Here is a 72,089-nt window from a genome sequence, read left to right on the forward strand (position 1 = left end):
ACAGATGAGTGATACTGACTGATATCTAATTTACAATGTACCGATACCAAGTGCTAATCTATTTAATCCGGCACAGTGACGGAAAAGATATATTGTAATCCACTGAACATCACACCCATTCCACACATCACACCCATTCCACACATCACACCCATTCCACACATCACACCCATTCCACACATCACACCCATTCCACACATCACACCCATTCCACACATCACACCCATTCCTCACATCACACCCATTCCTCACATCACACCCATTCCACACAACACACATTCCACACATCACACCCATTCCACACATCACACCCATTCCTCACATCACACCCATTCCACACATCACACCCATTCCACACATCACACCCATTTCACACATCACACCCATTCCACACATCACACCCATTCCTCACATCACACCCATTCCACACATCACACCCATTCCACACATCACACCCATTCCACACATCACACCCATTCCACACATCACACCCATTCCACACATCACACCCATTCCACACATCACACCCATTCCTCACATCACACCCATTCCTCACATCACACCCATTCCACACATCACACCCATTCCACACATCACACCCATTCCACACATCACACCCATTCCACACATCACACCCATTCCACACATCACACCCATTCCACACATCACACCCATTCCACACATCACACCCATTCCACACATCACACCCATTCCTCACATCACACCCATTCCTCACATCACACCCATTCCACACATCACACCCATTTCACACATCACACCCATTCCACGCATCACACCCATTCCTCGCATCACACCCATTCCACACACCACACCCATTTCACACATCACACCCATTCCACGCATCACACCCATTCCACGCACCACACCCATTCCACGCACCACACCCATTCCACGCATCACACCCATTCCACGCATCACACCCATTCCACACATCACACCCATTCCACACATCACACCCATTCCACACATCACACCCATTCCACACATCACACCCATTCCACACATCACACCCATTCCACACATCACACCCATTCCACACATCACACCCATTCCTCACATCACACCCATTCCACACATCACACCCATTCCACACATCACACCCATTCCACACATCACACCCATTCCTCACATCACACCCATTCCACACATCACACCCATTTCACACATCACACCCATTCCACGCATCACACCCATTCCACGCATCACACCCATTCCACACATCACACCCATTCCACGCATCACACCCATTCCACGCATCACACCCATTCCACGCATCACACCCATTCCACACATCACACCCATTCCACACATCACACCCATTCCACACATCACACCCATTCCACACATCACACCCATTCAGTCCTGCGTTATAACGATGTTAACAATAGTATTGTTCATTATCAGCCACATAACAATATATTAACAGTAACAGTATCGTGCTGGACATTATCTGTAACATCAGGGGCCTATCTTACACAGTGGTTAATATTGCGATCATTATTCCTTCGAGGTTTACTAAATTCATATCTTCATCAAGTTCATATAATGCCGATTACATTTTTTTTAGAAATATGTAGAATGTAAATACAACATGTTGATTGGAGAAGGCTTCATAAGTTGAAATAACTTGTGCCTAATCCCTTTGTACTTATTAAGACAATAAAATATGTTTAAAGTCAAGTCAAGTTGATTTGTTATAGTTAAATCTTGCCCCCCCCAAACCCGGAAACAGCACTAAAATGAAAGCGAGCACTTACTTTATATTCCGGATTGAATGACAGATTGTTTAGTTGTAATTTAAAGAATTATGTTAAACAGGTTACTAGCGACGAAAATAACAATTTATAAAGCTTTCTGAACAGAAAGTGAATGGAGTAAAATCAATATCTTTAAGCCTTGTTATTCATGTAAAATCAAATCATTCCATTATCCGATATCTATGGCAAGCCAGCATGACATTTATTCAAAGAGCAATGTCGATCCTTAATTTTAATGCATATATACATGTACATATATATAAAATATCTCGATTGCGATATAAGATATCTCATATAGTATATGAGATATCTCATATAATATTTAAGATATGAGATATCTTATATACTATATAAGATATCTTATATAATATATGAGATATCTTATATTTATCTAAATTTATTCTTTAAAAGATATCTTATATAAGATATCTCATTTAAAGTTGTATTTCTTGTAGGTTTCACCATCACAAACTTTCATAAAACATACAATGTGTGAATATGGATGCTTATATATGATGGTTCAGATCCATGAAAGCACCAAAATGCTATTGATATAGCGGTAAATGTCGCATGAAATATCACATGTTTTGAAAGAAACGACAGTTTCAAACTTTCGGTTAATATCGGAAAACCGAGTTGCATCAAGTGACCGACATCGGCGATACCCGTATTGATCGGAACCTCCCGAGCCATATCACGTGGTCAATATCGGCAATACCCGTATAGATCTGAATAGATCGGAACAGTTCGGATATTACCGAGCTATTTTAAACGTGTGCACGTTAAAATTCAATATTTCAATCTAATTGTGTAACAACTTTGCGAATGCGAAAGTTTAAAACTTAGAGAGGCGGAGAAAAATATGTAGAACACTCAAAATACTTTTTCTATGACAAAATTCAACAAGTCACAGACCATACATCTTTATGTTATCTATATAAGATATCTTATACAATATATAAGAAATCCTATAAGGGCGCAGCCTTTCGTGCCCCGAAGGGCACGATGTCTTGTCTGGCTTTGGCACCAGAACACATGGAGAGTGCGAAGCACTTTTTTAAGGTAGCACTGGTGTATCCGGAAACAAATGTTTATACTCAAGTATCAAATCTTTAAGTTCATTGCGTTCTTTTTCCGATAGATGACATAGTTTCTTGTCCAAGTTCGCGAGCACATCTGAGTTCCGTAACTTAAGACCACAGTCTAAACCTACATCTTGTACACCACCATCTAAGTCTAATTTACAAAATATCAGCTGTACTTTCACTTTGTGATGGTACAGAGGCCAAAGTAGCAATAGGTTGAGAGGTCTTGCTCTCTTCTCCATCTACATATTTCTTAAGCATATTAACATGACATAATTGAGTTTTCTTGCGCCTCCCTGGAGTTTGTACAACGTAGTTAACATCATCGACCTTTTTCTCAACAATATAAGGTCCAAAATATCTAGCTTGCAAAGGCTGACCCGGTATTGGTAATAGAGCCAAAATTTTGTCACCTGGATCAAAACTTCTTGCACGGGCATCTTTATCATACCATGTTTTCATTTTGGTTTGAGTAACGGCCAAATTTTCTTTTGCCAGTTCACATGCCCTTGTCAACCTTTGCTTAAAGTTAGACACATACTCTAAGAGATTCACTTTAGAATCTTCGTCCAAAATTTTGTCTTTCAAAATTTTCAAAGGACCACGTACAGTATGTCCAAACACAAGTTCAAAGGGACTGAAGCCAAGAGATTCTTGTACAGATTCTCTAACGCCAAACAAACAACATGTGTATACCTTCGTCCCAATCTCTTTTGTTTTCAAAACAATAAGATCTCATCATATTCTTCAATGTCTGATGAAAACGTTCTAAAGCACCCTGAGACTCTGGATGATAAGCACTAGACTTATACTGCTTGATCTGGAGCTGGTACATGACTTGTTGAAAAATACCAGACATGAAATTCGAACCTTGGTCCGATTGGACAGCTTTTGGAAGACCAACCAATGTAAAGAATTTAACCAAAGCCTTGACTATGTTAGGGGCTATAATATTCCTGAGTGGAATGGCTTCAGGAAAGCGTGTGGAAGCACACATAATAGTTAAAAGATACTCATTCCCAGACTTAGTTTTGGGTAGAGGACCTACACAGTCTATAATGACTCTACTAAATGGTTCCTCAAACGCTGGAATGGGGTGCAAAGGTGCAACAGGGATTTTCTGATTAGGTTTCCCTACCACCTGACAAGTATGACAAGACCTACAAAAATCAGCCACATCCCGTTTCAACTTGGGCCAAAAGAAGTGATCTAAGATCCTGTTATAAGTCTTGGTCACACCTAAATGCCCTGCCATAGGTACATCATGAGACAAACTTAGAATATCTTGCCTATACCTCGGTGGGACAACTATTTGATTGACAACCTTCCAGTCTTCCTCGGGAGACACATCAGGGGGGCGCCACTTGCGCATCAACACACCTGACTGACGGAAGTAACAAACCGGGACTTTCTCAGCCTCTTCCTCACTCAAAGCCCGATTACACAATAAGGAGATTTCAGGATCTTTCTCCTGTTCTACTATAAGCTCCTCTCTAGACAAAGATGATTTACTCATCATGTCAGACAAAGAAGTACCCTTGTTAGGAACAACTCTATCACTATCAAAGTCTACAGGATTGCTCAAAAGATCACACTTGCTCCCGACATCCTCTATATCATGAGCCAAGAAAGTGTCACCTAACCCTGGACTATAATGATCCTCAACTACTGCAACATCAGAAACCTTCTTACTCATTGAACGAGTTACAGCACAAGAAGGGAAAATACCAGGAAATTCCTGTTGAATAGTCTCAGCATCATCTGTTTTATCTGGAATACTGGACACTAAGGGATCTACCCTAACTTTCTCTCCAGCCAAGTCATTGCCTAAAATGAGCGACACGCCCTCTATGGGAAGTTCCGGTCTAACACCAATGGTGACAGGCCCGGTAACCAAATCTGACTTTAAATAAACACAATGGAGAGGCACATTAACAAAACCTAACTCTACACCTTGAAGCAAAACACTACTACCAGATGAGGTCTCCTCAGACAAAGGCACTACGCCATCTAATATCAAAGAATGAGAAGCCCCAGTATCTCGCAAAATCTTCACAGGTTTCAAGTTGGTAAATATCACTAGTAAGTGAAACAAAACCTTCAGAAATGAAGGGAGAGTACTTCTCCAAGACACTATCAGACTCTGAGCTCTTAATCTCAACAGACACTTTAGAATCTTCCACAATATCACTAAGTTTCTTGACTAGGCTTTGACATAGCTAACACAGAAGGAACTGACTGTTTACGCCTTTGCTCCTTACGCTGGAGAGAATAACATTCAGACATGATATGTCCTACTTTCTTGCAGTAATTACAAACAGGACCAGAAGGAGACCCCCACACCTGCCCTATGATCTGTTTTAGAATCAGACTTAGTCTTATCACCTAATTTAGGTTTGTCGTTAGAAGGGCCCACTAAAGGTTGGGTTCCTAGGCTGACCAAATTTACTAGTAACCTGTGGTACTGTTTTTGTCTTGAGAACTGTTTTTTAACAATGAGCCTTTGTGGGTGAGAGCGTAATCATCAGCCATTGTAGCTGCTTCACTAAGTGTTTTCAACTTTTCTCTCATCTAAATGAGTTTTTATGTTTATATGGACACAACGTTTAAACTCCTCTATCAACAATAATTGCCTCAATTTACCGAAATCCTCATCAATTTCTTTTAGAATCACACCACCTATTAAATAATTGTTCTTTTTTCTCTGGCAAATTCTACATGAGTTTATTTTGTTCATCTCTCTTTCTCGAGTTTCGAAATTTCTGGCGGTAAGCCTCAGGAACTAACTCATAAGCTTTCAAATAGCTTTCTTGTACTACTTGGTAATTTGAAATATCATCTAGAGATAAAGAAGAATAAATGTCTCTAGCTTTACCTATCAAGACACTTTGAAGAAGCATTGTAAGCTTATCTTCAGGCCATTTCATACTATCAGCTATTTTTCTCAAAATGCAGAAAATACTTGTCAACTTCTTTCTCTGAAAAGAAGGAACTAACCTAATGTTTCTACTGACATCAAAACCTCTGTTTCCTTGTAAACCCCTAAAAGTTAGATTACTTGAACTGTCTTGAGAAGCTAGCTCTAATTCTTTCATTCTAAGTTCTGTTTCAGCTTGAATTTTCTGCTTCTCTAGCTCTAACATCTGATCTCTCTCAATCTCTTTTTCTCTTAACTCTCTTTCTTTGTCTATTTCTTTTTCTCTTAACTCTCTTTCTTTGTCTATTTCTTTTTCTCTTAACTCCTTTTCTATTTCTCTTTCTCTCATTTCTTTCTCTATTTGTTTCATTTTCATTTCATGTTCAAGTTCCATTTGTCTAATTTGGATTTCTGAAGTGACTGTTTCCTCTATACTATCTAATGCACTAGAGTCAAATTTGCCATTGTCAACAAAATATCTTATAATTACATTCCTAATTTCAGCTTTCCTCAAATTAGTTTTGATAGTAAGGCCTAAATGTTTACCCAATAACAGTAAATCCTTCTTACTAACTTGCAAAAGAACTTCCAGGGATGGCGCTTTAACAAACTGTTCTACCTGCATAGTAGTCATATTTATCTAGCTGTTGGTTTCAAATGTAAACTCAAAGGTTGTACACAAATTTTGAAAATTTCTTAATTAAATTTTTCAAAGTTAGATTCCACAAATAAAATGTCGATCTCGGACACGAGCCCCCAATTCTGTTACATTAACGAATGACAGAAAGGAGAAACCAGCAGCTAAATTCAAAACACAATTTAATTATATATACAATATTATACAGAGATGGTTTACAATATCTAAAGTAATTGGGTGGTGGTACAAGAGTAATACGATGATTTTAAAGTGTAACTTATCTGTATGCGAATGTCCTGGTATAATCCTTGATCCTTCCAGGTTTCAAATTCACAATAATCACAAATCCACAAGGAAATTGAATGTCCACCGATGATTTGTAAAGTTCCAGGCAATGTGAATAAATCCACACAAAGTGCTGTAATAATCCACAGATAAAGTCACAATAGCTCTCCCAATAGAATCTTATATGGCGCTGTACAATTCTTGATATGTCTTATTACAGGTCTCATTACAGTTCTGATTAGCCTTGGACAGCTGGAGTATATATAGCTAAACCCTAATTCAAGAATATTGGAGAACCTTCTACTTCTAGAAATATCTAACTAAAAAGCAGTAAATAAGTAAACACACATAACTTTCTGGAAATAGATCATTCTAGATCTCTACTTAAAATCAACATGTTTACAAACATATTTGTTTATACATGATTATATTCTAGAAAGTTCTATAACCTAAATCAATGATATGAACCTTTATAGGATGTATTGATAAAAAAAACTATAGGAGTTATCTCCCTTATCTCATAACTACATGTATTTAGTGTCATACATAACAACACCCATTCCTTACATCACACCCATTCCTCACATATACCCATTCCTCACATCACACCCATTCCTCACATCACACCCATTCCTCACATCACACCCATTTCACACATCACACCCATTTCACACATCACACCCATTCCACACATACACCCATCCTCACATCACACCCATTCCTCACATCACACCCATTCCACACATCACACCCATTCCTCACATCACACCAATTCCTCACATACACCCATTCCTCACATCACACCCATTCCTCACATCACACCCATTTCACACATTACACCCATTCCACACATCACACCCATTCCTCACATCACACCCATTCCTCACATCACACCCATTTCACACATTACACACCCATTCCACACATCACACCCATTCCTCACATCACACCCATTCCTCACATCACACCCATTCCACACATACCCCACATACACCCATTCCTCACATCACACCACCCATTCCACACATCACACCCATTCCTCACATCACACCCCACCCATTCCTCCACATCACACCCATTCCTCACACATCACACCCATTCCTCACATCACACCCATTCCTCACATCACACCCCCCCCACACATCACACCCATTTCCTCACACATCCCCACCCCCCATTCCACCCCCATTCCTCACATCACCCCACCCATTCCTCCCCCCCCCCCCCCCCCCCCCCACCCCATTCCCCCCCCCCCCCCCCCCCCCCCACATCCACCCATTCCACACATCACACCCCCCCCCCCCCCCCCCCCAACACACCCATTCCTCACATCACACCCATTCCTCACATCACATCACACCCATTCCTCACATCACACCCCCCTCACCCATTCCACACATCACACCCATTCCTCACATCACACACCCATTCCACACATCACACCCATTCCACACATCACACCCATTCCTCACATCACACCCATTCCACCATCACACCCATTCCACACATCACACCCATTCCTCACATCACACCCATTCCTCACATCACACCCATTTCCCACCCACATCACACCCATTCCACACATCACACCCATTCCACACATCACATTCCCCATTCCACACATCACACCCATTCCTCACATCACACCCATTCCACACATCACACCCATTCTTCACATCACACACCCATTCCACACATCACACCCATTCCACACATCACACCCATTCCTCACATCACACCCATTCCTCACACATCACACCCATTCCACACATCACACCATTCCCACATCACACCATTCCACACATCACACATCACACCCATTCCACACATCACACCCATTCCACACATCACACCCATTCAGTCCTGCGTTATAACGATGTTAACAATAGTATTGTTCATTATCAGCCACATAACACATATATTAACAGTAACAGTATCGTGCTGGACATTATCTGTAACATCAGGGGCCTATCTTACACAGATATTGCGATCATTACACCGATCTCGGCCATTTTTTGTCTGTCGTCTCCGATTTGATACAAGCTCTCTGATTGACTACTAGGAGCGAGTGGACCAATCAGATAGCTTATAACAAATCGGAGACGACAGACACAAAATGGCCGAGATCGGTGATCATCTGTTCTGCATGACAATAAATGGAGCGTGGGGATCGCTAAGGGATACTTATGTGCAATTTTTATAAGTAAGTTAGTTTATATTGAGGATCTGCACTTCAGGGATGCATTCGTTGAATAGATGGCGATATAGTCGATCTGTGCTCATTAGGGAATCGTGACCTGGGGGTGTAGCGTGTACTTTTCCGACTAACGATTTTTACACGAATCCTCGTAATTCAACTTTCGATATGAAATAAAATTCGCCCATAATCCCATCATATCATATACCATAGTGACCAGTAAGGAATTGTCTTCAATGTAAGCTAAAAAATATTCAGATCGGCTGATTTTTGTGGTGTTCAGAGCATTTTAAAATTAATTACCCCATTTTCTGGAAATGGGATACAGGGCTAAGTAAACAACCTTTCAGTATTTTTAGTATTTTTTTTTTGCGCGCGTCGTAAACCTGTGGCTGAACGAGAAGTAGTATACTGTACAGCTCTCTATGACTTCCGAGTAGGGAGATTTCATTTCTGGGCCTTTGTTGAAACCTCGTTCCTATATAAGATATCTTATATAGCAACGAGATTTTAATTATAATATGGCTGAAGGCAAGGCCTTAAAGGGCCCAGCCAGATGTTTTTATATGAATCATGCACGGCATAGGAAGAGCGAAGCTCTTCTTGTTTATTTTCTATTTCATGTAGAAGACTTAATTTAGAAATAAAAGGACACACTTTAAACCATAGAAGTATATTATGTAATAATTTTCCAGTATTCAGATCGGCTGATTTTTGTGGTGTTCAGAGCATTTTAAAATTAATTACCCCATTTTCTGGAAATGGGATACAGGGCTAAGTAAACAACCTTTCAGTATTTTTAGTATTTTTTTACGCGTCGTAAACCTGTGGTTCAGCCAGACTCTTGCTGGCTTCGCATGCTACGCCAGTATCAAGCGTTTGGTTGAACGAGACAAAAGTATGCATGTATAGATAGGTCACCATTTTAGCCAATATATTTATTGTCGCCATGTCCAAACTGACAACTAGAGTAAAGCGAATTAATTGCTTCTGCATTTTTTATACATCGTTGAATGGAGCCAAACTGCGCTTGGTTTCCCGTTCAGTGCCATTTCTGTCATTGCAAACGATTCTAAGATGTGCTCCGAAGTGCTCCGAATAATGTTCGAGGGAGAAATTAGTTTCTGGTTTTAAATGCTACGAAATCTCATTCTATATAAGATATCTTATATAGCAACGTAATTTCAATTATATAATATATATTATATATTTAATTAAGATTTCTTATATAATTATATGATATATCTGATATAATTATAAAAGTTATCTGATAGACCTTACTCCTTCAATAAATGTTAAAAATGGCTTGCCATAGATATCAGCCATATCAAAATCCGTAATTGTATGACATTGTGTGTATCTTTTATCAGTTACATAAAACTTGTTCCTATACAGTACAATATAGATATCTATCATCAGTAATACCGTATCATTTCCAATGACGTCTGCCTATATCTATGTCACATATCTGTTAATCACACAGACTATTACGTTATTGACTGGCTGGTCCACTCTCTGTCGTGATGATAGTAAGTGTCGGCTAGCGAGCCTTTCAATCAAAGCCCCCGGCCTTCGGTAATCCATGTTCAATATGAAAATAGTGAAAGGCCGTCTCCTTATTTTATAAGGTTAATTTGTGTTTCTCATAAGCGTACGTGTGACCTATCAGTTGCACGCTTACATTAATTCCATGTTATCACAACCAATCGAGTCCTGGTATCGGGTTGTCTGGGATGACTTCACATACATTGATCTTAGAATTTATAAAATATGTTTTCTTGTTTTGCAGACATTAGCGTGTACCCTGACAAAATCAAATGATGACTACTTTGACATATCCAGGATGTGACTTTAGTACACGATGTACTTATTTTCCATTTTTCTTCTGGATGCTAAACTTTGATTCGTTATCGTGGTTCCATATACCGAAGAATAAAGTCAGACTTAGTAACAGGTTTCTATCGATTTAAAAAATGGACACCAGCGACTTGTTTTATCATTGTTACACGTTTTCCTTTTAATAGAATACATCTTTACAGGCTAGAGTTAGAAGTGACTATGGTTTACTTGATGCTGCTGTCACGGGATGGCTTTTATTTTGTTTTCTGTATCAGTCATATCGGCGTTAGTACGTGTGTTTCCATTGTCTTTCCTAGTGTGAGATAGTCGGTTATTTGGTTTAATTTTTATTTTCGTAGAGACACAGAGCGCGAGTGGAATTAGTGATTTTAATCTAATTTATAAGGGCGCAGCCCTTCGTGTCCGAAGGGCACGAAGTGCGAAGCACACCTAAGGTAACACATACATGAAAATATAAGACAACTTCAGTTTGCGGACGCCATTTTCCCCACTGTTAAAAATCCCATCAGCGTGAATACGGTGCTTTGAAGTCAATTCATTATATAATCAAGCAGTTCAAACGCTTTTATGATCCAACAAAAGTAATTTTCATCTGGCAGAAGCAATTGTTATTGTTCTTTATTTGCAAGCGTTCAAGTGATAGACCACCTTCCAATATAATCAGCTGGCCAAAAACGGAATATCTGTTACAGAAATATTTAAAGATTTCTTATTTTTCTTATATGGATTTCCTTCTCAAATAAGGGTTTGAGGTGTGAATATATGAATAAAAATTAAACAGAAAATTCGGCTCCGTTATTTCCATCAATTGAACGTATTAACATTGCATAATTGATGGTTACTGAAACATATGGCTGCGCCCTGTAAGGCCTTGCCTTCAGTCATATTATGGATAAAGTCCGAGTGATCCGAACAATCGTACATTAATGGACATTGTTCTACAGCTGCTATTTCACGAATTCATGACGTCATCTATTTGCGCTCTTCTCAGAAGAAAAGCCTTCCAGGTCCTGGTTTGAAGAGGCTTCCATCAGCAGAAGACAGAAGAGCTACAAATCGAGTGATCTGGGAGTCATGTATCGAGTTGATCATGGTCGGAATTGCGCTTGTAATTGATGAACGGCTAGACTATCAACAGGATTGGGTACGATCTGAAAGGAGCTCATACATAGTTTGTGGTCATGCATTAGATTTTTGTTTTTGTTACAGAGGTTGAAAAGCTAAAATAAATGAATACAAGATTTCAAAACTTGCGCATGTCACAGGGAAACTAGACATCAACTAACCAATCGTAGCACTTCGGAGAAATCCGGAAATATTAGGAAAATATCGACTTTTTGAGAATTATCTGGCATTTCTCCGAGATAAATTGCTATTGCATAAAGTTGTGTGGCTGGAGTTGAGTTCTCAGACTACCATCTCAAATACTTGTGTAAAATGAGAGACATCATGACGACAGGACAGAACAATAGGTTGGAAGGTGAAATCATATACTGCAATGTTAGGAGTTATGGAATATATACCATAAAATAGCTGATGTTACATTGAGAGAACTTGGTTAACATATAAAAAATAGATATAAGTACCAACACAGATTAGCTACCAAGCTTACATGAACAGTAACTAAGCTGGGCTGCACTTTTATCGCTAAAGAACGGCATTTAATTCCCCATGCCATGCACCAATGCCTCTTTGGAGTAACAAGAGCTCTGGCAGAAGATGTATTTAGTAGTGATAAGGATATGTGAAGCGTGTAAGGAACTAATATTACCTTGTAAATTATCTCATTCCCCACATCAATTATATTTGTTTCTATTTATAACCTGAACACTTGATACCAATAACACACATAAAACCAGTACAACAAAATTAGTCTGAACTATTTTCTAGGAAGAGGTTATCAAAGGAAATCTACAAGTCCTTATTTACATCCTCTATTAGACATCAGAACGAGGCTGGGTATATAGTCACCGATAGTGAGTATTGGGTGGTATATGTAAAGTATTGTTTTTTATCTACTATTCGCACTTATAAGCGACAGGGTTACAAATGGTGTGGTTTATCAATGGTAATTATACGATCCTGTCGTCCCTAACTACCGACTTACTCTTACATTAACGAGAAACAGACGTTTCCAGGAGAGTGGAATCGGTCGACAGTACTTCGCTATTGATCTGGGTTTATTTTGGTGCTTTTATGGTGCAATTTGAAGAAAGTTATCTAATATAAAGTTGAAATAAGGATACAAGAGTGCTACAGCGCCACCTGGTGTTTGTAAACGAAGGGTGAGCGGTACTGTTCCGTGTAGCTCCTTCTCCTATGTCTATCTAAGAAACACAAACAGCTACTACAATCATTTGTTTGTTTGATTACATTATCTCTTAGTTTACACGAAATGAACCAAGTAACTGGGATTGTTTTTAAATAGACTCTCTGATTTCTGGGATTCGTAGCACACCAGATAAGTTGATTTAATCTCTCTAAGTGCACTTTGCTGAGTTAACCTTTGACCCCGCACTTGACACCTGTTGTGCTTGCCCTTATCGTACTCTGACCGTGATCAGAATCCGCGTAATCATGTGGCGCATCAGTAAAATGGGGGTTGTGATTCCGACTTGATTGATGTAGAAATCAAATGTGTGGAGATGATCACTCCGAAATCATCGCTCAAATAGCCTACACACGTAATGGTTGTGGATGTACTCAAACGGGCATGAAAACGTCTCAATCCCTGGCGTTTAAACCCTAAAGTGCTGAATCTGACGCCTCCCAGGCCTTAAGTGGCACCAACTATTCCCCTGCCTTGTGGGTATATAGTCTGTGGCTCATCAGTCGGCACAACTGGTGACGGGAAATAAAGCGGCTTAGCCACTGAAAAGAAAGCAGTAAATTGGTCTGATCTGGTTAATGAAATAAAAAGAAAACAGTTCGGTAATTACGTTAAAGAGTGTGTGACATTGGTAGAGACGTGCACACAACCTGACTGTAAACTATGGGACTATGTGGAGTGGTCATTTACCTCTAGAACAGCCGGCCATCAGATGACGACCTACTATACATTAATGTGATCGACTCTTGGAACAAATATCACGATTTCATTGCATTCTCTACTGTCCGTATGTTTCGATATCTAACAGGGGAAATAACTCTTAAAAGATTTTCATTACATGTTAAATGTTGGATAAATGTTAAATTGTCGATGACACTTTTGAAGTAATAATAATCCGGTTGAAACGAGACGATGGCCCTCGTTTGATGGAAGGTTTGCTAAAATGAAATAATTCACGAAGGTGTCATTGCCTTTGAATAATATCGGCATAAACCCTAGAAAACAAATTCTGGGTTAATTGTGTTCATGTCCGAAGTTAAGAACACGAGTTGGACTCGAATAACATTTAATTAACAAGCAAAGACTATCACACATCGCGCCACCTCTCGGCGGAATGTAGTAACTAATCATCGTCGGCGCGTTTGATTCAATCGATTTCTCATTCTCAACTGTGAGTTCCTCAGATGGAAAAAAAAAACTTCCGTTAAAATTTACACAGGAAAGCGAACAGACAGGGGAGTTTAAAGGTGTTTAAAATTAATTTGGTGCTAGAATTCTATTTTGGTTCAAACATTTTTTTTACACAACCAATTTAAACGTTTGAAATAAAACACCATAAAAATCCTAGTGAAGATTGTCAGGTTCCAATGCCTGCCTACCAACGTTCAACAAGACCTACCCTTCTAGACTTGTAGCCACATTCCCTCGCATGTCGAGTCCTACGGCATGCTTTTAAATGCTTTCCGACAGATCAATGGGGTTTTAATAGACTTGGTCTCTGTTCTACTCTGTAGGCTTTGCCATCTTTTACACTTTACAATGCACACAAAATATTCTCTCCGGGCAAAATCGACCCTAAAATTATAGTTTTAAAACAAGCTTCTATTTTGGTTTCCAAATGATAAAAAATGGCCTGTTAGATTGTTTGGTCTTTCATATAAGATCAGAATAGACTGGCTCTGCTTTTAGAAGTGTATGCAATCAATATCTTTACAGGTTCTATCTCAAAGTGTTTGTTTGGCTTCTAATAATGCCCCGGAGTAGACTTCCCCAGACGGTTCCCTACAGTGGAATGACAGTGGTCACGTAAGCATTCAGTGCCTAGAGTATATGCAGTGGCCATTTTCCGGGGCAACGATAATACTAGAGTGATTTTAACATATCTTAGATGTTTTGTTAAAGGCCCACTACCTTTCCGAAACGGGTTTTAATTTTTGAAATGGTAATGTAAAACGAAATTGATAATTTTATAGAATCACAAAAGTTAATAACTTACCGTTAATACTATACTTACCATCACCTTCTCAACAATTTAATTCAAATAAATGCTAATTCTTATAACGCGGGTCGTTTTATATTTCCCGTCGTTGTCCTAATTACCGCGCGTCGGTTGATTTCCATGCGCCAGCGATGAAACAGCGATATTAACTGATTTACATACATATAGTTTACGCAGGGAATCCTGCATTTGGCTGGTGTTATAACATCCTCTTGGACCATTAATATACATTTTCGTATATTATCATTATCTTTGATTAACTTTTGACTTTTGTTTCGCAAAGGTAGTGAGTGGGCCTTTAAGGTGTCACAGGGTTTCCGTCGTGGAAACGAAGGGAAGTAAATCTGATTAATCAGAATGTTCTCATGGCGTATAATTACAATCATCGTACGCTCATGAACACACAGGCTCGTAGCTGTTCAAGGTTGTTGGATGTGTAAGCACTTTTTTGAGACGAGCTCTGCAGGCGCGAGAAGAAGGTTAGAAGTGGTCCAGGGAGTATCAATTTTATTTTCCGCCATTTTGAAATCAATTAGAAAGAAAAGGGACTACAAGTAAATCTTCCATACATGAAAATTGCTAGATATTTTCAGCTCAATTCCCGTTGTTTGTAACTCGAGCCTAGTTTCTGAAAAAAAAAATGTTAAAACTGTACCCCAAAAAAGTAATTTTGTTGACGCTGTGAGTGTATTGCCCTAGACAAGCCAGTATTACACGTGTAGGTATGAGAGAAAATTATATATAATCCACCACTTCCAAACCTGAAAGGGTTGTAATCAAATTAAAGTTACTCTAAGGTAATAAATCCCATTAACCTCCTAAAATTAACTGGGAATCTATTATGAGGGACCTAATCTCACTAAAGTAGCTTTTTACCTACACTATTTATTTGCTATTTATATGGAGGCGAGCTTGGCTAGTCGTGAATATTATCAGGAAAACAATATAAAGTTTTTATATATTAATTTCCAATACTTTTACAATGTATAGACTGTCACTCTCACACGTGGTATACTCATTCTAAAGCGAGTTTCACAAAAACATACACATAAAACTCCAAAATTACTAACCAGTACATTCCAAACGTCCCTCGAATATTAGAATTTCTCGTCTTTAATACAGATACTTAGGAAAATGATGTGCATGCACGCGCTTGTGTGCTTACATGGCAGCTACGCGCCTGACATATGACCAGTCAAAGTCAATTAAATGAGAAAAAAACAACAAATTTAATTTTATAGAGATTCCTCAAATTACTGCTCCACATAAGACACAAGCCATACAACATCAATAGCAACATCTCGGAGATTTCCGGCAATCATCGGAAATATAAGAAGAGATGTTGCGATTGGTAAAACATATGTTTATTTATAATCTTAAGAATGAATCAAGTGGTCACAGCGAACCATCAAACTATGTTAAAAGCATAATTCGTGTCATTTGAGACGGTAATTAGTTTTAAGTACTCCTTTTAACAATGGCAACATGCTCAGCCTCTGTAGGATTTAATAACCTGCGTTACAATGACAAATTGATTTAACTAAATCATACAGAAGTCGGGTTATAACGGGTGGTGAGCTTAGATTTCAATCTTTCCCAAGGTGCATTGCGGTCATAATATTAATATTGGTTAAGAGTAAAGTATTGACTAATTAGGATAATTAATAAACTAACGGAAGTTGGCGCTATGTTAACATAAAATACTAACGAAACCAACGAAAGCAAAGCAATGCTACTCAGGTGGATAATACAAACAAATAGTAGTATTGATACTGTTATATATATTTAACAGAAGCTGAGAGTGGATACAATAACAGTCAAGATTGACAGTAGTTACAATACCAGTCAAGATTGACAGTAGTTTCAATAACAGTCAAGATTGACAGTAGTTACAATACCAGTCAAGACTTGGAGTGGGAATATCAACAGTCAAGACTGAAAATGGGTACAACAATAGTCAAGATTGGGAGTGGATACAATAACAGTCAAGACTCGGAGTGGGTACAATAACAGCCAAGATTGGGAGTGGGTACAATAACAGTCAAGACTGGGAATGTGTACAATAACAGCCAAGACTGGGAATGTGTACAATATCAGTCAAGACTGGGAATGTGTACAATATCAGTCAAGACTGGGAGTGGGTACAATAACTGAGTGGGTACAATAACAGTCAAGACTGGGAGTGGATAGAATAACAGTCAAGATTGGGAGTGGGTACAATAACAGTCAAGATTGGGAGTGGGTACAATAAACAGTCAAGATTGGGAATGTGTACAATAACAGTCAAGACTGGGATTGTGTACAATAACAGTCAAGACTGGGAATGTGTACAATAACAGTCAAGATTGGGAATGTGTACAATAACAGTCAAGACTGGGAATGTGTACAATAACGGCCAAGATTTGGAGTGGGTACAATATCAGTCAAGACTGGGAGAGGGTACAATAACAGTCAAGATTGGGAGTGGGTACAATAACAGTCAAGATTGGGAGTGGATACAATAACAGTCAAGACTCGGAGTGGGTACAATAACAGCCAAGATTGGGAGTGGGTACAATAACAGTCAAGATTGGGAGTGGGTACAATAACAGTCAAGACTGGGAGTGGGTACAATAACAGTCAAGATTGGGAGTGGGTACAATAACAGTCAAGACTCGGAGTGGATACAATAACAGTCAAGACTCGGAGTGGGTACAATAACAGTCAAGATTGGGAGTGGGTACAATAACAGTCAAGACTGGGAGTGGGTACAATAACAGTCAAGACTGGGAGTGGGTACAATAACAGTCAAGATTGGGAGTGGGTACAATAACAGTCAAGACTGGGAGTGGGTACAATAACAGTCAAGATGGGAGTGGGTACAATAAACATGGGAGTGGGTACAATAACAGTCAAGATTGGGAGTGGGTACAATAACAGTCAAGACTGGGAGTGGGTACAATAACAGTCAAGACTGGGAGTGGGTACAATAACAGTCAAGATGGAGTGGGTACAATAACAGTCAAGACTGGGAGTGGGTACAATAACAGTCAAGACTGGAGTGTACAATAACAGTCAAGTACAATACATCAAGATGGGAGTGGGTACAATAACAGTCAAGACTGGGAGTGGGTACAATAACAGTCAAGACTGGGAGTGGGTACAATAACAGTCAAGATTGGGAGTGGGTACAATAACAGTCAAGACTGGGAGTGGGTACAATAACAGTCAAGACTGGGAGTGGGTACAATAACAGTCAAGATTGGGAGTGGGTACAATAACAGTCAAGACTGGGAGTGGGTACAATAACAGTCAAGACTGGGAGTGGGTACAATAACAGTCAAGATTGGGAGTGGGTACAATAACAGTCAAGACTGGGAGTGGGTACAATAACAGTCAAGATTGGGAGTGGGTACAATAACAGTCAAGACTGGGAGTGGGTACAATAACAGTCAAGATTGGGAGTGGGTACAATAACAGTCAAGACTGGGAGTGGGTACAATAACAGTCAAGACTGGGAGTGGGTACAATAACAGTCAAGACTGGGAGTGGGTACAATAACAGTCAAGACTGGGAGTGGGTACAATAACAGTCAAGACTGGGAGTGGGTACAATAACAGTCAAGATTGGGAGTGGGTACAATAACAGTCAAGACTGGGAGTGGGTACAATAACAGTCAAGACTGGGAGTGGGTACAATAACAGTCAAGACTGGGAGTGGGTACAATAACAGTCAAGACTTGGAGTGGGTACAATAACAGACAAGACTGGGAGTGGGTACAATAACAGTCAAGACTGGGAGTATGTACACTAACAGTCAAGACTTGGAGTGGGTACAATAACAGTCAAGATGGAGTGGTACAATAACAGTCAAGACTGGGAGTGGGTACAATAACAGTCAAGATGGAGTGGTACAATAACAGTCAAGACTGGGAGTGGGTACAATAACAGTCAAGACTGGGAGTGGGTACAATAACAGTCAAGACTTGGGAGTGGGTACAATAACAGTCAAGACTGGAGTGGTACAATAACAGTCAAGATGGTGGGTACAATAACAGTCAAGACTGGGAGTTGGTACAATAACAGTCAAGATTGGAGTGGTACAATAACAGTCAAGATTGGGAGTGGGTACAATAACAGTCAAGATTGGGAGTGGGTACAATAACAGTCAAGACTGGGAGTGGGTACAATAACAGTCAAGACGGAGTGGGCAAACTGGAGTGGGTACAATAACAGTCAAGACTGGGAGTGGGTACAATAACAGTCAAGACTGGGAGTGGGTACAATAACAGTCAAGACTGGATGGGTACAATAACAGTCAAGATTGGGAGTGGGTACAATAACAGTCAAGACTGGAGTGGGTACAATAACAGTCAAGACTGGGAGTGGGTACAATAACAGTCAAGACTGGGAGTGGGTACAATAACAGTCAAGATGGACTGGTACAATAACAGTCAAGACTGGAGTGGGTACAATAACAGTCAAGACTGGGAGTGGGTACAATAACAGTCAAGTGGGAGTGGGACAATAACAGTCAAGATTGGGAGTGGGTACAATAACAGTCAAGACTGGGAGTGGGTACAATAACAGTCAAGACTGGGAGTGGGTACAATAACAGTCAAGACTGGGAGTGGGTACAATAACAGTCAAGACTGGGAGTGGGTACAATAACAGTCAAGACTGGGAGTGGGTACAATAACAGTCAAGACTGGGAGTGGGTACAATAACAGTCAAGACTGGGAGTGGGTACAATAACAGTCAAGACTGGGAGTGGGTACAATAACAGTCAAGACTGGGAGTGGGTACAATAACAGTCAAGTGTACAATAACAGTCAAGATTGGGAGTGGGTACAATAACAGTCAAGATTGGGAGTGGGTACAATAACAGTCAAGACTGGGAGTGGGTACAATAACAGTCAAGACTGGGAGTGGGTACAATAACAGTCAAGATTGGGAAGTGGGTACAATAACAGTCAAGACTGGGAGTGGATACAATAACAGTCAAGACTGGGAATGGGTACAATACCTGTCAAGAGTGGGAATGGATACAATAACAGTCAAGACTGGGAATGGGTACAATACCTGTCAAGACTGGGAATGTGTACAATAACAGTCAAGACTGGGGGTGGGTACAATAACAGTCAATTGCTCGTCACTTCATACTTATTCTATATATCCTTATTAATTAGTAAATGTCTGTAGTTGGTTCTAGGACGTTCATCTTATCAACTATACATGACAAAAACATAGAGGACTAGGGCTTTCCACGTAGGTCTGAGATCAGAGATGAACCATGGCAGTAGTACATTGTTAACAAGAGAGAAGAACATCTAACGATCATACCGGGATTCGAATCTGGGACCTTTGATCACACGGCCAAGCTGTTACACTTGGTTGGTCAACAATAATGAGCCATGCTTATTCCAATGGATTCTTCCTTCCCCCATTTTCACGTCCATGTCTGTAAAAACTGTAGACATTTGGCCATACCCTGTAAGAGGTAAAAAGTACTGACCATACCCTTTCAGAGGTACGGAGTACTGACCACACCCTGTCAGAGGTACAGAGTACTGACCATATCTAGAAACACTTGTAGACATTTGACCACGTCCTGTCAGAGGTACGGAGTACTAACCATGTCTAGAAAGAGATGTAGACATTTGACCACGTCCTGTCAGAGGTACAGAGTACTGACCATGTCTAGATAGAGCTGTAGACGTTTGACCACGTCTTGTGAGAGGTACGAAGATGTACGGAGTACTCGTTTGACCACACCCTGTCAGAGATAGGGAGTACTGACCTTGTCTAGAAAGAGCTGTAGACATTTGACCACGTCCTGTCAGAGGTACAGAGTACTGACCATGTCTAGATAGAGCTGTAGACGTTTGACCACGTCCTCTGAGAGGTATGGAGTACTGATCACGTCCTGTGAGAGGTACGGAGTACTGACCATGTCTAGAAAGAGTTGTAGACATTTGACCACGTCCTGTCAGAGGTACGGAGTACTGACCTCGTCCTGTCAGAAGTATGGAGTACTGGCCATGTCTAGAAAGAGATGTAGAGATTTGACCACACCCTGTCAGAGATAAGGAGTACTGACCATGTCTAGAAAGACCTGTAGACATTTGAACATGTCCTGTCTTGGTACGAAGTACTGACCTTGTCTAGAAAGAGCTGTAGACATTTGACCACACCCTGTCAGATGTACGGAGTACTGACCATGTCTAGAAAGAGATATGGACGATTGACCACGTCCTGTCAGATGTACGGAGTACTCGTTTGACCACACCCTGTCTGAGATAGGGAGTACTGACCTTGTCTAGAAAGAGTTGTAGACATTTGATCACGTCCTGTCAGATGTACAGAGTACTGACCATGTCTAGATAGAGCTGTAGACGTTTGACCACGTCCTGTGAGAGGTATGGAGTACTGACCACGTCCTGTGAGAGGTACGGAGTACTGACCATGTCTAGAAAGAGTTGTAGACATTTGATCACGTCCTGTCAGATGTACGGAGTACTGACCACGTCCTGTCAGATGTACAGAGTACTGACCATGACCAGATAGAGCTGTAGACGTTTGACCACGTCCTGTGAGAGGTACGGAGTACTGATCATGTCTAGAAATAGCTGTAGACGTTTGACCACGTCCTGTGAGAGGTACGGAGTACTGACCATGTCTAGAAAGAGTTGTAGACGTTTGATCACTTCCTGTCAGATGTACAGAGTACTGACCAAGTCCTGTGAGAAATACGGAGTACTGACCATGTCTAGAAAGAGCTGTAAACGTTTAATCATGCCCTGTCAGATGTACGGAGTACTGACCACGTCCTGTGAGAAGTACGGAGTACTGACCATGTCTAGAAAGAGCTGTAGACGTTTGACCACGACCTGTGAGAGGTACGGAGTACTGACCATGACCAGATAGAGCTGTAGACGTTTGACCACGTCCTGTCAGAGGTACGGAGTACTGACCATGTCTAGAAAGAGTTGTAGACATTTGATCACGTCCTGTCAGAGGTGCAGAGTACTGACCATGTCTAGAAATAGCTGTAGACGTTTGATCACGTCCTGTCAGATGTACAGAGTACTGACCACGTCCTGTGAGAAGTACGGAGTACTGACCATGTCTAGAAAGAGCTGTAGACGTTTAATTACGCCCTGTCAGATGTACGGAGTACTGATCACGTCCTGTCAGAGGTACAGAGTACTGATCATGTCTAGAAATAGCTGTAGACGTTTGATCACGTCCTGTCAGATGTACAGAGTACTGACCACGTCCTGTGAGAAGTACGGAGTACTGACCATGTCTAGAAAGAGCTGTAGACGTTTAATCACGCCCTGTCAGATGTACGGAGTACTGACCACGTCCTGTTAGAAGTACGGAGTACTGACCATGTCTAGAAAGAGCTGTAGACGTTTGACCACGACCTGTGAGAGGTACGGAGTACTGACCATGACCAGATAGAGCTGTAGACGTTTGACCACGTCCTGTCAGAGGACGGAGTACTGACCATGTCTAGAAAGAGTTGTAGACATTTGATCACGTCCTGTCAGAGGTGCAGGTACTGACCATGTCTAGAAATAACTGTAGACGTTTGATCACGTCCTGTCAGATGTACAGAGTACTGACCACGTCCTGTGAGAGGTACGGAGTACTGACCATGTCTAGAAAGAGTTGTAGACATTTGATCATGTCCTGTCAGATATACAGAGTACTGACCACGCCCTGTGAGAAGTACGGAGTACTGACATTGTCTAGAAAGAGTTGTAGACATTTGATCACGTCCTGTCAGATGTACAGAGTACTGACCATGTCTAGAAAGAGCTGTAGACGTTTGACCACGTCCTGTGAGAGGTATGGAGTACTGACCACGTCCTGTGAGAGGTACGGAGTACTGACCATGTCTAGAAAGTGTTGTAGACATTTGATCACGTCCTGTCAGATGTACGGAGTACTTACCACGTCCTGTCAGATGTACAGAGTACTGACCATGACCAGATAGAGCTGTAGACGTTTGACCACGTCCTGTGAGAGGTACGGAGTACTGACCATGTCTAGAAAGAGATGTAGACGTTTGACCACACCATGTCAGAGGTATGGAGTACTGACTTTGTCTAGAAAGAGTTGCAGACATTTGATTACGTCCAGTCAGATGTACAGAGTACTGGCCATGTCTAGAAATAGCTGTAGACGTTTGATCATGTCCTGTCAGATGTACAGAGTACTGAACACGTCCTGTGAGAAGTACGGAGTCTCGACCATGTCTAGAAAGAGCTGTAGACGTTTATTCACGCCCTGTCAGATGTACGGAGTACTGACCACGTCCTGTGAGAGGTACAGAGTAATGACCATGTCTAGAAAGTGTTGTAGACATTTGACCACGTCCTGTCAGATGTATAGAGTACTGACCACGTCCTGTGAATGGTACGGAGTACTGACCATGTCCTGTGAGAGGTACAGAGTAATGACCATGTCTAGTAAGAGTTGTAGACATTTGATCATGTCCTGTCAGATATACAGAGTACTGACCACGCCCTGTGAGAAGTACGGAGTACTGACATTGTCTAGAAAGAGTTGTAGGCATTTGATCACGTCCTGTCAGATGTACAGAGTACTGCCCATGTCTAGATAGAGCTGTAGACGTTTGACCACGTCCTGTGAGAGGTATGGAGTACTGACCACGTCCTGTGAGAGGTACGGAGTACTGACCATGTCTAGAAAGTGTTGTAGACATTTGATCACGTCCTGTCAGATGTACGGAGTACTTACCACGTCCTGTCAGATGTACAGAGTACTGACCATGACCAGATAGAGCTGTAGACGTTTGACCACGTCCTGTGAGAGGTACGGAGTACTGACCATGTCTAGAAAGAGATGTAGACGTTTGACCACACCATGTCAGAGGTATGGAGTACTGACTTTGTCTAGAAAGAGTTGCAGACATTTGATTACGTCCAGTCAGATGTACAGAGTACTGGCCATGTCTAGAAATAGCTGTAGACGTTTGATCACGTCCTGTCAGATGTACAGAGTACTGAACACGTCCTGTGAGAAGTACGGAGTATCGACCATGTCTAGAAAGAGCTGTAGACGTTTAATCACGCCCTGTCAGATGTACGGAGTACTGACCACGTCCTGTGAGAGGTACAGAGTAATGACCATGTCTAGAAAGTGTTGTAGACATTTGATCACGTCCTGTCAGATGTACAGAGTACTGACCACGTCCTGTGAATGGTACGGAGTACTGACCATGTCCTGTGAGAGGTACAGATGTACTGACCATGTCTAGATAGAGCTGTAGACGTTTGACCACGTCCTGTGAGAGGTATGGAGTACTGACCACGTCCTGTGAGAGGTACGGAGTACTGACCATGTCTAGAAAGAGATGTAGACGTTTGACCACACCCTGTCAGACGTATGGAGTACTGACCTTGTCTAGAAAGAGTTGTAGACATTTGATCACGTCCTGTCAGATGTACAGAGTACTGACCACGTCCTGTCAGATGTACAGAGTACTGACCATGACCAGAAAGAGTTGTAGACATTTGATCACGTCCTGTCAGAGGTACGGAGTACTGACCACGTCCCGTCAGATGTACAGAGTACTGACCACGTCCTGTCAGATGTACAGAGTACTGAACGTGACCAGAATGAGTTGTAGACATTTGATCACGTCCTGTCAGAGGTATGGAGTACTGACCACGTCCTGTCAGATGTACAGAGTACTGACCACGTCCTGTCAGATGTACGGAGTACTGACCATGTCTAGAAAGAGATGTAGACGTTTGACCACACCCTCTCAGAGGTACGGAGTATTGACCATGTCCTGTCAGTGGTACGGAGTACTGACCACACCCTGTCAGATGTCGGAGTACCGACCACACCCTGTCAGAGGTACGGAGTACTGACCACACCCTGTCAGAGGTACGGAGTACTGACCATGTCTAGAAAGAGATGTAGACGTTTGACCACACCCTGTCAGAGGTACGGAGTACTGACCATGTCTAGAAAGAGATGTAGACGTTTGACCACACCCTGTAAGAGATAAGGAATACTGACCATGTCCTGTCAGTGGTACGGAGTACTGACCATGTCTAGAAAGAGATGTAGACGTTTGACCACACCCTCTCAGAGGTACGGAGTATTGACCATGTCCTGTCAGTGGTACGGAGTACTGACCACACCCTGTCAGATGTCGGAGTACCGACCACACCCTGTCAGAGGTACGGAGTACTGACCACACCCTGTCAGAGGTACGGAGTACTGACCATGTCTAGAAAGAGATGTAGATGTAGACCGACCACACCCTGTCAGAGGTACGGAGTACTGACCACACCCTGTCAGAGGTACGGAGTACTGACCATGTCTAGAAAGAGATGTAGACGTTTGACCACACCCTGTAAGAGATAAGGAATACTGACCATGTCTAGAAAGAGCTGTATACATTTGACCACACCCTGTCAGAGGCACGGAGTACTAGTGCTGATCTGACCATGTCTAGAAAGCAATGTTGACGCAAAAACTCTGACGCCACCTGGAGGATTCGATGAGACGCTACCTCGAATCAGATTTGAATCCTCTTGGGTAATAAACAATAATATAAAAGCATCAGTGGTAATTTGTTTTGAGAAACAGAAGCTGTGCCAGACGTGTATACAGTGACGCCAGACCAGACATCCTTTTAGATGGGTATACCGCCCGAGCGAGAACTCAGGCACTAGGGCTTGAAAACAATTGGCACTATCACCCATTCCTTAGTCAAACGGACAGACCAAGTTGTTCTTAGCCAATAGATATTATCAATAGACATCAGCGATATGTTTCCGAACGGACACGAGATTGTAGACGCTGATAATCACAATGAACACAATCAAATCACACTTATAAAGGCACGCAACTCGTGTTTATTTACTCACTGAAATTGATATATTCACATTAGAGACCGGAAGTATTAGCAAACCATTAAAATTTAACCGACTATGAAAGTGTGATTCGTTGATATGTCAGTCAGAAATCTGGTAAGGTACACAGCCACACGTAGCGGGATAGAGGGAGACAACCGCAAAAAAAAACCCCAGATTAATACAGGAAGTGACGTTTCAAACTGACAGGAAGTAAAGATATAGGTTTCGTATTGACATGAAGAATGTATATAGTATAGTTTTCCAAACTATCGTACAATGTAGATTGTATGGCAAAATTCTTTCTATATTTGGTTTTGTCGGTAGAAGCACATGGTTTTGTAATGTTTATGATATTTGTCATAGTGGCGGGATAGACTGTAAAATGGAGGCGTTAAATTGATGTAAAACTAAGTGGTGTCTATCCTTAGACAGAAAATGTATCCCGGGAAGGTCTCGTGTGTATCCCGAATGTTCATGACTTATATGTACGTGTATTGGTGTATTCCGTGATCCGCATCCGTGTTCTGTAATGAACACAAAGCGTTATGGCGGGATTTCGTGAGAACATTACGATGCTAATAGGTCTGAGCATTTCCTTTAAGTCAGCATTGATTAATCTCGCCAGTTTTTCTCTTTTGTGAACAAATTAGGCCATGCGATGTATTTCCTCGACAATTTGCCTTCTTGGTAACGTCTATAGATATTTGTACACGTAACGGCTACTGTAGTAGATGAGAGTATCACATTGTGTTTTATCTGATATTACTAGTTTGTGGTTTCTTACACGCTACTCTTGAGCCGATTTGTATTTTCTTTGCCGATAATATTGCATCAAAATTTGCGGTTTCTGTGACGATCACATTGGACCAATCTGTGCTTTATTTGACACCACTGATACACCGATTTGAGCTTTCTTTGACACTAATTGGAACAATTTTTTTTTTGACAAAAATATAGGACTGATTTGCGTTTTTCTCACCCCGTTGCTGACGATGACTAAAGTGGATGTAATCCTTGACCATGTTATTGAGGAGCTGTTATCAATAATGTATTGAACCCATACATACAGTAGCACTTTACAATACAGATATTATTTTTTTTTTTAAATATTCAGTAATACATGTAGTACAGGTAAAAAAATTACAGGTACATTGGTTGGACTAGGGATGTCCTAGGGCTCTCATTCAATTTCCATATTTGTTATCTTTTAGATCAAATTTACCTCACTTTTCTCTCTTACCTAATTACATATGTATTAAGAATTTGGGCTTGAATACATTTCAATTATTCGTCGCATCCACTCAAAAATTATATACAATGAAGTTAATTTGAATTAATTTCAACAACTGTTTATAAATATATCAAGGGAGACAACTCTTACATAAAATAGTCAGAAGGGAGACTTTCATTCCGTTTCATTCTAATATTCGCGGAAAAAAAGCCACATTTACGCATAAGGAACACCATATTCACCTAACTTGCACCACTCTCTGCCTCTTTTATGCAGATATATTCAACATTCACACATAATAAATACTTATTGTTACAGTAATACTGTATAGTAATTTGAATTGTTTGTGTAATTAACTTACATTATATATAATAATAATAATAAAAATACTGTAAGAGGTATCTTCATAATTCCAATTGTTCTGAAATCAGAACGATTTTTTAAGTGTTCCAGCAAAATTAATGTAGTGTAACTTACTTACTTTTGGAGAAAATCGTCTTTTTGTATCCCTATTTCCCTGATGTAAATTTTCACTTGGAAGGTCTTTATCACTACGGTATTTATTCACGTTGAAAACAAGCGTTCTGACGCCCTTCGCGGGTTAAGTTCATTTTACGAATTTAAAGTCAACAGAAGAAGCGGAATAATATCAAGAAACAATGCATTTTCAGCTCTAATATCGACATTAGTCGGGCACAAAACCCAATATCGGATAATAAGAATTTCCTGTAATAGTTGCAATAGGAAAATATTACGATGTCAGTAAATAAATGTTTAATTTCTTTCGTTTGATTCAATTTCTAAAATTGTTGACTTGATCCCGAACATTCCAGTGACGTCACTTTTAGTAGGAATGAATGAAACGGCAGTCAATCCCGCCAAACAGTGACGTCACAATCACCGGAATGAACATTCTGTGTAAATAACAGGCAATTTGTTTTCGTTTTGATTACCATCTTCTGTATGTATAATGAAAAAGTTGCAGGATAAACAGAATACCCGGTCACTATCTTACAATACAAGTTTTATTTTGGTGTCGACAGGGAAAACAGAGATAACTCTGCAAAACCTCCTCATCTCATCTCATCGCAAAAACGATAGCAGCATCGATATTAATTATAGCAAAATAAAAATGTCCAACGTTGGAAATATTGCAAGTACATTCATTATTTACATAAACCAGTAATTAGAATAATCATGTATTTCATCTAGACTAGATCATTTGCAAATCCCATACACCGCCTGCAAGGAGACGTCCTTGGCCTATCGCTACCCGAGATAGTTTAAACGTATTTTATTGCAAACAAATTTACAAAAGGATCGGACACAAGTTATTACAACTTATAAAAGCCCTTTCCCAACAACATTGACATATAAATAATTACAATTGCTTTAAATACATATAAAGTTAGATAATGAATAAATGTGACTTTGGATACTGTCTTGCGCGATGCTGGATCTTGTGTTGACTTCCTGTTTCCGGTTTGTGAGAAAGTTTCCCAACTCTTCATGGATGATTTACATAGAATAACGTTAGTGAGACACCTCTATAAGTTCGCTTCGCGAAATAAAGTTATAATGAATAATATGAATATATTTAGAGAGAGAGAAGAGGGAGGGAGAGAGAGGAGAGAGAGAGAGAGAGAGAGAGAGAGAGAGAGAGAGAGAGAGAGAGAAAGCATAACATTTTTATTATGGATGGGCAAAAAATAAATATATATATTGTGCAAAATAATACAAGCAACAATAGTATATATTCAATAAAGCATATACTGTGTAACGATATTGATTTCTCAAAACCTTTTGCTGCCCTTTATAAAATTTTGAACACATATGAATAGTTCCGAATTGGTATTTGAAGATAGTTCTTGACTACCAAATAGCAGTAAGTCAAGATCTAAGGGAATATTCAAATTTAAATTATTTAATTTCTGAACTAAAATGTTTCTTTCTATATCAAAAAGGACACACTCAAAGAAAAAATGATAAGCATTCTCACATAAATGTCCACACAAACAGCTCGGAGTTTCTGCAAGGTTCACTCGAAATAAATCATAATTTAAGGAACTACACTGGTGCCTGAGCTTAGTATGAATAATATTAATTTTGCGGTCGCCGATACCAAAGAAGGGAGGAGGAGAGATATGGTTAAGAGGTTTTAGATAATTTTTGAAAATGGTAATTGAAGCTGACGATCTGACAGAATTGTCTAGGGAGTTCCAACAACGAAGTGTTGACGGTAAAAATGAAGATGAAGTTGACGATAATCTATAATATGGGATTCTATAATTATTTACATTTCTCAATGGATATCTAACATTATCTTGAACAGTAGAAGGAAGTAGGGAAGAAAGATATTCTGGAGTTTGATTGTTATGCATCTTATACAAAAGTTGAAGTTTTCTTCTCTTTCTTCTATCCGATAAAGTTTCTAAACCAGTTTCAAATTGTAAGGCATGAACACTTGCATAAGATGGAAGACCCGTGACAATTCTTGCAGCTTCGCGTTGAGCTTTTAGTACAACCATCCCACAATTCACAAGCATACTCTAAGATTGGTAAAATAAACGTTAAGTAAATTCTCAAGAGAGCATCTCTTCTAAATATAAATTTCAATTTTCTCATAACATTTATTTTCTTCATAACTGAAGAGTATATAGCTACGACATGGTCCCCCCATTTTACACTAGAGTTCAAAGTTACACCCAAATGTTTATGACTATCCGTAAAGTCTAAAATATTTCCGTCAAACACAAGTTCTAACATTTCATCTATTTCATTTCTATTTGAGATAAAAAGTACGTCGGTTTTATCAGGGTTAAAAGTGACCAACCAGGTTTTGGCCCACGTATTCAGAGCTTCAAGATCTCTATTTAGGATAGTTTGAATTTCAAAACAGGAAGATGAGGAACATTGGAGAGAGGTATCATCAGCGAACAGACGAGATGCAGAATAAAAAATATCGGATATATCGTTTATGTATATCAAAAATAAAAGAGGTCCTAGGATAGAACCTTGCGGAACTCCGGCATCAATAGAGCTCAATTTGGAGACGGATTCATTTATACAAACCATTTGCTGCCTTTGATTTAAGTAGTCCTTTAACCAAACGATCACCTCACCACCAATTCCATATGACTTTAATTTTACAAATAGACCTTTATGCCATACACGGTCAAAGGCTTTAGAAATATCACAAAATACAATACAGGTATGTTTTTTTTCTTCAAGCGATAAACAAATATTATGATACATTTCTATTAATTGATAAACAGTGGAGTGACCTGGCAAAAAACCCGACTGGTATTTATAAAACAAGGAGTTGTCATGAAAATAGTTATAGATACCCGAGATTCTCTCGATCGTGGTCCTATATTATGTAACTTTTTATGGGATATTAAATCTAGATATATCTGTTTTCGACAGTTAAATTTCTATGAACATGTGTAAAACAAGCAGTCTCAACTGCTATTCCGAGACCATAAAATGAAAATTTGGTCACCTCGGCCAAAACACAGAGGCACGCATATTATGACAGAAACGTTTACTAGTGAATTGATACTATGTCATTTGCACGTGTATATCATGACGTTTCAAGTGGCTGCCCGTATTATTTTTTGTGAAAAATGAATTATATATATGTTATAAAATTCGGTTGGCTTTTTTATTGTCATTATTATATACACTGTACGTGATATTTAAACGAAAAACATATTTTACCTAAGAAGCCAATTATATATATAATGTAAGTATCGGTTAGCTTGTTAAATAATAATAATAATGATAATAGATATAGAAGGACACATAAAATCATTATTTGAAGGATATTTTATAATAATAATGATAATAGATATAGAAGGACACATAAAATCATTCTTTGAAGGACATTTTGGGAAATATATATTCCAAATGTGCAAGACATATAGAAAGGAAAACCTTTTATTATATATGTTTATGGATTTCAAGGAGGAATAGAAGGAGGAGAAGAAACAAGAGCGAGAGCAGTAGGCCGGTTGGGGTTAGGTATCTGCCAAAATCCGTTCAATATTAGAGACTTGTTTGATGTGCGAGTTCTATGAGAGAGAACTTTACCATATGGATGTACAATTGGATTTTAACTTCGCTGGTAACACATTAAAAAATAAATATTATTAGAAGCTGGAAACAATCATAAATAGCTTAATACCTGACGAATGTTTACGAAAAATAACACTGAGAACGCGGCGTAAAGATCACTTATACTGCCAATTTATTGCGAATCACAACACTCCTCAACTGTAAACAAGTGATGCATATGCATAATTAAATTTCTGGGGAATTGACTTGAGAATGGCCCTCACAGAAACCAGTGTTCTAGCTCGCGTGCTCACGCGTGCGTTAATCAATAATAAAAGACAGTCTCCAGATGTTATTGTTAACGATGAGTTTACTCCTAACAAGGGAGTCAGAGAGAGGAAAAGGGAGGTAATTCAGTTAGTGTCCACGCCAATCAACATCCCAGTGAGTTACAATTAGTTCTATATAAGATATGCTGGCGAATGAAGTTCCTATTTAGAACTACAAACTATGTGCAGCAATGTCATTTGTTTTTTGTGAACTACATTGTTAATCGTTCTGTGATTAATGGTGTTAGAGGCAGGGTTAATGTATAGTTTTATCGGGAGATGGGTGATAAGTGAAACTATAAAATCACTTCAACTAATGATTCCCTCGAGTCAACATTAACACCGAAACACAATACATATCCTATTTAAAGTGTTCCCCGGGAAATATCACTAAAAAGGTTACTAAAACTCCTGATGCTAACTCAAAGTATGGCTGTGTGCATGCACATAACAACATTCGGCAATTGAATATTTTATATCAATTAATTGGTCATAAAAGCGGGCCGTTACACAACTTAGATGGGATCGGTGATTTTGGAAGACTCTCGCTATTGATTTCCTGGTTAATAACAAGGAAATTGTACACGTTGTCTTGATAAGAGTTCAACATTTCCGGCGCCATCATTCTTTAGATATTCAACATGCAAAGTCAAACTTACGAATTGAAAAGTAATAAAATGTGTGTAAACACCTACACGAACGCACAACTTTGAAATCATTCCAGCACCCATGCAGTCAGAGCGAAACATCATCAAGGCTTCAAAGCCAATTACTGTTTTATCTGTGATATAGGAGGTGTATGTCTCTGTTTGATTCTATGTTCTCTATAGTGGTTCGCATCGCCGTTAAAACGTAACAAGCATGCAATGGTGTGCAGGTCCAGTAGTGGTAAAATACTAGATTACACACAATACAAGATAGCAGAAATTCTTCGATATAGAATTATAGCAGAACTTCCCTGGTAAATCAATAGATCAAATAGTATCCGGCGAAATCTACATAAGCGATCCCGCCATTCTGGATTTACCTATGTGTAACTGGTTGTATTTTTGCATTTAAATTGTGATGACAGACCGTGAATTGTCTATCCAACCCATTAAGTGGAAATAAATGTAGACAAATTTTAGCTGTCGGATTTGATTAGGAATATTACGAGTTTCTATTTCTCCCTCCATTACCGGAGAGTTCCAAATCTGACAGCTGACGAATCAAACCAGGTTGTATCATAGGGGCTTGTAACTTGACACATGTGGAGACAGGAGTGCAGCAAATACACGTACGTATATACAAGATTAGACAAAGGAACCAACGAAATGCCGAGAAAATTTGTATCTGTCTTGAAAAACGTCGCCCGTATTTCAACAAATACGACTTTACCACCAGCACAATATTTTTTTCTGTTTATTCACGAGGTCTTATAGTAGCTAATGGCGCCATGTTTTTCCAAAATATCGACGACAGATGTAAGCGATCATTTGATTGGTCCGACCGCGGTAAATGAAAGTTAACTCCATTATATGAAAAAGATGGTGAAACCATATTGGGATATTTCCCCCATCCACGGCATGCACCACTCATCTTTTGAAACGGGTCATTTTTATATTAACATCAATTTGTAAAGATATATACATGATAAGATAAATTGGTACACATTACAACAACGTGGGTTGAAATTGCAATACTTGCCATATTTGCGTTATACAATATGTATGTCAGGGTCAAAAAGGATTGTGTCTACTTCTGTAAGCTCCAACAAACGCGGTTACACTCCATTATAAAATACGGGTATTAATGTACACATACTAATTTATTTCGCAGTTACGCGATTTCGATATCAAAACATATTCCGAAGATAGCATTAGCGTATTTAAAATTGATTGGAATTGTCTATGGATCCAACTTCGCTAGCCAAGGGTATTCTGTACGATACTCTCTCTGATATCCATGGCGGATATCACGCCAAAAGGGAACTTCCTGCTGTCAAATTCTGATTTGATTCGGCTATGTTTCAGCCGACCAATGAAAACGCGTTTTTTTATATGTAAACAACACTGAACATAAGTAATGGCAGTGACTATTGAGGAATACCATTTCTGTCAACAACAGCTTCCAGCGAAGTCATATATATTATTTCGTCAATTATTAAATGTTTTAGATCAGCTAAATGAAGTAATTGGATAATTTCTCTCCAGATAGGAAAAGTTCATACGTGCGTGGTTTCTGTTTTACAAAGTTAAACAAATTATGCAAAGATAGACTTCGATCTCAAAAGATGGCCTCTGAAGCACAAAATAAAAAATTGATGTCCGAACAATAACTCACTGATATGCTATGGTATTTTGAACCAGTCGCATACAACATGTTTTTCAAAGGGCGCTGCTCTTTTCCTAATCCCTAGATCACTGATACGAACTTTTTCATTGTTTTGATTACTTACTACGTTAACGGAACAGGTGAAACTGCAGTAATCCAGCAGGTGGCGCAGTGCGGGAACTTCAATTTTGACGTGAGTTCTGCCATGGCTTTCAGGCAGAGTATCATACATTTGGCTAGCGAACTTGTTGTCTATCTAGCTGCAATATTTTGGCTTAAAAGACTTTTAGACAGAGAGTGGCGTTGCCGAAAGGTATAGTAGGCCGGGTACGTATATTCGTTCTAGTTGTTTATCGTGCACTATCTACTTTTTAGGAGATAACCTTTTGCGTATTGATTTTAATCACGAAATTCGTGAAAGTAAGTAGCACGCGAGAAAACTTTGGTTTTTATTGTGTGGATATTCGGTGACAAAAATGTGTCCCGAACCTTAAAGACTATGTTTTCAACTTTTCATGAAATGAACATATTTTCTAAGAAGTGATGCAAAATGCAAGGAAGCAAACTTTCTCTTGTTTAAACAGGGGATGCTAACTAAATAGATTTCAGACATTGTCTATGGTTGGTGTCATGATCTCAAGACATCTTTAAGTAACGAAGGTGCAGTTCATGGCCAAACGATACCGATGGGACCTTGGGGAAAAGAAAGGAAGATTGAAACGAAAGAGAAACTATCAGTTACCGCTCCGTATATAGGAGCTACTGCTACCTATTGGCAGTGCATGCATTGATATCGCTGACGTCAACAGTTTATGTGTATTTGTCGATCCTGGTTATTGAGCTAACTTGGCCGTGTACTGGTCGGGAGGTCATAGCTATGTCACCAGTGCTAAATCTATATCAATTTTGTACGAAACTCACGGAAGTCTTAAACGGCTTTATCGATAGTACTACTGTCAGGCCGGAAACACCTCTTCAGCGCCCGATCATGCGTACAGAACGAGCTACAGTTGTGCCACCACGTACCCTTGGAAGTAAACCGCTGTACCCAGCGACTGGCGGATATTAACGTTACAATTAACGGCTTATATTCATTCCTTACGACCTGGTTCATTGTCTATGGACAGGCAAATCCGCTATCAAGTCCTACAAAATCTGTATAAGTAGGGGACGATCAATTTTTCGATTATTAAAAGTGAGTATTATAGACTACGATGAAAGTCGTTAATTGACACTTTCCTTTGTGGAAGTGTCAGAGAAAAACGTGGAGGTGATAATGTATATATCAGGACAAAGAAGTGTTGTCAAATGCTCACGTATTCAGCTCGAACCGTAACGACTGTTTTATATACGTATACGGTGAGAGCCTGTACCAGATCAAGAAGTCGGCACCATTAGTAATCCCGACTTTACACATATCTATACACAGAAACAACTTAGTTCAAATACAGCCACAGATCTTTTATATTCAAATAAAGAATTGTGTAATAACACACCTCTCTCCAAGCGAACACATTTATTGCGGACTTTTATATCCCACGTAAACGGTTTCTTGGCAACGACCGTGTATTGCCATGTAAAAGTAATTCTCACAAAACGTTTCGCATGCCATTAATTATTTTGATTGATTCTTTTCCATCCCCGTAATTCGTTTTCCTGGTCACTTGGTATAAAATCGAATCCTAACTAGATTTGGACGTTCATGATCATTTACAATAAATAGCCATTCTGCTGGCGATCATGTGACGACCGGAAGTTCCATAAATACGTAACATGTAGACGTGTCACAACCGGAACTTCAATAAACATCAAACCACAGTATACGGAGAGTTCAATAAACACCTCAACAGATGATGGTTTTACTACAAATGTGATTGTAATCGATAAAAGTCATGACAAACAAAGTTCACGTGCACTTCAGTGTTGTGGAGATGATTGGCATGACCTATAATTGACAAGTGCCATGGTGTGTTAATATTTGTTTATTACCCAATCTCCATGATCATCCAAATTCTAGCGAATTTACCGAATTACGCTTAGTAATAGTGATACTGAATCTAGAAAGGAGACACGAGTAAGGTTTGCATGATGTTTTCGCTTTGGTGGGTCTTTGCTTTTTGTCTAATTGCTTTTGCGGCTCTATATTTTCTTGTTTCTTGCTTTGGGAATTATGCGCTTTTTCGTTATTTTGTTTTTCGCATGTGGTCTTCGGGAACACAACGAATCAAAAAGACAAATTGTCCGTTCGAGCAAAGTTAAAATCTCTGTGGACGACACCGCCACCGACATGGCCATGACTGACATGGTGATACGTGCAGTAGGCAACAACCTATATGAGACACACCTAGCCTCGCATTCATTTCACATGTTATGTTGTATTTTTCCACGATACATTGATATTCAGTGATGTGCCTGCAGAATCTTCATTTCCATATGGTAATTGTGTGGTGCTGCGGAGAGACAGACTCTCGGAAGGGGAACATTTGTTCCGGAGCTCCACTGAATGTTTTACTGTCGGAAATCTCCATCATTTGAAACCCCGGTAAAGGATGGACACTGAAGGCCATAATTCAGCGAATCTAAAATTCTGAACGACGTTATTGATCACGTCTGGTTGTCAGTCGATTCCATCATCATGGCGATTGGGGGAGATGAGAGACATATAGGTTGGGGATGGAAATATTTAAAGGTGAAGATTTAGGGCATGGTAATGGTCGAAAGAAACTTTGACGGTCTATTTTGGCGATATATCGGAAATGCTTCCCTAATGATCAAACTGTAAAATACTTGAAATGGTGTGTCTCAACCGTCTTTGTTTTCTCTCTAAGAAAACATGTTAATTCTCGCTATAGTGCTGGACTCAATATTCATAGTAACGTCAGGTATACCAATTAAACGCACCTTTGTGACATTATGACGTCATTACACAAGAAGCTCCTCCCCTTTCCATGTACATTTATTGTATTATCTAAACTCTACAGAATGTCCCGTTCATCTCGGCGATACAATAGTCCTTGTTTACCTCGGCGACTACCAATTTCACGGTATGAATTCTCTAGAGCCTGTTAATTATGAATGTATCATCAATTTTCTCGTCTCGCCCTGCTGGACCGAGACGTGCTATCAAAAATTCTCCCTTCAATTATTTATTCCTGATACAGTGCACGCACTACACTGTATATATTCTACTGTTTTTTTAACTAGTTTTCTTTGGGGCAAAGTTGTTTTCAAAAACAAATGTTTGGTTTCCGAGGAAACCAGCTGTCCATTGCCATGTTTGATCTAGAGATAGTTAGGAGTTTCCTTAACTACTAGCCACGATTTACTGCTGGAGCAGCTCCCTAAAATAGTCTGTTTCCAATGGCTACGATAGAAGTTTCATCTATAAGATTACCATAGATGATCACAAAGGGACGTTTTATAAATATGATGACCGAGCTAATATTTAAGCATGTATCCTAAACCCATATATGCAAAATGAAACCCATTCACTTTGCATCCATGGATATTGTTTGCATTGCTAAAATAGGAATCATGTATTACTATGGATACTTGTTCACTGTAATATACTAAGCACCCTCATCACGGTAGATACACGTACATATCACAGGGATCTATGTGTATTTGGACCGAATCTCTGCGTACATGGGCCATTTTAGACGTCTCAGGGTCTAGATCGGTTTAAACATACTCTTCATGTCCAGTATAAGGACAACGGTATAAAACTTTCTAGGAGGACAACGTCTAGCTTCTCTCGGTAAAAGTCCATTATTTTAGTTGAATTGATATCGTTCCTTTCAAAAACATCCTACGAAACCCTGCAATTTGCTGTCATTACGGTAATAGCGTACCCATATTTCAACAAAACTGACACAAAATCGCCCTTAATTGTGTTTTGGAAACTGAAATATTGTTTTTCAGGTGTGTCTCTGGCGTGTTGATTACGTCAAAGACAAACGATACGAGCGACACAACTTATTTTCGTTTAGCCAATAGGATTAGGTCATGTATATTTAATAAAGAAAATGTGTGTTATTGTCAGGTTCGGTTCGGACCGTTGGTAATGATATAAATCGCAGGACACAAAACGAAGAATTCAAGTGGAATTTGCCTTTCTCTTGTATTTCTTTCTCACATATCAACTATATGTGGCACATTGCATAGAAATAAAATGAAAGTTCACTCGTATTGGTAATCCAATATGTAGACACCGAATTAGTTGTCTGTAGATGGCGATCCACATTAACATACGGCAACTTCCGCACGTTTTGTCAAGAAGTAAAGATGACGTAAGAAAATGTTGAACTTTGGAATTTAATGATGATAATTTTGACTTGACGGATCGCTATTCTGGAGTGTCCAGAATGTAGCTGTTGTGTTCCGTACAAAGTCGGAGACCTAACTGATTTACAAATAAAATATTTCATGCTTAAATAATGTACATACAATAAAATTACAGAATTATGATTGACAGATATCGCTCATTGGCAGATTAATCAACCGTGGTCAGTGTCCTTTAGGCAATTAGGATGGCCGTGACATTAATACGGTTACGTAATAGAATGGAACATAAAATCTTTCAGAAAAGGTATCGAAGTAAATTGCCAGAGGATATACACAGTTATCACACATACGGGTTTTTATCTCAAATGTCACAAACGATATATGTAGAGTAAATATGATCAAGAATATAACCTTAGGAATGTCAAATTACACACAATAGTATTAACTGATAATTGATGTTAAAATTTAGCAACTATTAACACAAGTTCAAAGCACTTTAAAATTTATCACAAAATTCTTTGTGATATATACACTATATGTATATAATAAGATCAGGGACCGCAATGAACCCTGGGGAGATTGGTGATTAACCAATTGAAAAAACCAAGGAAGTATTTCAAAGCATGTAAATGATTAACGATCAATATTTGCTCACATGAAGTTAAATTTACACGAGGAAAAGACCTACAGAATTTATCATGTCACACATATCTACACATACCGATACCTTTCACCGAGATAATTCTCACAAAATTCTTACATTGGCGCCATGATTGATTATACCGATTCCGGCGACATGTTTTAACTAGCGTCGGAGGGCAGACGTCCTTTCTAAAATATTAATTTAACATTTTTTTTCTGTAGGTTTTCTTCAGAATTTACACTTGTTCCCCTTCTATTGGTAATACAAAAGAGGATTCCAATCTTCTGTTCCCTACATAATTGATTTGGTATGTAACTAACAGACTGTCTGAACCTCGCCTGGCCGAGGACCGTCAGTAGCTCTACTGTAGAGTCCCCTTTGTGGTAGTTATCTTGGAATATAACTTGTTATTATAGGTTCATTACGAAGTCTGTTCTATAACCAAATTTTCTCTCAAACACTGTTCCTTTGTACTTACTTCCGTTTGATGCTTTCTTCTTATTACGATTTTCTATACAAATAAAACTTGTTTTCCTGCTCAAGGTATAATTAAAGCCTTCATCAAAATACTTTTTTTTCAAATAACATACAACCAAATGTTATCCTTCGCTTTAAAGACTGAGAGTTAATGAGTCAGTGGTTAAGCAGTTTGACAAGACCTACATGTACTGAAAGTCTTGTGATCAGATTAACAAACTTCAATAATATTTGTTACAATAAAGCATTTTAGTGTGACCATACCTTGGTTGGTTTTGACGAAACAGAATTAATTGACGTAATTTGCTTATTTTAATGTCATTTTCTGGGGATTAAAGAACTCTTGTTTGTCCCTAAACGGTCTTGTCAGTAACCAAACTGCATATGTTTATGCAGTCCATCTAAACGGAAATATGACCAAGGAAAACAAACAAACAGCTATATCAACTCGTTTGTATCGCAGCTCAAGACAATCGAGGTGTGCCGATGACATTTACTAGTTAATTGGCGAGGGGTTCCGACTCGAATCTTTGAACCTATGGTAACCGTAACAGGAACATTTTTTGGTAGTTTTTTTGTTTGTTTTTTTTTGTGTTAAGATTTACCGAAAATTAAAATATCGAAATTCCAATCTGAACGAAACAATGTCGTTAACTTATCTTTAAGAGCTAATCTCCATTATAGAATTTTTATCTTTGATGTGTGAGAGATAGGTATGTTTTCACGGTTTTCATAGAAACCATTGACGACATAAGTTAACTGGCGGAACAAGGCCACGAGATGATGAGAGCACCTGCTTGATTAGCGAAAGGTAGACTCACAGAGCTCAAGTAATTAGATCAACGTGACTAATATGTTCTTCTATGAATATTTATACGTCTATAAAACAAAATAAAACTTAATCAAGACGAAACAAATAACTAGAGACCGGACCAAACATGGAAATATATATATCACTGATTGACGTCTTGGTGTCATTATATACACATACATCGCGATTTATGTGTCTGATGGACAGATGGATATTCATACACGTGGCCCTTTGTCATACATATCGTATATTAGATATCATTTTGATACCATTACTTAAGGGCACGAATAGACAAGCCCACCGGGGGATTGTATACCTCTGTAATCCTAGATTATCTTACTTCATTAATAAGTATGTATAATGACACAGGTGCGTGCTCAGAAACTGTTAAAGGCGGAGAGTATCAGAGAGGAGATAGCAAGCTATGATACCAATAAAGGAGATATCGAGCACTGATAACAGGAGATAATATAGGAGATACCAAGCTCTGGTTGAAATATGTAGGAGATACCAAGCTCTGATAGCAAGAGATAGAAGGAAATAAGTACCAGTCTTTTATAACAACGGATAGAAGGTTATAACAAGCTCCGTTAACAACGGAACGGATAGAAGGTTATAACAAGCTCCGTTAACAACGGATAGAAGGTTATAACAAGCTCCGTTAACAACAGATAGAAGGTTATAACAAGCTCCGTTAACAACAGATAGAAGGTTATAACAAGCTCCGTTAACAACAGATAGAAGGTTATAACAAGCTCCGTTAACAACGGATAGAAGGTTATAACAAGCTCCGTTAACAACGGATAGAAGGTTATAACAAGCTCCGTTAACAACGGATAGAAGGTTATAACAAGCTCCGTTAACAACAAGAAGGATACCGGATAGAAGGTTATAACAAGCTCCGTTAACAACAGATAGAAGGTTATAACAAGCTCCGTTAACAACGGATAGAAGGTTATAACAAGCTCCGTTAACAACGGATAGAAGGTTATAACAAGCTCCGTTAACAACGGATAGAAGGTTATAACAAGCTCCGTTAACAACGTATAGAAGGTTATAACAAGCTCCGTTAACAACAGATAGAAGGTTATAACAAGCTCCGTTAACAACGATAGAAGTTATAACAAGCTCGTTAACAACGGATAGAAGGTTATAACAAGCTCCGTTAACAACGGATAGAAGGTTATAACAAGCTCCGTTAACAACAGATAGAAGTAGTTAACAATTAACAAGAGTAAAGTTATAACAAGCTCGTTATAACAAGCTCCGTTAACAACGATAGAAGGATAACAAGTGTTAACAACAGATAGAAGTTATAACAAGCTCCGTTAACAACGGATAGAAGGTTATAACAAGCTCCGTTAAAACGTGAAGTTAAACAAGCTCGAACAACGGATAGAAGGTTATAACAAGCTCCGTTAACAAGGATAGATAGGTTATAACAAGCTCCGTTAACAACGAAGAAGAAACACTCCGTTAACAACGATAGAAGGTTATAACAAGCTCCGTTAACAACGATAGAAGTATAACAAGCTCGTTAACAAGATAGAAGGTTATAACAAGCTCCGTTAACAACAGATAGAAGGTTATAACAAGCTCCGTTAACAACGGATAGAAGGTTATAACAAGCTCCGTTAACAACGATAGAGGTTATAACAAGCTCGTTAACAACGATAAAGGTTATAACAACGACAGAAGGTTATAACAAGCTCCGTTAACAACGATAGAAGGTTATAACAAGCTCCGTTAACAAGGATTAATAATAACAAGCTCCGTTAACAACAGATAGAAGGTTATTACAATCCTATAATAACAGAAAGAACATGATAACAAGCTCTGATAACAGGTTCACAGGTTGATATTACAAATCCGGTAACCTGACTATAAATAGACACAGGGAATTCCCTGTCTCTTCTACATTTTTGACCAATCAAAATAGATCATTGCCGATCACCGAGCAAAAGCCAAGGTGGCAGTTCACAGTAAGACCGAAAGGCCATGAGTGAGATTTTTTATGAAGCAGAAGGCCTCTGTTTTATCATATACATTTTTTTTTAAATACGTATGTCCTAAATTGGTGAAATCAATCTAGAGACTTATATACAGGCTTCACATTTGCATAAAGGAGTTTAACAAAATGGGTTCGAGATTAATGGTTTAGAGGGTATCGGAATGTGCGTCAAAGACGGAAAAACTCAATACTGTAGCAGCAGCAATTGATAGCCGCGGTACAAGATAAGATTGCTCAAAAGTTAATGTTATATCTATGTCGAAATAGGCTCAGTTCCGCTATCACGACAGTGATGCTTGGTTTTAAACTATGTTCAAGAAAAAAAATCTGCCAGAGGGAATGTAATTTTGGATTAAAAATCCTATTTTTTTTTTTTTTTTTGCAATTTTCAAAAAAATATTTGGTTACCATGGTTTTTAAAGACTCACAGACTGTCCAAAATTTATGTAGTTGTTATTAAGATTAAAAAGCTGTGTACAAAATTAAAACCTGCACTTTATTTTGCTGAATTTTAAAAATCTACTGTACTCTGCTACCCAAACCACACCATGGCAGACAACAGTGTGGTGTGATTAAGATAGATACATGTATTTTACACACGTTAAATGTAGCTGTATCTTCAAATGTCAACTACGAAATTCTCCATAGTAATCTTAAAGGGACAATTCAGTCTAAGAGAACATTATTTGTACATATATCGAAAAAACCCAGTTATAATGGAAATAAGATCAGTTGGTTTTACTGTGATATCCCTGAAAACTCATGGTTGTGACATGTGGGTAGATGTTCAAACTCGCTTCCTGTCCATTACACATTGTGGTCGAACTTCTTGTATGCCGAACCCTGTTCCTTGCTCGTAGAGTAATGCAACTTTTGTCTAGAACTGCTCAAATCGCTCTGAGAGTAGTGTGTTTACCTTATTAGGTGAATTGTCTTGCCTAAAAATCATTTTATCACCTTCTCAGTGGTTATGTAGTTTATTTGTTTAACGTGCGTGACTTTGGCTCGGGTATGAGTACAGCGTCCATATTGTACCTGCTTAATCGTATTGATCAACGATTTGATATTTCAACGATATTAATTGAAATATTTAACAATGTCGTGGAATTTGTCAATGTTTTACGTTATATGTTTCATAAGAAATGTAGAACAATACATTTATGCCATATTTTGCTTCTTGGTTATGTAAAAGTATTAGCCTGAGTGAATTGTAAGCATATATAATTCAGTATATAAAAACAGTTTTGATAATATACCACTTTAAACTTGTAATGTTGAATAGAATATAACAAATATGATAATACACTGACTGTATTTCACAAAATTAATTAGAACACTGTGCCTCAGATCACTAGTCGTTTGATATTTTAAATAGGGAGGGATATTGTTTTAGGCTCTATCCATCCGTCCATCCGAGATCCTTTTCCGGACCATAATTCAAAAACCCTTCAACGCAGCTCCATGACACTTTCTGAATATATCAGACATGTGCCCTAGTTGCGCTTTTTGCTACTGCAGACCCGCATTTTTACCGTTACCATGGAAACTTAGTCGAAAATACAAAATTACTGTTTCTTTTTGTTTCCGTGCTATAACTCCAAAACCATTCAATGCTGCTCATTGAAACTTTATGTATATATCTAGTTGTGCCTTTTGTTATTTCGGACCTTCCACTTTGGTATTTTTCCGTTACCATGGAAACTAAGTCAAAACTACCAACTTACTGTTTCCTTTTGTTTCTGGACTATAACTCCAAAACCGTTCTACACAGCTCCTTGAAACTTTCTGTATATATCAGACAAGTGCCCTAGTTGTGGATTTTGCTATTTCGGACCTTCCATTCTGGGATTTTTTTTCCGTTACCATGGAAAGTTATTCAAAATACCAACTTACTGTTTCCTTTTGTTTCCGCACTATAACTCCAAAACCGTTCAACACAGCTCCTTGAAACTTTCTGTATATATCAGACAAGTGCACAAGTTGTGTCTTTTTGCTATTACAGGCAGACCTTCCATTTTTTGCATTTTTCTCATTTCCATGGAAACTTAGTCAAAAATTCCAAATTACTGTTTCCTTTTGTTTCCGCGCTATAACTCCAAAACCGTTCAACGCAGCTCCTTGAAACTTTCTGTATATATCAGACAAGTGCACAAGTTGTGTCTTTTGTTATTGCAAATCTCCCCAATCCTTTCTAATCCACAATATTCTTTTTATCACACAAGGGCACAAGTTGTGTCTTTTGTTATTGCAAAATTCCCCAATCCTTTCTAATCCACAATATTCTTTGTTTTAGTTTATCATATGAAAATATATTGCTCAATGCAATATGATATAATGTATATTGCATTTTGTCTGGTATATTATGGCACCAGATGAACTTTATTTTTGAATAAATGACATTTAACAAAATTATGTCACCGTGACCTATTTTTTGACACTAAGTTATATTTTCAAAATGTATTATTTTTAACATATAAATGCATTACAATTCATAAAAAGTCATTCAAAAATATAATTTGGAACCTACAAAACTGGACAAAACAGAAAATAGTCCTACCTGTTTAACCCCCCATATCTCACAAAGGACTCATACCTGACCTTAATCATATGTCATATCATGATGTTCTAACCCCGGGTATCTGTAAAAAAAAAGAATAATGCTTAACGGAAATGGCCACTAGAGGGTCCAAATTGACACTCCTCCTTTGTGGAAAAGTAAGCTTTGTCTTGGATCAACGATTATTTGTCTGTAATGGTACCAGTATTACTTCAATAGGTAATAATATCGTATGTACATTTATGTATGTATATATACGATATGACTGGGTGTATAATGGAGGGAATAGCGTGAATGTGATGTAATAATCCCATCGTTATAATTGGATGTTAACATGAAATAATCCCATCGTTATAATTGGATGTTAACAGATCACGTTCGAGATAAGAGGATGGCATTAATTTATAGATTAGAGGGAGACGGTGGTAGACGTGTCAGAACCAATTACCTTGTCTGTCACAGAACATCCATCACTGTACTGTTTAAAGTTTGTTTGCTTAAATTAGATACGAAACATAGAAACGATAGCGGTCTTAATTGGAGCGGACAAGTCACGTGACTAACATACAGTGGTTTCATTGATGCAGCTGCTGTTCGGTATCATTAACATTGTAATTGATTTTATTTTCAGTTTAATCAAACTAAATGCATTTTGTACAGTTTAATTGTAACACTGTCGGTTTTACTTTTTAATAGAAAAAAATCCAATGTGTAATGTCCGTCGTGACGATCAAAGAGAATATGTTAACGTCACTTCCTGTTGTGTTACAACAGAACTTCGACGTCACTTTAGCTCACTCAAACATCATGGATTTTCCACGCTCAAAAATAGTATGATGTACTGGCGCAGCCTAGTGGAGAGTCGGTAATGAGGCAAGTAATCCAGTCTAAAGCATTTTGTGCCATCGTTTAGACTGGTGTTATATCTCGGAAAGTGACGTCATTATATTATTGCTCTATGTTGCATTGACAATGATTGTCTGATACCATGAGACTCTGATGTCACTTAGTGCAGTGGCTTTCATGATCAGATTCAGATCTACTTCGTGTGCCTGTATACGTGTTGTAGAGTGTGACATTGCAAATGTAAAAATGAACGGAATTTTGATATATATTTCATGTACGCATTAACATTACCAAAATAATCACACAAGTGATTTTATTTTCAAGCCTTTTGTTTCTTTTCACTGATGAAGCGCAAATATTTATATAAATGTATTTATTAAACTTATCTTAACTTTGATTCAAACATCACAATGTAAATAAGTCCATTTCAATAGATGAACCCCTCCCCACTTGTTAATGTCCTGTACTCTCAACATTACGAGGAAAAAAGAATGATGATTGATGATCATCATCATATGCACACATTCAGTCCACGGTTTACAAATTAATTATATTGATGTGTCTATGCCGCTCATTTATATAAATGTTGTTTGTGTATACATAAATAAGCAAGGTTCATTTGTGTATAATTCTGAAGTCTGCAAACCTTGTTTCCAAGTCATTCCCCAATTTTCCCTACTTAAGCGATATAGCAATGAGCCTGCCCAACATAACAGTTGTTTTATTATAAGCATGCATTATTTATCAGTTACGATGGAATTAATATCAAATTACTTTAAACATTTCAATATCATTGCTTATCAGGCGTACAGGTGTTCGGGGATTTGTGAATTCGCTGCGCCGGAAGTGAATCCAGTTTGGCGCGTGCGGGACAGACATGTCACGTGTCTAGCCGAATTTGGTGATGTAGTCAGTCTGCTCAAATCAGACCTGTAAGTACAAATCATACTGTAGAAATTCTTGTCATATAAATAAAAATTTTCTATCTGAATGGTATTCATAGCAAATGTGACGTCATCATAGGTTTTGCAATAGAGGGCGACAGTGTCTCGAACAACATTATTCCCTTTTACCGCTGGTCAATAACTGTTTCTGTAGTTCCAATAAAACCATTGCTTGTGTACTAAGTATCGCTTAACCATCGTCACTATAACATATTCAATAATTTACTATAATTAGTGTAGTTTTACTAAAGTATCAATGTTTCAGCTCAGTCTGACCGGTATAAGCAGGACAGTTACTACGGTATATTTTAATGGGACCAGGCAATCGTGTCCTTGGATCTGCTGCTTTATGGATTTTTCATGATAAACCTCGGAAATCTTTTCATCCGAAGAAATGCTGGAATCGATTTGGCCCTCACCAGCGTTTCCGTCTATGTTTATAAAGAAAGTCAGAACGTCAATTTCCACGTCCTGTGTTGAATATATGTTGGCAGTCTCCTCACACAACTTACCAGTAAATAGTCCGAGGAGATGTAAATCTTAGTCAAATGTTATCTCCTCACACAACTTACCTGTAAATAGTCCGAGGAGATAGACATCTTAGTCAAATGTTATCTCCTCACACAACTTACCTGTAAATAGTCCGAGGAGATAGACATCTTAGTCAAATGTTATCTCCTCACACAACTTACCTGTAAATAGTCCGAGGAGATGTAAATCTTAGTCAAATGTTATCTCCTCACACAACTTACCTGTAAATAGTCCGAGGAGATGTAAATCTTAGTCAAATGTTATCTCCTCACACAACTTACCTGTAAATAGTCCGAGGAGATGTAAATCTTAGTCAAATGTTATCTCCTCACACAACTTACCTGTAAATAGTCCAAGGAGATGTAAATCTTTGTCATATGTTATCACCTCACACAACTTTCCTGTAAATAGTCCGAGGAGATAGACATCTTAGTCAAATGTTATCACCTCACACAACATTCCTGTAAATAGTCCGAGGAGATGAAAATCTATTCAAAAGTTATCTCCTCACACAACTTACCTGTGAATAGTCCGAGGAAATGTAAATCTTAGTCAAATGTTATCACCTCACACAACTTACCTGTAAATAGTCCGAGGACATGGAAATCTTAGTCAGATGTTATCTCCTCACACAACTTACCTGTAAATAGTCCGAGGAGATGTAATAGTAATTAGTCTTAGTCAATGTTATCTCTCACACACAACTTACCTGTAAATAGTCCGAGGAGATGTAAATCTTAGTCAAATGTTATCACCTCACACAACTTACCTGTAAATAGTCCGAGGAGATGTAAATCTTAGTCAAATGTTATCACCTCACACAACTTACCTGTAAATAGTCCGAGGAGATGTAAATCTTAGTCAAATGTTATCTCCTCACACAACTTACCTGTAAATAGTCCGAGGAGATGTAAATCTTAGTCAAATGTTATCACCTCACACAACTTACCTGTAAATAGTCCGAGGAGATGTAAATCTTAGTCAAATGTTATCTCCTCACACAACTTACCTGTAAATAGTCCGAGGAGATGTAAATCTTAGTCAGATGTTATCTCCTCACACAACTTACCTGTAAATAGTCCGAGGACATATACATCTTAGTCAAATGTTATCACCTCACACAACTTACCTGTAAATAGTCCGAGGAAATGTAAATCTTAGTCAAATGTTATCTCCTCACACAACTTACCTGTAAATAGTCCGAGGAGATCGAAATCTTAGTCAGATGTTATCACCTCACACAACTTACCTGTAAATAGTCCGAGGAGATGGAAATCTTAGTCAAATGTTATCACCTCACACAACTTACCTGTAAATAGTCCGAGGAGATGTAAATCTTAGTCAAATGTTATCACCTCACACAACTTTCCTGTAAATAGTCCGAGGAGATGTAAATCTTAGTCAAATGTTATCTCCTCACACAACTTACCTGTAAATAGTCCGAGGAGATGTAAATCTTAGTCAAATGTTATCACCTCACACAACTTACCTGTAAATAGTCCGAGGAGATGTAAATCTTAGTCAAATGTTATCTCCTCACACAACTTACCTGTAAATAGTCCGAGGAGATGGAAATCTTAGTCAAATGTTATCTCCTCACACAACTTACCTGTAAATAGTCCGAGGAGATGGAAATCTTAGTCAAATGTTATCTCCTCACACAACTTACCTGTAAATAGTCCGAGGAGATGTAAATCTTAGTCAAATGTTATCACCTCACACAACTTACCTGTAAATAGTCCGAGGAGATAGACATCTTAGTCAAATGTTATCACCTCACACAACTTACCTGTAAATAGTCCGAGGAGATGTAAATCTTAGTCAAATGTTATCTCCTCACACAACTTACCTGTAAATAGTCCGAGGAGATGTAAATCTTAGTCAAATGTTATCACCTCACACAACTTACCTGTAAATAGTCCGAGGAGAGGAGATGTAAATCTTAGTCAAATGTTATCACCTCACACAACTTACCTGTAAATAGTCCGAGGAGATGTAAATCTTAGTCAAATGTTATCACCTCACACAACTTACCTGTAAATAGTCCGAGGAGATGTAAATCTTAGTCAGATGTTATCACCTCACACAACTTACCTGTAAATAGTCCGAGCAGATGTAAATCTTAGTCAAATGTTATCTCCTCACACAACCTTCCTGTAAATAGTCCGAGCAGATGTAAATCTTAGTCAAATGTTATCTCTCACACACAACTTACCTGTAAATAGTCCAAGGAGATGTAAATCTTAGTCAAATGTTATCTCCTCACACAACTTACCTGTAAATAGTCCGAGGAGATGTAAATCTTAGTCAAATGTTATCACCTCACACAACTTACCTGTAAATAGTCCGAGGAGATGTAAATCTTAGTCAAATGTTATTTTCTCACACAACTTACCTGTAATTAGTCCGAGGAGATGTAAATCTTAGTCAGATGTTATCACCTCACACAACTTACCTGTAAATAGTCCGAGGAGATGTAAATCTTAGTCAGATGTTATCTCCTCACACAACTTACCTGTAAATAGTCCGAGGAGATGTAAATCTTAGTCAAATGTTATCACCTCACACAACTTACCTTTAAATAGTCCGAGGAAATGAAAATCTTCGTCAAATTTTATCTCCTCACACAACTTACCTGTAAATAGTCCGAGGACATAGACATCTTAGTCAAATGTTATCACCTCACACAACTTACCTTTAAATAGTCCGAGGAAATGAAAATCTTAGTCAAATTTTATCTCCTCACACAACTTACCTGTAAATAGTCCGAGGAGATGGAAATCTTAGTCAGATGTTATCACCTCACACAACTTACCTGTAAATAGTCCGAGGAGATGGAAATCTTATTCAAATGTTATCTCCTCACACAACTTACCTGTAAATAGTCCGAGGAGATGGAAATCTTAGTCAGATGTTATCTCCTCACACAACTTACCTGTAAATATGTCCGAGGAGATGGAAATCTTAGTCAAATGTTATCTCCTCACACAACTTACCTGTAAATAGTCCGCGGAGATGGCAATCTTAGTCAAATGTTATCTCCTCACACAACTTACCTGTAAATAGTCCGAGGACATAGACATCTTAGTCAAATGTTATCAATTCACACAACTTACCTGTAAATAGTCCGAGGAAATGTAAATCTTAGTCAAATGTTATCTCCTCACACAACTTACCTGTAAATAGTCCGAGGAGATGGAAATCTTAGTCAGATGTTATCTCCTCACACAACTTACCTGTAAATAGTCCGAGGAGATGGAAATCTTAGTCAGATGTTATCTCCTCACACAACTTACCTGTAAATAGTCCGAGGAGATGGAAATCTTAGTCAAATGTTATCTCCTCACACAACTTACCTGTAAATAGTCCGAGGAGATGGAAATCTTAGTCAGATGTTATCTCCTCACACAACTTACCTGTAAATAGTCCAAGGAGATGTAAATCTTTGTCAAATGTTATCACCTCACACAACTTTCCTGTAAATAGTCCGAGGAGATGGAAATCTTAGTCAGATGTTATCACCTCACACAACTTACCTGTAAATAGTCCGAGGAGATGGCAATCTTAGTCAGATGTTATCACCTCACACAACTTACCTGTAAATAGTCCGAGGAGATGGAAATCTTAGTCAAATGTTATCACCTCACACAACTTACCTGTAAATAGTCCGTGGAGATGGAAATCTTAGTCAGATGTTGTCACCTCACACAACTTACCTGTAAATAGTCCGAGGAGATGGAAATCTTAGTCAGATGTTGTCACCATTAACCTGCCGACCTCACCATGTCTGTAATGCTTTATTGTTATCTTTGTCGTGTATTGATTGCCACACAAATATATTAGGTCTTGATGGTCTTCCTGTTGTAAATACCCTGATAGTGTATTTTTGAATTTTCCGTAACAATTATATACGAATTTGTCATAAATAAGATAAAAACCTTTTTATGTTATATATTTTTGGTTTATGTTCTATATCTCATGATTTTATTTTGATATTTGATATTTTCGTTCATATTCCAATAATTTGTTTTTTGTTTAGTTTTTATTGTTCCATTAACAGAAGTTTCAGCAAGAGTACTGTTGGAGTGGACCGTTACTGAGAGTGTGGAACAGTTGGAGTGGTTCGTAACAGAGAGTGTTGAACAGTTGGAGTGGTCCCTTACAGAGAGTGTGGAACAGTTGGAGTGGTTCGTAACAGAGAGCGTGGAACAGTTGGAGTGGTCTATTACAGAGGGCATTGAACAGTTGGAGTGGACCGTTACTGAGAGTGTGGAACAGTTGGAGTGGACCGTTACTGAGAGTGTGGAACAGTTGGAGTGGTTCGTAACAGAGAGTGTGGAACAGTTGGAGTGGTTCGTTACAGAGAGTGTGGAACAGTTGGAGTGGTCCGCTGCAAAGAGTGTGGAACAGTTGGAGTGGTCCGTTACAAAGGGCATTGAACAGTTGGAGTGGTTCGTTACAAAGGGCATTGAACAGTTGGAGTGGTTCGTTACAAAGGGCATTGAACAGTTGGAGTGGTCCGTTACAAAGGGCATTGAACAGTTGAAGTGGTCCGTTACAAAGGGCATTGAACAGTTGGAGTGGTTCGTTACAGAGAGTGTGGAACAGTTGGAGTGGTCCGCTGCAAAGATTGTGGAACAGTTGGAGTGGTCCGTTACAAAGGGCATTGAACAGTTGGAGTGGTCCGTTACAGAGAGTGTGGAACAGTTGGAGTAGTCCATTACAGAGAGTGTGGAACAGTTGGAGTGGTCCGTTACAGAGAGTGTGGAACAGTTGGAGTGGTCCGTTACAGAGAGTGTGGAACAGTTGGAGTGGTCCGCTACAGAGAGTGTGGAACAGTTGGAGTGGTTCGTTACAAAGGGTATGGAACAGTTGGAGTGGTCCGTTACAAAGGGCATTGAACAGTTGGAGTGGTCCGTTACAGAGAGTGTGGAACAGTTGGAGTGGTCCGCTGCAAAGATTGTGGAACAGTTGGAGTGGTCCGTTACAAAGGGCATTGAACAGTTGGAGTGGTCCGTTACAGAGAGTGTGGAACAGTTGGAGTGGTTCGTTACAGAGAGTGTGGAACAGTTGGAGTGGTCCGCTGCAAAGATTGTGGAACAGTTGGAGTGGTCCGTTACAAAGGGTATGGAACAGTTGGAGTGGTCCGCTGCAAAGAGTGTGGAACAGTTGGAGTGGTCCGTTATAGAGTGTGAGACAATCGTATTGGTCAGTTACTGAGATTTTCAAACAGTTGGAGTAGTCCGTTACTGAGAGTGTCAAACAGTTGGAGTAGTCCGTTACTGAGAGTGTCAAACAGTTGGAGTAGTCCGTTACTGAGAGTGTCAAACAGTTGGTGTAGTCCGTTACTGAGAGTGTCAAACAGTTGGAGTAGTCCGTTACTGAGAGTGTCAAACAGTTGGAGTAGTCCGTTACTGAGAGTGTCAAACAGTTGGAGTAGTCCGTTACTGAGAGTGTCAAACAGTTGGAGTAGTCCGTTACTGAGAGTGTCAAACAGTTGGAGTAGTCCGTTACTGAGAGTGTCAAACAGTTGGAGTAGTCCGTTACTGAAGTGTCAAACAGTTGGAGTAGTCCGTTACTGAGAGTGTCAAACAGTTGGAGTAGTCCGTTACTGAGAGTGTCAAACAGTTGGAGTAGTCCGTTACTGAGAGTGTCAAACAGTTGGAGTAGTCCGTTACTGAGAGTGTCAAACAGTTGGAGTAGTCCGTTACTGAGAGTGTCAAACAGTTGGAGTAGTCCGTTACTGAGAGTGTCAAACAGTTGGAGTAGTCCGTTACTGAGAGTGTCAAACAGTTGGAGTAGTCCGTTACTGAGAGTGTCAAACAGTTGGAGTAGTCCGTTACTGAGAGTGTCAAACAGTTGGAGTAGTCCGTTACTGAGAGTGTCAAACATTTGGAGTTGTCCGTTACTGAGAGTATCAAACATTTGGAGTTGTCCGTTACTGAGAGTGTCAAACAGTTGGAGTAGTCCGTTACTGAGAGTGTCAAACAGTTGGAGTAGTCCGTTACTAAGAGTGTCAAACAGTTGGAGTAGTCCGTTACTGAGAGTGTCAAACAGTTGGAGTAGTCCGTTACTGAGAGTATCAAACATTTGGAGTTGTCCGTTACTGAGAGTGTCAAACAGTTGGAGTAGTCCGTTACTGAGAGTGTCAAACAGTTGGAGTAGTCCGTTACTGAGAGTGTCAAACAGTTGGAGTAGTCCGTTACTGAGAGTGTCAAACAGTTGGAGTAGTCCGTTACTGAAAGTGTCAAACAGTTGGAGTAGTCCGTTACTGAGAGTGTCAAACAGTTGGAGTAGTCCGTCACTGAGAGTGTCAAACAGATGGATTAGTCCGTTACTGAGAGTGTCAAACATTTGGAGTAGTCCGTTACTGAGAGTGTCAAACAGTTGGAGTAGTCCGTTACTGAGAGTGTCAAACAGTTGGAGTAGTCCGTTACTGAGAGTATCAAACATTTGGAGTTGTCCGTTACTGAGAGTGTCAAACAGTTGGAGTAGTCCGTTACTGAGAGTGTCAAACATTTGGAGTAGTCCGTTACTGAGAGTGTCAAACATTTGGAGTAGTCCGTTACTGAGAGTGTCAAACAGTTGGAGTAGTCCGTTACTGAGAGTGTGGAACTGTTGGAGTGGTCCGTTACTGAGAGTGTCAAACAGTTGGAGTAGTCCGTTACTGAGAGTGTCAAACAGTTGGAGTAGTCCATTACTGAGAGTGTGGAACTGTTGAAGTGGTCTTTTACAGAGAGTGTGGAAATGTTGGCGTTGTTCTTCACAGAGAATGTGGAAATGTTGGTGTTGTTCTTTACAGAGAATGCGCAACTGTTTGTGTTGTTCTTTACAGAGAATGTGGAACAGTTGGTGTTGTTCTTTACAGAGAATGTGGAACAGTTGGTGTTGTTCTTTACAGAGAATGTGGAACTGTTGGTTTGTTCTTTACAGAGAATGTGGAACTGTTGGAATGGTCCGTTTCAAATGTGTTATAACTGGAGTAAAGTTACCAGTACAGCTCGAGTGGACAAATTTACGTAGTACGATTCATTTTTACGAAATTGGCTGTCTGTGTTCAACTATAATTGCATGATACATTTGAGTTGAAAAATCAATTTGTCCAATTTGTGACGATACATTTATCCATTAGAGAAGTATTTATACTGTGTGTTTACATTGCCATTAAGCACACTCCGATCTCCCGTCAGTCATTGTCAGACGGATTGTGGTTGTGGCTAGTGCTTACAAGCGTTTCATTAAATTGGTTAGATTCAATAAAACTCTTCATGTAGCAAATCATCGCTAGCTTCAAACGGACCCTGACCTATCTCCGCCAAGGTCATCTTACTCAATATGTTTGCTAACGTTTTTTTCCGTTGCTTAGATTCGTCAGCCTCTATCGTGTTACCAAGATAAGGCCGTGCTTGTATCATTGCAAACATTATCTGCAGAGAAAGGTCGCTTGCATCATTAATATTTGTTTGTAACCCATTTCCTTTTATCGCGTTCGTTAACCAGTTTTGTAATTTCAGATCAAAATGCCCCGGAAATTTGACATCAATGAAATACACGCTATTTTGATTCATACGTGGCTGTATGGAAATTATTTCAGTAGCTGATAGTCAGTAATGAGCAGTTTTATAGCTGTTATCAATGATAGATGCGGCCAAGGTAAAGCCACAGTAAAACAGCTCTCACTGCTATCCACGTACGCTCCGCTTATTAACGTTGGATGGTTGATGGGCATACACATGCATAAAAGAAGATTAAACAAAATATATCCATATGGCCACTGTGGAGATCGAGACCGACTCGTAACGCAATTCCGGTGAGATTTGAAACCTCAGCATCTTCATACATTTGTTAGATTTTCCGCTCCAATCTATATTTTGTTAATATTATCTCTGGTTTTATTGATTTTGAATTACGGTCTCACGTCGATAGTCTCGCGCTGTTTTTATAAGCTACACCCACATTCAGTATAGCTTCAGCGGCTGGGGTTTAATGATGTTGAAGGTCGTACTGTCCTTGTCAATTGCGAAGATATTTCTTCAAATGACTTTTTTTATTGTCTTCCCAAAGGAAAATTATTTTCAATATTACGAATGTTATACAGTCTCACAGAATCCTAGTATGAATTTCCAACAACAAGTAGTGGAACGGCGGGATCACGATGCGCATTTTAAGAAACAAAACACGAAAACAAACAACCCAAGAAAAACGCCTTGTACTTTAAGAACTAATGAAATTCCAAATTCAAAATTATCAAAATTATTTCTGCTACAACTAAATCTTTCTTTCCCACTACTTCAAGAAACTGGAACAACGTAGATGTCAGTGTTAAATCCCTCCCTACTCCCCCCACCCGTTAAACTAGCTCTTTCCCAACCTACTTCAACTAGTCTACCATGTTGCTTTAATTATGAATAAAAAAGTTTAATATTATGCATACTATAGAAAATTAAGACATCAGTGAAGTTCTCTCAAAGATTACCTTTTCCGTGTAAATTTGGCACCAAATTCTGTTTGTATGAATTTTGCAACACTTGTTAAAATGCTAACCATTTCCTTTTTGAATGTCAAAATTATGGTGCTGCCCGAACAGATATTCTCCAAGTGTTTAATGATCGTTTGGGGATCTATTTTCACGCAGATCAATTATCACGCTCTTTAATTTCTGGGTGACGTCATTTGCACAGAAAGCGATGACGTCACGTAAGCCTCGGAATTTACTACATTTTGTGACACTCGGATAGAATATCCCTATCCTTCATAACCACATATGTAAGAGGCTGATAATATACTCTATCTGTGGATCACCATAGATAATGATTAGCTTGACTTTTTATTTCTGTATTTTTCAAATCCCGACTTCTCAGTTGCACGAAAAACGATACCTCTAGGATACAAGTAAATTTAAATTTATTACTTTATGGAAATGAAAACTTTGCTTTGGAAGTAAATTGTCATATATTTGAACTTATGCAACCCGATTTATAAAACCTATCAAAAACGCAAAGCAAAAACGAAATTGACAGCAAAACAAACAATGACGTGTTTGGAACGTGTTTATCTTCGAATCCTGACGTCATAATATTATTTCCTGACGTCACTTCATTGTTTTTGGCGTGATATTACAATAGATTTCCTACAAGCTAGGTTATAATACATTAGTGGCATATGCAGAAACATTTCACATACGAAGTGGTTGAATATGTTAAATGTAATGAAATATTGTTAATTGTTTTTTTCTATAACCTAAATATAACAAGAGGCCCATGAACCTTAGCGGTCACCTTTGTTCGTATACAGAATGAAACATAGACATTTAACACTATATATTGGCCCATCAGGCCCTTGAAATCAGTTAGTGATTTTATCAAAATTGACTATTTTATCTTTGGAGAGTTTTTGGTTCCATCAAATCTGTGAGTTCCGCAATATGATTTTTGAAATTCTAGTCAATTGTAGAATATTTCTTAATCATTATACGTAAATGGGACGACTCAAGTCCGTTTACGTCATAAGGTGTTTATTCAGCAATGAACACGGTCTGAAAAGACACACAAAGTAAATTAGATCTAGACATTAATAGTTGGTGACATTTTGACGCATACATGGACACATACATGATCAAGTATAACATATAATCCTCTAATTCGTTTAAGTATTAGCTGTAAATGAAGCATAATAAACATTTGAGGAGACACGGCCGATATATGTGGAAAAAATGCGTGTCAAACGTTAAAACAGTTTTACTACTCACCGTTTCTCGAAACTACCCTCGCTCATTGCCACGCTTGTTTTGTTTACCACCCGGGTGTCCAACATATACGTGTACATGTGGTATTTTATGTATGGGAATCAACCCGTTCTATTTCTAAGAATTATTTACTACTTGATTATTAACGTAATTATCCTAATTAGAAACAAACCAAATGAAGTACGTTTCATAAGGAATCCTAATGTACAAGTAGAGTTTTGTGAAAGCATAATGAGACTTTAAAATGCTTTATATCAGGGTAATAATTTTAGCCTGTTTGACTCATTTCCTATGAAATTTGAGCAAAAAATGCTCATAAATGTGTTTTCCTATATAAACTATAATAAATTTGATCCAATCCCCAGGGAGAAAATCTGAGATCACAGGGCTGTGAAATTCGCATTTATTGTAAAGGGCCTTAAGACCTTTCAATTTATGAAGAGTATTTGGTTCCATCCATTGGATTCAGAAGGAGAATTTCGAAATTTTAGCCATTTCGACCCATTTTCGTCCCGCCTTTCGGTCCCGTTGATTCTACCATTTCTGAACTTTCATAATATTTATGAAGTTTTATCCTATTTGACCTCTTTTGGTCCACCCTTCAGGCCCCTTGGGGGTCGGGACCGTATAATTCACCATCGTTGTTGACCTTTGGCTATGGAAGGTTTCAACAAAATTTCAGCAAATTTGGTTTAGTGGTTTTGGAGAAGAAGTCAAAAAAGTAAATTGTTTATCGCCACACGATGTTCGACGGACGACGACGGACAAAAGGCGTTTATATACATAGAATAGGTCACTTGAGACTTCGTCTCAGGTGACCTAAAATGCTACTTATATATGAGATATTGTATTTGAGTTTGACTGGAATAGGTCGTAGGCTACAAACTTCCGTACGTTGTACTTACGTATCGGTATCTATGTAGGAGAGACAGTATAGATAAAGCATACACAACTTCATCCTCCAGCGCTAGGAGCTTTCTAGACGAGCTTTGTGTGTTGCTGTAATTGATTCAAATCTTAATAATCCGTTGTCATGGTAATGGTTTCCCTTTACCATCAAAGATTACCACAAAGTTTGCATGCAGTGTAGCTATTATCGTTATACCGATGTCGTGCGTCATAGTACTGTCATGTACATACAAACTATTTAAATTTCAATATTCCTTTCCTTTATTCGGAAAGAACACACTTTAGAGCTTCTATTGCAATCACGTTATGAACGTTTTGTAGCATGCAACGAAAAACGAAATTGCCAGGAAAGGTTCACAATTGTGGCGCCATATTGCTGACAAATGAATATGTCATTCATTGTTCCTTGTTGACGAGACGCCAGCGCGTGGAGATGGGGCGTCTTGACACCAAACACCTAGAAATAAACACCAGGGTGTGTCATCCCGGTCCCTCGGGAGATCTTGCAGCCGATTGGTGAAGCTCTTTTAATCTTTATCGTTGATCTATAAATAGATATTGAGGTAATTCTGTTGTAAATTTGTGTAAGGCAGTGAGAGAAAAGGTCAAAGGGTAACAGCATGAAGAATTACAACACCTTACAGCTAACGGCAGCGAGAATTGGTGTTAGGAGCGCGCACGGCATTCCCGGTGTAGTAATGATATGAGGAGAGGCTGTGAATTGGTTGGCAGCTTTTACACCATCTCTAGAACTAGCTTCCGTGCCTTAGGGAATACGAACGTCTTAGTTTAGAATGAAATGATAGTTTTTAAGCTAAAAAATCCAAGCTCAATTAGAACTTTGTTTTCAATGCTTTCTCGTAGAATCTTAACGTAATTATCGGCCTTTCAGATAATTTGTAGTGTTACAGAGTGTTCACGCAATCTTTATTTTAATTAAGTATCATACATCTTCCGGAAAACTTGTTGAACGAGATGCGTTTTAGCATTAAAGGTGCGCGGCGTCATAAAGAATTATATTCTGTATGCCCAAAATTAACTAATCTATATCATGAATGGACTTTATCAAAGACTATACTGTCTAAAGACCTGCATTCAATATGACCTACCGGTTATTGTTGTTCACCCTTGTAAAAATTCAGACAGGTTGTTATTTATTATTCAGAAAGGGCACATGACCCAGTTTATTCCGATAGGCTGTTGTTTGATCTGGTTTATTCAGAAAGGGGATTACATGACCTTGTTTATTCGGACATACTTTTGTTTAACTTAGTCAATTCTTTATTGTTTGAAGTTATTGTTTCACTAGTATAAGTAATAGCATTTCATTGTATATCAAGATGATACCCGACGAACATGTATGACGTCATTTCCTGTTCTCGTTGCCTGATAAACATGTGCCTGCCAATATACTTTAACTTGATGAGCGTCGGTACGAAAATTAATTTGATAATGCCATCAGAGTTAGGATGCAGTAAGAGCGATATTGTGAGATTGAGGTATTGGGACGATGGACCGCTTTATTAACGATAGAACTTTATTTCCTCGCCACTTTGTAATTAGGTATTTTCCCCGGTCTTCATCAGCTGTAATTCTCCTATAGGGACTGGTAATATTCGTATGGAACAAGCAGGGCACATTCCATGAATGGCTCTCTCCTTTTATGTCTCATAGAATCCGAACAATATCTCCCCGGGAGGTATAATTAACAAACGAACGCTGCCGTTTTGTTTCAGTGAAAATTTCCTGTCGCTGCTTGGAACTGTAAACGCCGAAGTTATGGGTCCCAAGGTCACGTGAAGGTCAGGCCAAGGTCACATCATTGAACACGGAAGGTACAGCTATTTGTTTGCAGAATCCTCATAAATTTGACTAGTGTGTTTTTTTTTAAGATCGTAGCACTAATAAGGAACGGTTAATCGGTGCAATGAAGACAGAAGTCAGATCACAGACAAGGTGATTTTAAATCAAGGATAAAGGAATCTACTGTAGTTTGGATCAATAACAGGTGTTTGTTAAACTCCGGGATCTTATATAGAAGCTTGCATGTTTTAGTGTATACAAATATGCAGGTAACATCTGTTTGTCCCGTAAACAGTCTGCACCCTCAAATAACATCTGATTTACCAAGAATGGGATGAGAGGACAACCTAGCAGATATACAGGTAGGGAACATAGCAGTGGCGTAGGAAGATGAAACGTAATGGGGGGGGGAGGGGGGCAAAGGTCCTTAACATTACGTAACACCCCCTCCCTTTGCGCGCCCCGCCCCCACAGAAGATACTTGATATACTTTTTTCATATATCATTACATATAATCCTTGTACACATCTATAGACAGTGGCGTCGTTAACAGGAAATTAATCAATACGCAAATTAGCGTGCGAGGTTTTTTCCCGGGGTATCCCATGGACAAATTACGATTTAGAATGACTGAGATGAGTATTACGATGTGTTTTGATGATTTTGCGAACGCCGAAGGCGCGAGATTTTGGTGTTTGGGGGATCCGGGGGTCTCCAGGGGAAAAATTGTATGATTTAGAATGGCAGAGATGAGTTTTAAGGTGCATTTTGTTAAACTTGCGAGCGCCGAAGGGGCGAGATTTTGGTGTTTGGGAGGTTCGGCGGTCCCCCGGGGATTTTTTTTTATTATTTAGAATGGCTGAGATGAGTTTTACGAAGTATTTGATGAATTTGTGAGCACCGAAGGCGTGAGGTTTTGTTGTTTATGGGGTCCTGGGTTCTCCCCCTGGAAAGAATTTAGGATTTAGAATGGCTGAGATGAGTTTTACGATTTATTTTGATGAATTTGCGTGCGCCGAAGGCGCGAGATTTTGTTGTTTGGGGAGTCCGGGGGTTACCCCAGAGAAAAAATATTACGATTTGGAATGGCTGAGATGAGTTTTACAATGTATTTTGATGATTTTAAAGCGTTTTTAACACGATTTTTTTTTCGATTTAAAGTTACCTGCATTGAGAAATGATAATTGATGAGTGTCGTCATACCATTATGCAACCCAGCTCGATCTGAACATACCGGATTCACACCATCGACACATTGTTATGTAACTCAATAAATAATGAATTGATTGTCTTGCTAAGACATATAAACAAATAAATCTTTTAAGAAGCATTTTTAGGTCACCTGAGACGAAGTCTCAAGTGACCTATTCTAATCGCCTTTTGTCTGTCGTCGTCCGTCGTCCGTCGTGCGTCCTGCGTCGTGCGTCGTATGTCCGTAAACAATTTACATTTTCGACTTCTTCTCCAAAACTGCTGAAGCAATTTCAATGAAATTTTGCACAAACTTTCTAAGGCATAAGGCCAATCAAAATTGTGAATTATATGGTCCCCGACCCCCAGGGGGCTGTGGGAGGGGCCAAAAGGGGTAAAATTGAGTAAAATTTCAAAAATCTTCTTCTCTTCTCACAGATGAGGTAGAATCAAATACTCTTCATAGATAAAAAAGTAAGGTCCTTTACAAAAAATTGTGAATTATATGACCCTGGGGTTTCTAGTTTCCCCATGGGGAGGGGGTTAAGTTTACTATAGTTTATATAGAGAAAACACGTTTTTGCGCATTATTTGGTCATTTGTAATAGGAAATGAGTCAAATTTTGTCAGAATTATCAGTATGAGATGGCCATTTAATCCTATTAACAAATTTTCTATAACTGACCCCCAGGGGCCTTAGGGGCGGGGTCAAAAAGGGTCAAATAGGCTAAAACTTCAAAAATCTTCTTCTGAAATTCTGGATATGGTAGAATCAAATACTTTTCATAAATAGAAAGGTCTTAAGGTCCTTTACAAAAATTGTGAATTATATGACCCTGGGGTCTCACGTTTCCCCCTGGGGAGAGGGTCAAGTTTACTATCGTTTATATAGGGAAAACACATTTATGAGCATTTTTTGCTCAATTTTCATTGGAAACGAGTCAAACTTGGTTAGAATTATTAGCCTGAGATAGCATTTTAATATCATATCCACATTGGTTCTGGCCGACCCCCTGGGGGCAGAGGGGCGGGGCTAAAAAGGGTCAGATAGGCTTAAACTTCAAAAATCTTATTCTGAAATTCTGGAAATGGTAGAAACAAATACTTTTCATAAATAGAAAGGTCATAAGGTCCTTTACAAAAATTGTGAATTATATGACCCTGGGGTCTCACGTTTCCCCCTGGGGAGGGGGTCAAGTTTACTATAGTTAATATAGTTAAAACACATTTATGAGCATTTTTTGCTCAATTTTCATTGGAAACGAGTCAAACTTGGTTAGAATTATTAGCCTGAGATAGCATTTTAATATCATATCCATATTGGTCCAGGCCGACCCCCTGGGGGCAGAGGGGCGGGGCCAAAAAAAGGTCAAATAGGCTAAAACTTCAAAAATATTCTTTTAAAATTCTGGAAATGGTATAATCAAATACACTTTATAGATATGAAAAGGTCTTAAAGTTTGTTTATAAAAATTGTAAATTATATGACCCTGGGGTCTCCTGTTTCCCCTTGGGGAGGGGGTCAAGTTTACTGCTACCTGGGGGCAGGGGGGGGGGGTTAAAAAAGGGTCAAATAGGCTAAAACTTCAAAAATCTTCTAAAATTCTGGATATAGTAGAATCAAATAATTATAGATGGAAAGGTCTTCAGGTGTTTTATAAAAACTGTGAATTATATGATCTTGGGGTCTCACGTTACCCCCTGGGGAGGGGTCAAGTTTACTTTAGTTTATATAGGAAAAACATATTTGTGAACATTATTTGCCCAATTTTCGTAGGAAATTAGTCAAACTTGATTATAATTATAAGCCTAAGATATAGCATTTTCACATCTATATCCGTTCTCGATGACCCCTTAATTGGGGGACCAGAGGGGCAGGACCAAACAGGGTCAAATTGATTAAAATTTCAAAAAATACCTCTAAGTTCACAGGTTTGATGGAAGCAAATACTCTTCATAGTCTAAAAAGGTCGAATTTATAAATCACTGACCAACTTCAAGGCCCAGCATATAGTGTTTATATGTCTTTAATTTGTTTCATTATTTGTTTCATTATATATTCTAACTCAGGTGACCGTTAAGGCCCATGGGCCTCTTGTTTGAAATAATATAATTCCTTGACGGACATTTTTAGTCTAGTTCGTGTGTATTGAATTTTCATTATTAAAGGTTTGAACATTACGTGCTTAACGTTTTAGGGAACGCGCTGGCAGCGGAAAATTTTCTAAAACGAAGTACAAAATAGTGCAGAAGGATTTTTTTTCTTTCAAATGTGCATTTTTAGAACATTTCACTTGGCGAAAATAGGGAGGCAAAAAGACTTGTTTGCCCCCTGTCCCCCCCCCCCCCCCCGCGTCCTACGCCCCTGCAAAGAGAAAACGGTTTTTTTATGACATGGTGGCCAGTAGGCCGGGATCTAGGGGCGTATCTTAACGAACTTAACGAACCAATGTTTTTCTGAAGCCTTATGACCCACTGATAACGAAATCGAGAGGTAACATTGTATAAACTGGGATGAACTTCCGTTTATGACGTCATCAAGATGGCCGCCATCTCGAATTTCACTAACGATTGAAAAATAGTCATAACATTGCCATTTTTCAACCGAAGTAGACAAATGAGGTATCAAAATGATCGTAATAGAACAAAAAAAATCATATCGGGACCACATAATTCAGTATATGTAGTGATTGCTAGATAGGAAATGAAAAATTCGGATTTTAAGCTCAAAAATGATAATTTTTTAGCAAATTTTTCATATTTGGCTTGACGCAGCAAAAATGTTTACCAACAGCAAACTATTATTCGTAAACAGTTATTTGACTTCTAATCACTCAGTAAAATAATAAAATATATAGAGATACAAAAAGGAATTATTGTTATAATATCATTAAGTTTACAAAACATCACCGGGTGCGTATACTTGGTATATGCTATTTTTCTGACTCCAAACCGCTGACACTACAGTTTCCTGGTGTATTATAAGTTCCTTAAATAAGTTTGACTATTGGCGATTTATAAGTAGGAAACATGAATGTAAAGTTGACAGAATATCTAGGTAGGACAAGTCACAGTTTCGTTTTTTCCTATGCATAGTATAAGCAAAATGTCAGATGGTTACACAATGTCACATATTTCTTTCACTGGTTCTCAATTATAACCATTATCATTGTGCGTGCTTTCCCGCCTCACTGCACTATCCTCTGACGTGACTCGGCATGTCTGGTAGCTGGTACATGCAGTCCGAATCAGAGTAATCGAGATATCAGTATCCAATTCGTCGAAAGCCAGAGCGTCGTCTTCGATGTCGATGAGCTGATGTGACACTACATTACAAGTGGTGTTCTAGCCTGTCATCTTTCATGACCCATCCATGGCCAGAGTTTATATCAGGAACAACAGGTTCAGGGATGTGGGATCTCCTACAGATTCTAACATATCGTTATATGCTGTTTGCAGACTTCTCAGTGAAATTACACCAGAATCCAGATTCTTCGAATGGTGGAAATGATTCAAGCACCATTCATCAACCTTGTGGACACTCGTGCGACTATAGATGGCATAGGTGATATCCTCGAGGTCTTTAATGAGGTCATAAATGTTAAATGTTTTTTCATTGGTCAGACTTTCCCTAGTCCCTTGAAGGTACTGGTTGTGTCGCATCTGGTGTATGCGTGGATACACCATTGAAGACTCTCCAGAAAAAGTGTTTCTGTAGTGCTCTCCAGACTTGGCAAAGAGAGGAACTTCGCTTTAGACCTCATTTATGACCTCAAATAATTCACCTGTGCCATCTATGGTCACTGAGGGTTTCACAAGAATTGTGCTTCATACGAATTAAGGAGAAGCAACTCAACCCTTCGAAGGATGTGGCTCTGGTGTCTTTTCCATCCTACCGGAGAAGTCTGGAACATCATATACGATATGTGAATCACTAGGTTGAAAACAGGATGAACACCCACATCCGCGAACCGATGTTCTTGATGTTACCTCTGGCCATGGACGGTTGACAAGTTAGAACCACGATGGTAAACCGGTAATGTAATGTCACATCAGCTCATCAGCTCATCGACACTCTGGCGAGAAAGTACGCACAACGATAATGCTTATCATTAAGAACTATTGAAAGAAATATGTGATACTGCAGTAACCATCTGACATTTCCTTACGTTATACACAGAAAAATAAAGTTAACAGTGGATGCGCTATTTCTAAAAGAAACAAATTTCGGAAATTTCGAACATGAAAATGGATTATGTTAGGAAATTGTCAAGTCCCACTTAGATATTAAGCCAACTTAAAATTCAAATGTGTTAAGATATGAATCGTCAATTGCCAATGTTATCATCAGGAAATTCTAAGACATCCGGAAACAGTAGTGTCAGCGGTTTGGAAAAAAACAGCAATCATATACCCTGTATACGCACCCGGTGATGTTTTGTAAACCAAATGATGGTGTAACAATAATTCTCTTTTGCATTTCTATATATTTTTGTTGTTGTTTTTACTAATTGATAAGAGGTCAAATAACTGATTACGAATAATAGTTTCTTGTTGGGAAACAATTATAGCTGCGTCAAGCCAAATATGAAAAATTTGCTAAAATATTATCATTTTTGAGCTAAAGATCTTATTTTTTTCATTTCCTGCGTACACATCACTATTTATATTAGGATTATTTGGTCCTTATATGAATTTGTTATTCTATAATGATCATTTTGATACCTCATTTGTCTACTTCGGTTGAAAAATGTTTATGTTATGACTATTTTTCAATTGTTAGTGAAATTCGAGATGGCGGCCATCTTGATGACGTCATAACCGGAACAATATACAATGTTAGCATTGTTTTTTTTTGTTGCTGTTGTTTTTACTGATTGATAAGAGGTCAAATAACTTATTAGAAATATTTGTTTGCTGTTGGCAAACATTTTTCCTGCGTCAAGCCAAATATGAAAACTTTGCTTAAAAAATTACCATTTTTGAGCTCAAAATCCGAATTTTTCATTTCCTGCGTAGAAATAACTACATATATTGGATAATATGGTCCTGATATGTATTTTTGTTCTATTGTGGTCATTTTGATGCCTCGTTTGTCTTCTTCGGTTGAAAAATGGCAATGTTATGACTATTTTCAATTTCTAGTGAAATTTGATATGGCAGCCATCTTGATGACGTCATAACCGGAAGTTCATCCCAGTTTATACAATGTTACCTCTCGATTTCGTTATCAGTGGGTCATAAGGCTTCAGAAAAACATCAACGTTCGTTAAATTGTTGGGGGGTGCACGTGACCCCCCCCCCCCCCCCCCCCCCTAGATCCCGGCCTACAGTAGTTGGTTGTCGTACTGCCACCCAGCTAGAGAGGTCCATGATCCAACAGAGACAGGACAAGGTATCCTTTCTGTATATGGAAGGGCGGTTGGTGTGGAACTATACATAGATTTTAGACCATTTTATAGGGTGAGGTCATTGCTACGTTCCTTGAATGTTTGGGCGGTTTACTCTTGAAGATATCTACAGTGCCGAAAGCTATATTTTCAGCGTTAATATTTCCTATAGTTGTTTTGTGAAGATGTCTCTATCCTACACATCTAGACGACCCGGAGAACTTTAAGGAGCAATACGTATGTCTCAAGTTGTACAAAATCATCTGGCGCTCCTAGCTACACAATTAACACAGCGAGGACTATTCAGCCAGGCATGTTAAGCTGCTACGCTTTAGATCCAAACCTCAAAGGTCCGCTTTAGCTTGTCGTGAAATGGTCCACTTTAGCCTGTTATCTCGTGCAATGGTCCACTTTAGCCTGTTATATCGTGCAATGGTCCACTTAAGCTGATTATCTCGTGCAATGGTCCACTTTAGCCTATTATCGCGTGCAATGGTCCACTTTAGCCTGTTATCTCGTGCAATGGTCCTCTTTAGCATGTTATCTCGTGCAATGGTCCAGTATAGTCTGTTATCTCGTGCAATGGTCCAGTATAGTCCGTTATCTCGTGCAATGGTCCACTTTAGCCTGTTATATCGTGCAATGGTCCACTTTAGCCTGTTATCTCGTGCAAAGGTCCACTTTAGCCCGTTATCTCGTGCAATGGTCCTCTTTAGCCTGTTATCTCGTGCAATGGTCCACTTTAGCCTGTTATCTCGTGCAATGGTCCACTTTATCCTGTTATTTCGTGCAATGGTCCACTTTAGCCTGTTATAGGGTAATATATAATACTAGAACCATTGGTTAGAATGTTATCAGTAGTTTCCAATGTAGTGGACTTTTAGATAATTTCTATTTTAATACAGGTCACATTGTTTATATAAACATCTTGGGTTCGAAAAGTCACTTTAATAAAAAATATGTCATTAGAGACAACATCCCTTTTCTGAAAGACTACGTCCAACATTTCAATGTTGGTAAGGTGTTTCTCAAGTGTTTTCTGTTGTTCTCGTAAATCAACAATATGTAAACATTCTTCCACCGTATGGTTGGTATTTCCAGTAAGAAGCTATGCTTAGCAGCAGTGTATTGGAACCTTCAAGTGTTTCCTCGACTGTTGGTGACAAACCGTGAACACAATACCTGCCAGTCTTTGATCAATACGTTTTGTGGTGTGTAGATGTTTTTGTCACGTGACGGGTTCATCGTGGACGTCGCTATGTAACCACGCTATCTCAAGTAGAATCGGAATGTATAATTTATAGTTGAAGATCTGCACGTGGTGCCTGTCACACTCCACGATAACAGGGGACGCTACAGGACAGTGCATGGGCATACCGATTCCCCGTGTATAGCCATATACATGTATGTCAAATATAAATTAAGTAGTTCATGGTGTTATGAATAGACGTAATTTGCCTTCAAGAATATGCTTTGCAGTATTTATTGCTATTCAAAATAGTGCGTGTATGTTCTATGATCCAGAAATGCCATTTTTCTGTTATTTCCCCTTTCTTTGTCTTGCAGTATCCTCTTTTTCTTGGCATTTATTGGTGTCTCTTTGACACTTGTGCTAATATGACCCTGTTTGTTGGTCTCATTTGCACCTATCTTGATATGGCCCTACACGTTGGTATCTCCCTGGGTTTGTCCTCACACGACATTGGCTGTTGGTGTCTCCTTGACACCTGTCCTCATATGACCTTTCATAATGGTGTCTCCTTGACACTTGTCCTCATATGACCCCTGGCCGTTGGCGTTTCCTTGTCACTTGTCCTCATACGACATTGGATGTTGGTGTTTCCTTGACACTTGTCCTTGACAGTGAAAGGTATGTTTTGTAGAGGCAGGTGTACCGGTGTACCTCTTCCAAGCGAGCCGTTGGTTCCCTTGTCCTTTTATATAGTATATAGGCCTAGTACACATGTATACACAACAGACTTTCTCACAACCTACGTTACAAGTCCCTGTGGGCTGTTGGTATCTCCTTGACACCTGTCCTCATATGACCCCTGGCTGTTGGTGTTTCCTTGACACTTGTCCTCATAGACATTTGCTGTTGGTGTCTCTTTGACCCCTGTCCTCGTATGACATTGGATGTTGGTGTCTCCTTGACACCTGTCCTAATATGACATTGGCTGTTGGTGTCTCCTTGACACCTGTCCTCGTACGACATTGGATGGTGGTGTCTCATTGACACCTGTTCTCATATGACCCCTGGCTGTTGGTATTTCCTTGACACTTGTCCTCATACGACATTGGATGGTGGTTTCTCCTTGACACTTGTCCTCATACGACATTGGCTGTTGGTGTCTCATTGACACCTGTCCTCATACGACATTGGATAGTGGTGTCTCTTTGACACCTGTCCTCGTATGACATTGGATGTTGGTGTCTCCTTGACACATGTCCTCATATGACATTGGATAGTGGTGTCTCCTTGACACCTGTCCTCATATGACCCCTGGCTGTTGGTGTTTCCTTGACACCTATCCTCATACGACATTGGATGTTGGTGTCTCCTTGACACCTGTCCTCATATGACATTGGATAGTGGTGTCTCCTTGACACCTGTCCTCATATGACCCCTGGCTGTTGGTGTTTCCTTGACACCTATCCTCATACGACATTGGATGTTGGTGTTTCCTTGACACTTGTCCTCATACGACATTGGATGTTGGTGTCTCCTTGACACCTGTCCTCATACGACATTGACTGTTGGTGTCTCCATGACACCTGTCCTTATATGACCCTGTATGTTGGTCTCCTTTGCACTCGTCTTGATATGGCCCTAACTGTTGGTATCTTCTTGACACTTGTCATCATAAGGCATTGGCTGTCGATATCTCGAGCTCCTTAACACCTGGTATGACCTTTTACTTAAAATCATTTTCATAAATTTTTAAACGCCCATAATTATAATTGCTTGTCAAGGTTTTTTTTTTTTTTTTTTTTTTTTTTTTTTTTGCAAAGCTGTAAATCACACTCTTCTTACGCCTTTAGCTAAACCTGTCTTACCGAAATTCATCTTCAATAAGCTCACACACTTTGTCCTGAACCTCAGTCTTCGCCCACAAGTGTCTAAGTTCTTCTCACTTACCCATATTTAAATTCCTGATACAGCCGTTCTGTATCCGGATTACCATTTATCCGCGCCAGGATTTCATTACTTTCGTCATACAACAAATACCGGACTATTTCCTTGAATATTAGGTAATTCCGGACCCGGATACTTCTCAAATTCGTATGTACCACAGCGTTGTCGAGCACGTGTTTCTCTTTGAGCAGAAAACAAGACAATAAACATGTCTGGCCCTAATTGTGCAGTTTCCGTTTACGTAACCATGGAAACCCTGGTTCCTGTATATATCTGTTTTACGTACAAACTTTGTATGTCTAGTTACGTTTCCTACATAAACTAGCCATTTGTCTTGATTAGGTCTGGTCTAGTTCCTTATAGCATGGCCGCTGTTGTATCTACTAATCCGAAGGCAATAACAATACAGACTCGGTAAATCCGTCAGTTTGTGACGAGACACTAGCAATGAGACGGTATTCACAGTCCCACAATCTGATTACTGTACAATATGCCACAATAGGTATTGCGTTGGATTTGGACGCCACGACATTTGCATAATCTCGGTATGATATCTATGACGTAATACTGCCGGTAATGGCGGACTCACTGTGTAGGATACATCCATTATACGCCGTTACAAATGTCACACCACACAAGGCTGCGTTCAGACAGAAATCAGAATATCAATAACTCCGGATTCAGGTCTGTCGACGAGAGAAACATGGAACCTATCTCTGATATCAGGCTGTCGTTTGGTAATCAGCAGACAATAGCCACTTAAATATCAGAGTAATGTTTTAATGCTTTATGTTTGTTTTATAGATGCAGAAGTTTAACAAGGATCTTTACCTACATGTACACGTACTTAAGTCCAATCTAATTAAAATGCGGTGTTTATTATCTACTCCAACATTTTCATTAGATTGACATAAATCTACCTGATTTTCGCCATTGCTTCCATGCTTCCGTTTAAATCAAACCAGCAGTGGTCGAATGATTGCTTGTCCGATATCTTAACATTATCCCCTCACCTTTGGCTGCGAACTCAAAACCCTAATAAAGCAGTTGGCTATTATTCCGTGCTTTCTCCCGTTGCCAAAATTCGGTTCGTTCTTAATAGATTGTTGATTGTTAATTTAACGCAAAACTAAACGGAATCAAATTACAAGAACAATCTTATCGGAAACTATATATTCTGCTATGATGAGAACTGTTCTCATTCTTAAAAAAGAATGTTCGTTGTCTTAATATTTCACCGAATTAGAACTTCACATTTTTCATACCTCGATGTTTACGTTCATGGGACATTATCTGTTTATTATTGACTCAGTAATAAATACCACGTTGACAGACATTTTGAGATTTCATGATTACACAAATAGGATAATCATGGACATTCGACTTGCAGTTGTTTAACTCCAGTCAACTTAAAGGACATAGCGACAAGCCACCCTTCCTATCGAAAATGATACACTACCACGGCCAAGACATGGCGATGCTTCATTTCACGAGAAGATCATTGCCAAGTTTACGTATGTTTTATCATCGGATTCGAGATTTTTCATTTTGACATCGGAATTGTGTCTATGTTGAAAAAAAGAAAGTATTCAAATTCGATGAAATCGAAAAGATCATGTATTCCAATGTATGCCGAAGCTACTAAGACATTGCTTTATATTCGTTTTTGTTTTTATATTTTATACTTAGCTTTCCAGAGTATATTTCATATAGATCATGGAGAGGTCTTAACTGGTACAAATCTGCTAAAGGATTGCCAGGACTGTGTTTTACCGTTCATTTGAGTGTCTTCCGCCAACAAAATCGCCCAGGCCTTCAAACGAATATAAAAAATCATAAACAAAATTTGCCTCTTTCACGAAAATTCATTTCGCAAAAGACTCACAAAAATAACAATTAAAAACATATAAATTTTAATCACCTATGTCCAAGTTCGTTAAGGATCCAGACGTTAAGGATCAGATGAGGGCTACAATGGCCACAGAAGGATTTAAAACGTGTAGGAAGGTAAACTCGTAACACTGGCATCCTTTATAGACTGCTTGTACAAGATACTAAATTGTAGTTATAGTAAAATTCATAGGCTAGGTTCTCACCAAAGATTTCCCTGGTTATCTAGCTTTTCCGTTTACATTTTGATATAATTGCATTAACTTTGATGTTTGATGTATGATAACTGCATTGATTCCTTTGATGTTAGAGAAAATAAAAGCAACCGCATGATTCCTGAATAATTCGATTGACGTATATAGTCAGAGGCCATAGAAAACCATACAAGGGTCTAGTAAATACACGCTGACAAAGAAGTGAAATAGCAATATCCATGTTTTTGTTAATCAAGCATTGTAATAAAACATTATAAGCGGTTCATAAAAAGGCACGGTTTGTATTGTAGCCTTTACGTAACTTGAACGGTGTAAATGTTGGTAATTGCAGATGATCAGCCTATCGATACAATGATAATGTTTCCGTTCCGCGAGTTTTATGGTCAGGTGTTGTTAAACATACACATTAGCTAATGACTTTGTGTTGTGTGTAGCTCTCGTGAGGCTGGTGTGTACGCCGTCAGGTAAGGCTGAGCCGCTCAGACAGGTGTAATCTAATCACTGTGTGTTAGCACGTTCCCGGAATGGTTAGGGCATTCTGAATTTAATCCACATTTTGCGTTGTAAACGTGGAATAACTGGGCAGTTCTTGTGTTGAGTAAGCAATGGATTAAAACATTATAAAATCAATAGGCAATGCTATTTTTTAAGTACTGCTTGGACCAAAGATATCTCTTTATAACAAACACACATCAACGAAGTTTTTTCCCATGTTTGAAACATTTTCCTTTACATCTGTTATTTCTGTTTGACTTTCCATCGTGCTCGCCTTCTTTCCCATGTAGCGTTTGCTCATGACATTTTT

General features: G+C 38.9%; 1 protein-coding gene across 1 annotated transcript; it reads left to right on the forward strand.

The window, feature by feature from the left end:
• Positions 1-25,128: 25,128 nt before the first annotated feature.
• On the forward strand, positions 25,129-51,721 carry LOC138327028 (apolipoprotein A-IV-like). Its single transcript, XM_069273021.1, has 2 exons — positions 25,129-25,291; positions 51,066-51,721. The coding sequence occupies exons 1-2, from the start codon at positions 25,129-25,131 to the stop codon at positions 51,719-51,721; spliced, it is 819 nt and encodes a 272-aa protein (XP_069129122.1).
• Positions 51,722-72,089: the final 20,368 nt, after the last annotated feature.

Source organism: Argopecten irradians, chromosome 7 (assembly GCF_041381155.1).
Source record: "Argopecten irradians isolate NY chromosome 7, Ai_NY, whole genome shotgun sequence".
Taxonomy (NCBI): Eukaryota; Metazoa; Mollusca; class Bivalvia; order Pectinida; family Pectinidae; genus Argopecten; species Argopecten irradians.

What these genes read in the sequence shown, in the direction of transcription:
- LOC138327028 (XM_069273021.1), top strand. Translation starts at nt 25,129, where the DNA reads ATGTCCTGTCAGTGGTACGGAGTACTGACCATGTCTAGAAAGAGATGT. An exon ending in CCGACCACACCCTGTCAGAG is followed by an intron (nt 25,292 to 51,065) that starts GTACGGAGTACT and finishes TTCCATTAACAG; the next exon opens with AAGTTTCAGCAAGAGTACTG.